Genomic DNA, 71563 nt, shown 5'->3' with positions numbered 1-71563 from the left:
AATTAAATGATAAACAATAAATAAGGGAAAATGTAGCTCAAATAACAGAAAAATGGCTAATATGTTTAGTCATATGAATTCCTAAAAATCAATATTTTAAAAGGCCAGGCATTTAATATGAAAGTGGGAAAAGTATATGAAGAGGTTATAGGGAAAAACACAGCTGGCTGCTTGGTGCTCAGACTCACTGCAAGAAGATGCAAATGGAAACAATGCTGAGCTGCAAGTTCTTTATCAGTTTGGCAAGGATTATTATGAATAAGGTTTTGCATTCACATTTTATTTGTAAAGGTGAGGAGGAGACAGGCAGTTTATACGCTGCCGCAGGGAGTGTAAATTGGTAGAACCTCTGGGAAGAACGGTTTGACGGTATCCAGAGAGATTTTAAAATGCACGAAGCTCTCATCCTACAGCAAACACTCCGGCGCAGAACACTCCTGCCCAAGCATATTCGGCACAGCATTGTTTGTAAAAGCGAAATCATGGAAATAATTTCATGTCTGCCAGGGGGCTGGTTAAATAAATGTTGGCACAACCGTACAATGAGATATACAAAACCGTTGCAAAGAATGAGGATGCTCTACATGTACTGAAGCGAAGCAGTCTCCAATATATAAAGTAAAAAAAAAAAAAAAAAGATATGAGGAGGTGTGTTTAGTGTGCCCTCATTTGTAGAAAACCTACTGTAAATGTCGATACATACACTGGATAGCTATGTGAGTATATTTTTCATGGATCATGCGTCACGTAAATCCTTGCGTTGTCAGGAAACTGCTTGTCTCCGGAAAGAAGTAAGAGCCCAAGGGACGGAGGAGGTGTCAGGGCACATGTTACATATTCAAGGAATGGGGCGCCTGGGGGGCTCAGTCGGTGAAGCGTCTGCCTTCGGCTCCGGTCATGATCCCAGGGTCCTGGGATCGAGCCCCAAGTCGGGCTCCCTGCTCAGTGGGGAGCCTGCTTCTCCCTCTCCCTCTGCTACTCTCTCTCTCTCTCTCAGATAAATAAATAAAATCTTTCAACAAACAAATGACACAAATATAGAAGAGCAAAATAAAAGACTTCTAGAATTTTCATTTATTCTTGCAACAATGTTTACTCAGCACTCCATTGCTTATCTTGTGTTAAGTGATCAAATAGAGAGTAAGACACACCAGGTTTGAAGCAACCTGCGTGGAGGAATTTTACGGGCTACAAAGTAGCCCAGCCTGTGGCTCTGGGATGAGGTTCTGGAGCCGGGAAACAGTGACCCCTGAGAACCCAGACACCACGCAGGTCTCTGTCGCATGTTGGGAAGCCGTCTCTGATGTGTGGCAGACTGCTGGGGGGCACGGGGGCTGGCTGGGGGCCTCTACACACGTGGAGTCCCACCTCAGGACGGTCCACACTGCTGTCCATGGGCCAGGCGCCCGGGGACGTTCTGTCACCACATCTCTGCCTTCAGGGGCCTTGGGCTCTGGCATCCCGTGAAGAGAAGCTGTTTTTCACAGCCTGGGAAGGACACAAGGCTGAACGTGTCACTGGTTTGTCTGGTACAAATGCAGGATGACTGGGGGCGGTGGTCATGCTAATGGAATATTCTAGCTAAGAGAAAGGCTTTCATTGCACGCGTCAATTGCCAGTTTGCAAAGAATGTAACAAAGCACCCTAGCTACATATAATTTCATCTTGCTCTGATGATTCAGAAGGCACCTCCGGGTCATCATTAGAAACGCATAGGGCTTTATGGGTAGTCAAGAGATTGAGTAACAAAACATTCGCCATGAGATGGTGTCTCCTCCTCAGCCTCCTCCATACACACCTCGGGGGGTGGCCCTTTGCCTGGGGCCTCTCTCGGCTCACACTGATGAGGGGCAGACCTCCTTGGCTCGAGGCGGGCACGGCCAAAGTGACCAACGCTGCCCACGGCGGGCTGGCATCTGTCCGTCCATGTGAAAGCGCGGCCTCTTGGGTCCCTGACCCGGACGTGCGTGGCTGGGCCGTGGTTTCCAAACCCGCTCTCCATCCCGGCTCTGCCCCTGGCGACGGGGACACTGGACGGCCTGCTCCCCAAAAGCTCGACGTTCTCCGCTCTTTATCAATCTGCGGTGCGCAATTTTATTTGTCACATTGGCCTCACAGGAATTAATGAAGTGAAGTAAGGGTTGAGGAGGTGCCCTGAGCCCGAGGGTGACAAAAACAGGACGCAGCCTGGGGCCTTTCTCCCCACTGGGCCGGGCGCTGGCTCACCGCAGGAAAGGCAGGTGTGCTTTCTCAGGGCTTTGCAAAACCCTTCCCTTAATCCCTCCACAGTCCCTCGAGGTGGGTGTCGGTGGGTGTCGCGGGTCTCCCCCCTGCGGCAGAGGAAAGCGATGTTCACGGGGAAGGTCGGGCCTTTGGGGCCTCCCGGCTGGGAAGCAGCGGCACTCCCGTTTGACCCGACACACCGGAGGTGCGCCCCTCGCCCTCAGCTCACTCCCGGAGCCAGCTGTTCTCCCAGCGAGGGCTGGACTCCCTGCGACAGTGCTCCCCCAACCGTGCACGAGGGCTGGACTCCCTGTGACAGTGCTCCCCCAGCCACGCACGAGGGCTGGACTCCCTGCGACAGTGCTCCCCCAGCCGCGCACGAGGGCTGGACTCCCTGCGACAGTGCTCCCCCAGCCGCGCACGTCTGCGGCCTGCCTGTCCAGCAGCTGAAGGGCAGACAGAGGGAGCCGGCCAAGGGCAATCTCCAGAATCTGAAACAAAATGCGGCCAGGGCCAAAGGGGGGTGCAGGCCCAGGTGGGGCGTCGGGGGGAGGCCGACTGGGGCCGAGGCGGTGGTGTGGGAGCTGGGGAGACCGAGGTGGGCAGCCGGGGAGCGGCGGCTCAGAGGCGGGAAGGGCGCCTACAGTCAGAGCAGGGCTGAGACACAGGGGGCCCGGAGGGAGAGAGCCGCTCACCTGACAGCGAGCCCCGCGGGGCAGGAGGACCCTGCTGCTCCCCAGTGTGGTGCTTCTTCTCCGCTGTTGCTTTCCTTTAATTATAAACGTTCTTGCTTCTGGAATAAAATATTCCCAGATGCTGAAAGGACCTTAGGCATCAACTGTCTACGGGTGTGGAAACTGAGGCTCAGAGACATCAAGTGATTGCCCGGGGTCACGCAGCTTGGCACCTCTGGGACTTGACGGCGGTCTCCCAGCTCCTGAGACCGGGGGCTCAATCCCGATGCCCAGCTGACCCCCCGCCCCTGCAGTGAGGAATGACTCTGAGGGGGTGGGACTCATTTTCCTGCACAGTGTGCAAGGTGCTACAGCTTAGAGCTGGAAGCTGTGTACACCTCCCACAGGTCCTGTGGGTCGGGACCCCGGGCCCGGCTCTGGGGTGCTGACCACCCTGGCCACTGTGTGTTCTTAGTTTCTCTCTCCTTTTTCCAGCCTCTGACCTCTTGCCGTCAGAGGTCTTGTGTTCTCCAGTCCCGTGGGGGGACCACATGCCGGGCTCCGGGGCAGGGGCAGCCTTGGTGAGTGCTGGAGGAGGGCCCGCGGTCACGGGGCCTTCTGTTACAGGCACACGTATTTGTGCAGCATTATTCGGTACCCCACTTCGGGCGTGGGACTTTCAATCAGTTCTTGTTGGGAACCTTTAGGGGGCATTACAGTTAAGCGGCCTTTCGGAAAAGTCAAAGGACAGAAGGACTGGCAGATGCTTTGCCTTGCAGACCTTCTGTGCCCTTGTTGGTCAAGAGGGAGAGGAGAGCTTTACTTCTGAGTGTCACGCGTCCCTTCCCCTTGGCCACAAGAGTGTGAATGTATCCGTTCCGACTTACCCAAGGGAGAGTATTGCTCTAGGAAACGACAAAATCTCATTCCAAGCCACACTTTTCAATCCGTTTGAGCTCTCACTTGAAATGAGATTCTCAAGGCAGCGGAGGGAATGATACAAAAACAAGAAAATTGATCTGCACAGGAGCATTTCCACAGTCAGGCTACACCGGAGATGTGACAGGCTCACTCCCCGAGTGGCAAAGCCTTGCGCGGCCCCCCCACCTCCCCAAGGAACCTTAATTAATGGTGCCTTGTCTCCCTATTTACGTATCCAGAGAAGTGACACTTGATTACAACAAAACAAAAAAACTGTGCCTGCATAAGTCAAAAACAGCTGTTTTGACAAGTATAAAATAAGAATGCTAAACGTTAAGAGAACAATGTGTTTTTTTTTTCATTTAATTGTAAACAATTTTGTTTTTCTTCGCTGGATCTAGAATAGAGACATGTCCCTGATTCTCTGGAGTGCCACAGAGACGTGCGTGGATGGGTCGGTTCCCTTCTTGAACACTGGGCAGCGCCGACTAGCGCCAGGGCCGGCTCGGGCTGGGGGCACGCAGGGGGAGGAGGTGGTCCGTTCCGCTCGGTCTCCTGGCTCACGGCAGGTAACTGGGAATTGGCTGTGGTTTTGTTCGAACTCTCACCTGGAGTCGTCAGTGACTTCCCCTAATTAGTGCACCCAGATTAATTGAGGATTGATACTGTTTTAAGTACCATATGCATTATACCCTAGACGCACTTTGCCTCCAGTTCCCTTCCCGGGGGTGTGAGCTCCGCGGGGGTCAGCAGGTGGCCAGGAAGGGATGCGGACCGTACTGCTGCCCCCTACTGGTGGAGGTGCGCGTTGTAACACCAGCGCAAAGACCCCCGGTTTCGCACGCGCACCTTTCCCCAGGGACCACGCAGCTACTCAAGACACAGACGCTGGGATTTTTCTGTAACACCTGACATTTGAAGTGAATACTTACCGGATACACGACTCCAAAGCAACGGTGGCATTGCTATTAGATTCAGGCTGGTTTCAAGTAGGTTGTACTTTTTCCCTACTGCATACCAGGTATTATAGAGTGAAAAATTTGCTTTTTCTGGATACCTGACGCTGTAGTTATTTCAAATGTATTATTTGGTTCTATACTGTGTATTCACTTTTATTAGAGTATGTTTATTTTTTTTTAAAAGATTTTGTTTATCTATTTGAGAGAGAGAGAGAGTACAAGTAGGGGAGAGGGGCAAACGGAGAGGGAGACGCAGGCTCCCCGCGGAGCAGGGAGCCCGATGCGGGGCTCAATCCCAGGATCCTGGGATCATGACCTGAGCCGAAGGCAGACGCTTAACGACTGAGCCACCCAGGTGCCCCCAGGGCATGCTTATTGATCAATCTGTTTAAAGCAAGATGATGCCCAAATCCTGAGGCTAGTTTAGGACAATCTCCTACAACAGATTATGATTAATGGGGGTGGAGACTAACATTTGTTGAATAATTTAATCCACCAGCGGTCGTGGTTGGTGAGGATTATTTCCTCTATGTCAAGACAGGGAAGCTGAGCCCCGGGAGCCAAGACCCTAACCCATGGTCACCGTGGTGAGGGACAGCGCTCAGACTAGCAGCTGGTCCAGCACCCGAGCCATGCACACTCTTGCCAGGGCGCGTGACACAAGAGGGCATCCAGGCTTCTCTCAGCCCCCAGAGGGAGCTCCTGTCGGGCCACGGGGCACCTCTCTGTCGTGCCCAGGCTGAGGTCAGTCACACTCGGAAGGAGATCTGCTTTCCAAGTGGTTGGGTTCCCTCAACGAGTTTCCGAGCCAGCTGGGAAGTGCCTCCAGTGTCTCATCCCTGTGATGGTCACAGCCCAGTTGGGGTAGAGGCCGCAGGGCAGGCTTAGCACCCAGCCAGGGGATAACGGCTTCCGCAGCTGGCTACTCGCGGAGCCATCAGCGAGCAACGCACATCAACGGACTGCCTCTGCTGTGCCCCCAGGGGGAAATGGGGGTCCCAAGGCTGTCGGTGAATTTGACTATGTGGGGGTTTAGTGATTAATCCATTCAGAAGGGGTGACTCCCAACCCCAAGGCTGGCTGGGCGCGTGGAGGGGCCAGGCTGCTGTGTCATCCCTCATGCACACCTTATGCTCTTCCAAGGGAGGGCCAAGTAAAGGGCGTAACATTTATGAATGTGCCCGCCCAAAATTAAATTTCATTTACATGAACCCTATCTTCCTTCCTCTTTCTTTTACTTAAACTGTACTATGTAAAGCGCTGAGACCAAATCTAAATGAGCAAATGCACACCTGGGGAAACAGTTTACAGGCCTGATGGACTCGGGGTGAGGCTGGGGTGAGGGATGGCCGCCATTCCAGGACACATTTCCCTGGCTCCCACTTTCCCACACAGGGCGTCAGCGGGAACAGGCCAGCTCCAGGGATAGAGTTGCCCAAAGCAAGGCGGGGGTTCCGCGAGCTCCTCCCTGATGGTCTGCAGGTGCGTTGAGCTGAGCAGGTGGAGCCCCCCCAGGGTCCCCAGCGAGTTCCTGAAGCCTCAAGCGTGGCCTCCCCGCTCTGCTCCCCCAGACCGAGGGGCCTAAGGGCGGAAGTCCCTCCCCTGCAGAGACACATGGGTCCGGCACGGTCCTCTCCCTGTATGCCACCCCGGTCAGTGGGAGGGCGTGTGATGTGGCAGCTGCCAAGGCAAGTCTCGTCCTCCATGGCCTTGCCTCTGGGAGGTCTCGGAGGGCCGTCAGCTCACAGTCCCCCCTCCTGCCGGACACCCTCCACTCATCATTCCTCCTCTGCTGGTGGACGGCACGGACCCCTCTCCCCACTCCACAACGTCCCTAGCCTCCAGGGACGACACGGCAGCCCCTTCACTCAAGGGCTTGAGGTCAGAAGGTGCGCCCTGTACGCTGAGGGGCGTTTTCCGAGACTGTAGGCTCCCCGGGCACAGGCAGCCTGCTGTCCTCAGCATGGGCACAGTGCGGGCACACAGTAGGCGCTGGATAAACATCTGAGGGTCTGCACCAAGCTGGGAAAAGGCAGGGTCTGCACGCGCTTCCCTTCTTCTACCACAGCGTCCAGCTCCTGCAAAGTTCACCCTCTGGTCAGCATGACGAGGGCTCCCCGGGGGGATGCCCCAGAGCACTTCAGGGCCCACACCTTTGGATTTTCTTCTGGCAATTTCCCGAAGGGAATTTCTTAGGTTGAGAGAGAGAAGGGTCAGGTTTGATCGCTTATGACTAATCACATAAATACATTTATGCTTCAAGCCGATTCACTGATCAAATACGAGTCACTCAACACCTCATTAAAAACTCAAACCCGTAGAAAATGCACTCTGTGTGAGGACGAAAGGTTTAGACAGGGGCAGCTCACCGAGTTGTCTTCTCTTCCTGCCGTCATGCCCACAAGGCCACCGCTATTGGGCACAAGTTACCCCAGCAAGATTTCTGTCTGGCCGGTCATCTGCCCTTCACTCTCCTGAGTCCAGAGGCTGGTCTGCTGCTGAGATGATGCAGAGGAACCTGTTCTCCTGCCTTCCTCAGTGTCCAGTGAGGAGGGACGGGCGCCGCGCCCAGTGACAGTGCAGCATCTGTCCCCGGGTCTGTGACGAGCTCCGGAACACCTGGCGGGTTGGGCAGAGTTCCACCGTGCAACCGATTCTCACATTCCTTCCCGGACCCAACCCTTCCCTCGGAGGCGACTCCTTCCCACCACACTGCTCCTGTGACCAGGGGTGTCTGTCTTTTTGGCAAATGGTAGGCTGCTTAGGTGCTGGGCCCATTACATTCTCTAGATTCTGAATCTCCCGGGCCTCCTGTACTGGGCCTTACACACGGTCGGTCCTCAGCAGTGAGAATGGATGACCAGTTGCATGCATGAATGAAGGATACAACATTTCTTCACATATTTCTCACGAGTTAGAGGGAGGATTATCTCCTGACCCCCCAAATCCAGACTGCTTACCCCTCAGACTGAAGGGTCTTCCAGGAATCAGAGCCCCGCCTCGGAAAGGAGAACAGAGCTGAGAGAAGGGGTCGGGCAAGCTCGCACCCTGGAGCCCTGAGCTGGGACCTCCACCCTCGTGAGCACACCAGCATGGCCGGATGACGGACGGAGAGCGTGCTTCATGCCGGCCGGTGGGTGCCGTGACATGTCGGTGTCCCATCTGAGGACCATGCCTGAAGTCCACCAGTGGGAGTCATCCAGGGTCAGGACCCCAGGCTGTGGGGTTCAAACCCATCCCAAACTTAAAATGGGGTGAAGTTGGGCAAGTTCCTCTTCTCTGTGTTCCTGATCTCTGAGGTCACTGCTTGTAGTCGCTGTAAGGACTGAGTGAGTTCGTACGGTCATGCCAGAGAACACAGCGTGCACATAACCGCACGATAAATAGAGGCCACCGATGGGTCCGTCCCCCAGGTGAGCGAACTCGGACACTGACAGGGTCAGAGGTTCACCCAAGGCGACACCTGCGTGCTAGGAATCAGCCCCAAGGAGTTAGATCGAACTCTGAGACCGGTCAGCCCGCACGGACATCCCCAGCCCTTGCCCAGGAAACACCGCGCCGCTGCCGCCCCGAGCATCTCCCGCTGTTGCGTGTCCTGCCAGGGCTACAGCAGGGCCGGCGGCTGAGAAGCCCCGAGTCTGGAACACACGAGGCAACGGGTCCAGCTGGAATCTTAACAACATTTAGGCCAGGAATTGGATGGATTGCCTCGACCCAAAATTAGGTTGTTTTCGGATGAGTGCATTATTCTGGAATGTCTTCATAAAGGTCACAGAGACACAAGACACAGAGAGAGTTTTTTCTTTATACTTCTATTTTTCTGTCTCCCAAGCTTTATGACATCACCCACCATAGCGGGTTGGATAGGGTCCCCCTCAAGGTCACGTCTACCCAGAATCTCAGGATGTGACTTTATTTGGAAATAGGGTTTTTGCAGGTATAATTCGCTAAGATGAGGTCACACTGCACAGGATGGGCCCGAGATCCAGTGAGTGCCGTCCGTGTACGAAGCGCAGAGGACACAGTGGGAGACGGCCACAGGGCAGTGGAGGCACAGACGGGGTGAGGGGTCTCCAAGCCGAGGGCACCAAGCAGCGCCGGGGCCGCCAGGAGCTGGAGAGGCAGGAAGGGGCCCCCGGAGCCCTCAGACGGAGCTCAGCCCTGCAACACCGCGGTCTCGGACTTCTGGCCATAGGCCCTGAGCGCGTAAATCCCGGTTGTCTGAGCCGCCCGCTGAGCAGCGCTGGCTACGTGCCCAGGGCACTGGGACACCCACGAGCACCTGTCAGGGGGTCGTGAAGGACCCAAGGCACCTGCTGCGGGCTCTCCTGCCCCGAATCGCCTCCTCGGGCCGCCACGGGGCCGGGTTAGACAGGATGGAGGCCACCGGCTTCTGAGTGTCTCTCTCTCCGCTGGGACCATGTAGCAGCCGCCTCGGCAGCTCTGCCATTTGTCAAACCCTGACATGGTGGACAGTTTTATTTCTTTCAAAGAAAGAGTAAGCAAATCAAGGGTTTGAGGCCCACAGCCAACCTCCTGGCAGGTGCACATTGCCCAGGGGGATTTGTCTCATTGTTGGCAAACCAGCCCATCCCGGGACACTCACTCTGCGTCTCCTGTTGGGGGCGGGGGGCGGGGGGGGGGCGCGGCACAAGGACACAGGTCAGAGCCCTGCCAGGCTCCCCGCCATCCCGGGCCTGCTGCAGGAGGGGAGCTTCCCCAGGACAGAGAGCCTTGCTCGTCCTCCTGGTGGGCACTCCTCTCTCCACGACCCAGCCTCGCATCTCAAACCGAATGAAGCACCAGCTAACTAACTAGCTACCTGCTGAGCCGGATCAGGAGCTCAAGGCCGGGCCCGAACTGTCCCCCCCGCCACGGGGAGAGCGTCCTGCTTCCCTCACTTCTGTGGGGCCCTGGCGCACCCCCCCTCACCCCCGCTACGGCCCCTTTCTGGGTCCTCCTCACTGCGCAGCCCAGCCCAGCCGGCATGCAGCCTCTCTGGCACCTGTCCGTGCCATCCACCCACCCCCACCCCCCAACGGCCATGGGAGGCTCTACGTCCCCTCCACCTGCGCAGCAGGTGCTCTCCCTGTCCCCCTTTCCCATGACCTCAGCTGCTACCAGACTCCACGAGATGCCCCCCTTGACCCCCTCCTCCTGGTCTGCAGCCACGGCAGCAGTGCACAGCCAGCTTCTCTTGGGCTCAGGGACGTGGAGGAGAGCCTGGTGTCCCGGCCCTGCACAGCAGGACCACCTGAGCACCAGCCTCCCTGGCACCTGGAGCCCCAGATGGGCCGCAGGAGGGGAGGTGGCAGGGCTGAGCCACTGGGGACACAGTGAGGGAAGAGAGGGCATCATCCAGGCTGGCAGTGAGGGCTGGCCTCCCCGAGGGGCTGTCCCCACCGAGCATGTCTTCATTCTCTGTATTAACCCAGCTGGAATTTGCCTCTGGGGCTTGAGTAGTCCCCTGACAAGGAAAATCTCTTCCCACCCCAGGGCCCCAGGTGCAAGGGGGTGACAGAAGGCGGGGCTGGAGGAGCAGAGCAGAGCATTTACGGGAACCAGCGCGACAGCCCTGAGACAAGAATGCGGAGTGGCTTCTGGGGGAAGATGGATGGGGCAGGTGTGGCAAAGATGCTGGGTTTGGGGGGGAGAAGAGAGGTTTCTGTCTGAGTGAGGGTCTGAAGGCAGGGAGCTTCTGCTATGATGGAGAAAGAGCTCCCCTCTGGTGCTCTCGGGAGTGCTGTCGCTGAGAGGCACCAGACCCCCGCTGGGACCACGGCATGCGGCACATGGGTTTGGGGGCTCCCACCTGCAACCCGCAAAGGCCCAGAGTTGGTACTTGTTATGGGCAAATTGTGTCCCCGAAAGGGTATGTTGAAGTCTTAACCCTGGAACCTGTGGGCACGACCTTATTTGGAGATGGGGTCTTTGCAGATGTGACCAGTAAAGCTGGGGTCAGCAGAATGGGCTCTAATGCAACGTGACTCATCCTGGGAAGAGGGAAAGGCCCCAGGAAGACACAGCCACGGGGAGAACGTCCTGGGAAGACAGAAGGAGCCGTCAGGGTGTTGCATCTACAAGTCAAGGAACCCCAAGAGCGCTGGTGACCCTCAGAAGCCAGAGGAGGTGAGGAAGGATTCTACCGAGTCCCAGAGGGCGCACAGCCCCGCGACACCTTAGTTTCACACCTCTGCCGCAGCCCCCGAGCCGGCGGGTGGGGGCTGGTGTGCAGGGGCCCCCTCCAGGCCCTGCAGCCCTGAGCCAGAGGGCACAGTTCCTCTCTGGCACCCACGCGGCTGGCCGAACCGTGAGCACCTGCTTTCCCGCTGTGTTTCCAGCGTGGCTCCGGGGCCAGGCCGGGACCCTGGGATGAAGCTCTGCCCCCCAGGATTCTTCCAGTTACTGCCATCCGGTGCCTGCAGCAGGTGTTTGGTTGGGTACGACGCTCAAACACCAGATTTTGCCCCTTGTTTCTCCGGTTTAGGTGTGACAAATGCCCAGGCACGGGGGCCCCCGTCTTTGCTGCTTAAAGGTAGGAGGAGCGGTGGAGTGGCAGGTTGAGCGGGGACCTGCACAAATCGAAGCCTGATCCCCCGCCCCCACACGACTCAGTGCCCGCAGGTGCAACTGGTGGGGGGGCACTGGGGACCCCGAAGCCCCAGCCATGCTCCCGCACCTTCTGCAGGACTGCTGTGCCCGCTCTTGGAGACGCTGCCAAGCCCTGCTCGCCAGGCACACGCGCAGCCCTGAGTGCCTGTCCTGCGGAGGGTCCACCAGAACACGGGGCACGGGTGTGGCCGCCTCGGCCGGTCCCTCACGGGGGTGCGGCTCTCATCGCAGTGGGCCCGCGTTGGAGGGCAGGCCGACAACTGGACCTGGCTACGTTCCCTCACATGGTTGTCAGTCCCCACGGACGGCCCCAGGGCCCCAGGGCCCCAGGGAGGCGCACAGACCTAGGAGCCCCCCACGGGTCCCACCAGAGGACATTTTAGTAGCTCCGATCTCAAAAGCGCTCAGTAATATTCTGTATGGAAGTGTTACTCATCAAATAATTCCATGTGGTGTCTGGAAGCCGTCTAGCACAAAGCGGGTCATTTGGCTACACTGAGCTGTAACAGATACAGAGAGACTGCTATCTATCAAGCCACACTGTCTACACCTACACAAGGTTCTTGAGTTGTTTGATAAAGGATCCAAGGACCGACATGATGGGGAAAAGGCAAGAACAAGTATTTAAAGAGGAATTTTCATCTCAGGTCCAAGTGCAAATAAATAGCTCTGGCAACATCATGTTTCAGCCCCACACAGTGACCGTTTCACAAGCAGATTCTCTGCCGCACAACGTGCGGAGCGTCTTGCCAGAAACATCTATAACCCAAGATCCGACAACGACAGCTCAATTATGTTGTTAGCCTCACAGTGAAGAACAGAAATAATGACTCGGAGAAATTGTCCCAAATTACAGATCCTCCATGGAGGATCAAAAGCTTATTAGACATTTTCTTTCAAAGACAAGGTAATTCAAGATAATGGGGCAGCGGCTCCAACTCATCAAGCCTCCAGGCCAGGGGAGAGGTGGTGTGGTGCCAGCCAGAGAACACTGCTTCTTTGCTGTGTGCGCACTATGTTCGTGTGTGTCTTGTGTGTTGTGTTGTATTTGCGTGTGGTATGTGTATTGTGCGTCTAGTATGTTGTGTCTCTGTGCATTGTGTGTTGTGTAAGTCCTGGGTGCTGTGTCTTACGTGTTGCGTTGTATTTATGTGTGTTGTGTGTGCTGTGCATTTAGTATGTTGTATGTTGTGCACGGGTCTTACGTGTTGTGTGTGTGCACACGTGCGCACACGCATCTCAATCCAGCTGGGCTACAGGCACAAAGGCCGCCTGTGTACACGGGGCAGAAACTTGAGGTTTCACCATCGTAAGAGCAGTGCCAGTCGTGGCCCCTGACGCCCACGCGAGCCCAAACCCGGCCGCGCTGCAGCCGACGCCCGTGGTCTCTGGCCTCCTGCCGTGGCGTTTTCCGGGTGGCGGAGTCTGGGGGGGACAAGGGGGCCGAGCAGAGACTGTGGACGCCTATTTCCCATCACACGTGATAAACAGCTGCACAGACAGAGTTGGAGTCCCATGACTCGTCTTTAAATTACGTCTGGTTTCCACACACGATAACAGGCTCTACGTTAGCCCCTCGTGTTTCTATCCACCCGTCCATCCATCCTTGGGCTCCACGGCGGAGCGGGACCTCTGGAGCCCGACGGGATCTGGGTTGTGAAGTATACAGCAAGTTCCACGCGGGGTCCCGTCTGTAACTGCGGGCCTGCTGCTCGGTACAGAGGCAGGTGCTTCCGAAGGACCAGCCGGGAGCCCATCTTTGTTCCCGGGCCCCGGGCCCTGGTGCTGAGGCTCTGTTCTCTACCCGCGAGCCCCAACACCAGGCCTCTGGCTGCTCTGGGGACCTGCCTTGAACTGGTCACGAGCAGAGTGAAGGAGGTCAGCTGGCCTGCGGTCTGACCATGGGATGCCCGAGGGGCCGCGGCCCATGAGCGTCTCCCCAGCCGCACGGGGCCCCAAACCCCTCGGTTCTTCTTTCTCTTTACATCAAACATCGCTCCCTCACTGACAACAGTAGGTACTGCACTTAGATGTATGTCTGATTTCCCTATTTTTGTCTTGTTTCAAGATCCTATTTTTAGGTAATCTCTACACCCCACATGGGGCTTGAACTCACAACCCTGAGGTTGAGAGTCACACACTCCCCTGACTGAGCCAGCCAGGCGTCCCTGATTTCCTGGTTTTTAAGACCTTTGATGTGTGGGGTGACCCTGTGTCTCCTGTGGCTTGGAGTCCTTCCCCCTGCCAACCTCTCCCCCTCGAGATGCCAGGGTGCCCGCATCCTGAGCACCCCGGGGACACAGTCGTACACACACGCGTGTGCACACACACACTATGCCGTCGTTCTGGCCACCGCCCACCCAGCTCCACGGAGGTGGCAGTGATGACAGCAGCCTGAACTCACACCCCCCTTACCTTCCGCCTGCTCATCAGCCGCACCCTCTGGCACGGGTCTCCTTGCTCCGCTAACCCACTGTCGCGACAGCCCCTCTGCTCCCAGGTTGGGCGGACGCTTTTCCAGTGCTTACCCTCCTCCATCTCTCCGCAGTCTGGGCTCTGGTGAGCACGCCCTCCTTCCCGAAGGCCCTCTCCCCGCGGTGTCCCACTGCTCCCACTCCTGGTTTCCCCCGACACGTCTGCTCACGCCCTCCCCCCAGGCCCCCCGCCCGCTCCCCTTCCTCTGGCTGTCCCTCAAGTGACAGTCCTCTCCTCCTTTGTCCCCACACACCTCCCTGGGCGAACGCGCCCGTGCCCATCACCATCCCGAACTCACAACACCTAAATCCATATGCCTTCTTAGACCATCCTGAGTCCCAGACTAAAATGCTCACGTTTTCGGTTGTCAACCAGACATCTTCGTGTGGATGTATTAGTATGGGTTGAATTGTGTCCCCCCAAAAGATGCTGCTGCCCTAACCCCTGGAGCCCGCCTAGAGAAGGGATAGGCTGTCCTGCTGCCTCAGCACGGAGAGGATCCCACTGGCATCTGGGGCTCTGGGGTGCCCCATTGCCCCATCGGGGGGCAGGCGGGGAGGTGAGTGCAAGGCATCTCTGGTCAGGCGGGTGGACAGACAGCCGCTTAAGAAGGGAGAACGTTTTCCCTGCACGCAGGGTGATCCGCCCCAGGATTCACAGCCAGGGAGGCTCCCTCCACCCAAGCTGGCTCCCTGCCCTTGGGTTCATGCCCCGCTCCACAGGGGCCCCACCGGTCCCTCAGCAACTGCATCCCCCCCCTTCTGGGAAGGTCCACGGAGACACTGGCTTCTTCCTTGGACCCTCCCTGCCACGTGCCTTTTCTGGGAGCCTCAGACTTCCAGTGGACAGAGCCTGTGGTCCAGTAAGGCTTCCCTGCAGCCCCAGGCACGGCAGGGGCAGGGGTGAGGCTGGGCTGGCCCAGCAGCCCAGAGAACATAGCATCCCTACCCTGCTCTGCTCTCCACGCCAGCAAACCGCGAGGGCCCGGGGGCTCCTCCACGGAGGGACTAAGCCCATGTACTTCTCAAACACGATTTGAACCTTCGCTGAAGGAAGAACAGTCCTTGCGGGGTCTTCCGCACCCTGTCCTCATGCCAAGGAAACAAGAGAATCCTCTGGCAGCGCCGAGAAGGATCCGGCTTTTCACTGCTCCGCTCGGGGAAGTGGCACGTCCGTCAAGGAACCCTGTGCCAGCTTTGTTCTGGCTTTATACCTTTCCATCGAGTTGTAACATGTTCATGGCAACACGCACGAGCCACTCCTGTGTGGCCTGAGGAACGAACACGGAGGGAGCACCTGCAAAGCCACTGGCCCGGTCAGGAAATGGAGCAATGCCCCAGAAGCATCCCTGTCTTCCCACCCCCGCCCAATCACTCAGCTTAGATCGAACAAAACAGCACAAAACAAGATTATTTTCATGAGGCAGCCAAAAATGTATGAAAGAAATAAAAGAATGGATGGACGCAAAACTACAGAAGAGCGGGCACGTGGAATCTGAAGCCTCGAGGAGAGCTCACAGGAAGCAGGAAACACCCTCGATCCAGGTAGTTTGGTGGGGGACCCGGTGGCAGGACTGTTCACAAGGTGGGCGGGGTCCTGGCTCCCAGCTATGATACTCTGGGGCTGGCGACCACAGGGCTCGCTTCCTCCAAGATTTGAAAGTGTCAGGAAGGAGTGGTTCCTGGACCCAGAGGGAGAGAGTCAGCCAAGAGAGGCAAAGTCCCAGAAAGGAACAAAGTGGGGCTTCTGCCCACCAATCTGCTTGGCCCTCCACTGGCTGGGACTGACCCGGGCCGGCCTGGTGGGTCTGCCTTCCAGAGAGCCGGCAGGGGCAGGGGGCCTGGGGGGGCCGAGGTCGCTGTCCTGGCAACGGCTGTGCAAAGGGACATGCTGCAAAATGAAAAAGAACAGTCCACTTAAAAACATTAACAGTCAAGGTACCAAACCACATACAAGGGAAATACAGGAAAAATACAAGGAGAGTTTGTTAGAATCCCAATCCCAGTGGGAAGCTTTAATATCTCTCTCTCAGAATCTGACCAGTCAAGAAGGAAATGAATAAACAGACATTCAGGATTCAAATAAGAATTCAGTGTGTGCCTATGTGTGTGCATTATATATTCTTCTCTTATGACAACAGAAATTTCATGTTCTTGACACTCCTGGGTGCTAGGAGTTTTTCAGAAATTGTAAAAAGTAAAGTTCTTACAGATCATACTACCTGATCTGGAAATTAATAATAAGAAGCCAAAAACATTTATCCACTTGGAAATTTGAAAAACGCTTTGAAAGACAATTCTCAGATCAAAAAGACATGTAACTTGTAGTGACTGGTATTGTAGAAGTCAATAAAATAAGCACACTTCATCTTAAAACTTTTAAGATGGAGTTAACGTCACAGCCAGAGGAAAATTTATAGTTTTACCCATAATTACTGTCATCTAAGCAAGAAAGTTTGAAACAAACAAGTTAAGAATTCAATACAAGAAACCAGAAGAATACACAAAAGAGAATAAGAAGGGATAAAATTAAGAGTGATAAAATTGAAATTAATAAAGTAGAATACAAAAAAAATGGAACCAAAAAATAATGCCAAAAGATGGTTATTTAAAAAATATATTGAGGAAAGCCAGGCTCTTGGCAAGCTTTTGAGGAAAAGTGAGAGGGGGGAGAGACACCCAGATTCAGCAGGAGACACATGGGAGTAGTCGTAAAAACCATCTGCACAACTTTTGTCAATCGATGTCAAAGTACGGATGAAATTCATGACTTTGTAGAAAAATCCACCCACAGGTGAGAGTGGCCCGGAGAGCCCAACAGCCACGGAGCCCTGCCACAAGGACGGCGATTCCCACCCCTACGAGAGAGACGCAACGCTGCCAAAGACAGCTTTTCAAGTGGTTTTACCAAATAACCAGGGAACACGTAATCCCTATTTACACAAACTGTCCTGCAACAGAGAAAAATAGAGACAAACGACCCACCATCTCATAAAACCTTCACAAAAACCCTCATAAAGATGCCTCCCCACGTGCGGCCGGTTACTGACATTCCTTCTGGGTGAGTGCAGAGGCGAGGACCCCAGGGGAAAGACAGCCCAGCAGCACAACAGAAACATAAGCGGTGGTCAAGCTGGGTTTACCCCGAGAACATGGAGAGGCTTCGTCAGGGAGAAATGCACGCACACAATTCATGTCATCCGGCATCACGGGATCTTATCACTCCGTGACCAGAAGGCGCTGGGTAAAATCCAGCACAGCCTCGATGTAAACAGAAATAGAACTGTAAAGAATAAAATGAAGGCTGTTTTCCAGAACCCAACGACAGATATGATCTTACGTGATCAAACACTGAAGACATCGAGGGCAGAAACAACTTAGAAATGCCCGTTCTGGAACATTGCCTCAGACATTTCAATCAAAGCAAGAAAGCCAGAAAACAGAGTATATAAGTATCGCCAAAGAAAAGCCAAACTAGCATTAGTTTTAATTTTTTAAGTGGCTAAAATTTAACTTGATTTTTTCCAGCTTTACTGAGGTATAACTGATATATAAAAATGCACATAATTAAGGTATACGATTTGGCGACTTGGACATAGGCATACACCTGTGTTACCATCACCACAATCAAGGTAACAAACATATCCACCTTCTTAAAAAGTTTCCTTGTGTATCTTTTTTTGTTTTGGTAATAATAAGAAACACGAAAGCTTGTTTTGTAACAAATTTTTCAGCGCACAGTCCCTTATTGTTAGCTGCCCGTATGATAAACCATAGGTCTCTGGGACTTGCTTGTCTTGAGTAACTAACTCTGTTCCCCTGAAACCACTACTGCCCGCCTCGCCCCTCCCCTGCCCCCTGAGGACCAGCTTCTGGTGTCTATTTCTGTGTCTGGCTTATTTTACTCAGTTTAACATCCTCCAGGTCCATTCATATGGTTGCCAATGGGAGGAGATCCTTCTTTTGCCAGGCTGAATAATGTTCCATCGTATGTGTATACCACATTTTCTTGATCCATTCATTTGTCGATGGACATTTGGGCTCTTTCCAAATCCTGGCTATTGTGAATAACACCGAAATGAACATGGGAGTGCAGACACCACTTTGAGATCCCGATCTCATTTCCTTTGGATACGTGCACAGAAGCAGGATTGCTGGATAAGGTAGCTCTACTTAAAAGTTTTTGAGGAATCTTTCCACAGCTTTCCACAGCGCCTATACCATTTCTATCCCTGTCAACAGTGTACAAAGTGTTCCAATTTCTCCACACCTGGCCAACACTCTTTTTTTTAAATTATTTTTTTATTTTTTTTTAGAGATAGTGTGCCTGCAAGCAGGGGGAGGTGCAGAGGAAGAGGGAGAGAGAGAATCTCAAGCAGACTCCCCACCGACCGCAGATCCCGACGCAGGACTCCATCTCACAACCCTAAGTTCACAACCTGAGCTGAAACCAGGAGTTGGACGCTTAACTGCACCACCCAGGTGCCGTCCCCCCTTTCTTTTTAAATAATAGTCATCCTAAAGGTGTGAGGTGGTATCTCACTGGGGTTTTGATTTGCATTTCCTGATGATTAGTGACAAATGTGGAGCATCTTTTCATATACCTATTGGCCATCTGTATGTCTTCTTTGGAGAAAGGTCCATTCAGGTCTTTTGCCCATTTTTAAATGGGGTTATTTGTTTTTTTGTTATTGAGTTGTAGGAGTTCCTTACATATTGTGGCAACTATCCTCTCCTCAGATACATGGTTTGCAAGCATTTCTCTCCCAATCTGGATGTTGCCTTTGCACTTGGTGTTTGCTCTGCTGTGAGCTTTTTGGTTAGATGCTCTTCCACTTGTCCATTCTTGTTTTTGGCATCAGATCTAAGAAATCATTGCTGAGATGCATGTTGAGGAGATCTTCCTCTTTGTTTTCTTCTAGGAGTTTTATAGTTTTGAATCCTACATTTAAGTCTAATCCATTCTGAGTGTAAATACTGTGCCTGCTGTAAGATACGGTATGAGTACAAAATTTAAAAGCCTAACCAAAAAAGTGTTGCGAGACTTCAGCAAGATGACAGGAGATGAGACAAATTTACACAATAAAAAATGCTTTTATATTGACATTGTTGGAAAATGAAATGGAGGGAAGAATCACATTCATAATGGTAGCAAAGACTGAGAAATATCCAAGAATAAGTATAGCACACATCTATGTGATGTGCGTATATAAAACACAGCATTACCAAAGACCCAAACAAAAGGGAAGACAATAACATGAAAATGCCAGTTCTTTTTTAAATTAATACAGAGATGCATTAATTCTATGACAGATGAGCCTATCATGTTTGGAAGGAATGAGAAACTCTCAGCCTCTTTCTAAACCTTAAACATCTGTGATATGCCCATTACCCATGTCACCTAATTTCAACGACGGACACCACGCAGGTGTGTAGTGGGATGCTCTGTATGCTACTGGTATCTGAGAAAGGAAGAATCAGTTACCACTCTCGCAGGGAATCTGCAAGCAAAAAACTGCCTTTGCTTAAAACCATCTTCTGCAGTTTCCACTAAAGTTACCTCCCGACCCCTCTTCCCCCAGTCCCTTCCTCACACAAACCCGTAAGCTAATGAGCATGCCAGAACGTACATGCTGTCTCTGTTCCGGAGATGAAGCTGGTTGTGTGCATCAGGAGCCCTGCAGATATTCATAAACTACGATCCAATTACTTTACTTCCGGGATTCTATCTTAAGGAGGTGATACTAAATCTGGAAGAAGCCACACAGTCTAAGATGCAACTGCTTCATTATTTATGCAGCAAGATGGGATCATCCACCCTCCTTCTCTGTCTGATGCAGCGCACGCGCCCGCCCTTCTAGGGATCCGGGTCACACAGCAGGAGAGTCAGACGGTCCCCAACTCGTGACAGTTCTGCTGCGCAATGGTGCGAGAGCGATCCATGTCCACGAGAGGCCGTCCGAGTCTGAATGCGGCTCTTGTCCTGGGCTGGAGGGTTGTGGTTCGATCCTCTCTGGGGATGCTGGGCAGCGGCCGTGCTCCCAGGCAGCCACGCGGTCACAAGGACCAACAGCTCTTCTCTCCCCATACGACAATTTCCAGCACAGAATTTGGGGTGCCGCACGAGATGTCCCACACTTGTCAAATAGGGCTTGTGCGGGATGCTGTGCCCGACTGCCGGCTGATGTCGGCGTTCTGAGCGCACATGGTGCGGGGCCGGTTACATGTGTGAAATGCATTTGTGACTTTCCCATTTTCCCCATCGGGTTGTGATGTCCACAAACCGTTAAATTACCTCCCCTGTACTGCTGTGCTCGGGAGCTTGTTGCTTTTCTCTCTTATTCGAAAGATCCCGTTTTACCCCACAGATCTTCCTTGGCTTACGATGGAGTTATGTCCAATGTTTTGTAACAACAAAAAATACTGCCACGACCAGTGTCGTTTGTGTATCTTGTACGCACTAGTGAATATTTCCACAGAAACTGCCTCCTGGACAGGGATTGTGGTTCAAGGTTCCGAACGTTTTAGTTGGTAACAGACGACACTCTGTTGTCAAAGCAGTAAAGTTGGCAGCCCCTCCCCCGCCGGAGCATCCGTTTCCCACACCTGTGAATGCCGCGCTGCCCGATGTCTAAATACAGATCCGACAATTAATATTTAACAAAGTCACACGTGCAACTGGTGACCAGGTGAAGGGCACAGAACCCTCCACCTTACTCCTACTTTCGACATCTTATCATCATTCCTGCTTCTTACTGTGATTAAAAAAATAGCTTTTTTTGGTCCTTCATGGTCTTTATCTCTATTTCTTTTTTTTTTTTTTAAAGATTTTATTTATTTATTTGACAGAGATAGAGAGAGAGCGAGCACAAGGAGGCAGAGAGGCAGGCAGAGGCAGCGGGAGAAGCAGGCTCTCCACCGAGCAGGGAGCCCGATGCGGGACTCGATCCCAGGACCCTGGGATCGTGGCCTGAGCTGAAGGCAGTCGCTTAACCGACTGAGCCCCCCAGCCGCCCTTTATCTCTATTTCCTGATTTGTCAACGTCAGACGTCATCTCTTGACGCTCAGCGATGAAGATGGGGATTTCCCCCATTCCGACCACTCTGTGGGTCCTCCTCTTCTGGAAGTCACTGTGGCGGAGCCGGCTAGTGCTTTCTCAACACCCTCCCACCTCCTGCCCCACTCAGCGGAGGGACTTCGGACACCACCCGCCGGGAGGATGGCAGGCACGTGCGCAGGACGTGAGGCGCCTGGACCCCATGACACCAAGGAGCAACCGTGCCCCCTCGGGCCACCTTCTCCTAGACTTGTTTTACAGGAGAGAGAAACAAACATCTATGTTAAGATTTATTTATTTATTTAGGGGGGAGGGACAGAGGGAGAGAATCTCAAGCAGACTCCCCGCTGAGCGCTGAGTGCAGAGCCCGACATGGGGCTCAACCTCATGACCTTGAGATCACGGCCTGAGCTGAAACCAAGAGTCGGACACTCAACCGACTGCGCCACCCACGTGCTCCCAGACATGTATTTTTAAATCACTCTGATTTGATGGGTTTTATTATATACACCAAATCGAGTCCTACCTGACATACTGCCATTGTCACTTCAAGCAGGAGACTTAGGTTTCTACTGTTCTCCGCTCCATCCCTCCTTCCCAAGAGGACACGGTCCCTCTGCTTCCCGTCAAGCACCCACAGCCTCTCCGCATCTTGCCAACGGGCCATTCTCTGTACAACCACAGCTCAGTCATCTATGCTGAGTCCAAAAACATAGGAACACCACACACATCACTACGAACTTCCTTTTTTAGCAACGTCTGGAGAGCTAGCATCCAGCGCCCCCACCCCCACCAGGTAAGAAAGTGTATAACACCCAACACTTGTTAACAACCAGAGATTTTTGGACACACAGCCACAGACCAAAATACCATACTTATGACAAACAACAATTATATGGACCACATTAAATGTTCCTTGTTTCTTCATTCATATCGTGGCTGTCATGGATTTTTTTTGGGGGGGTAAGGTGTCTGGCTGAAATGAGAGTGACCAATTCACCCCAATTTGACTGGGATTCTCTTGTTTCAGCATTAAAAGTCTTGTTAGCTTGGTCAGTAACAGGATTCTAGGTGAAACATGACTTCCCTTTCAAACCTTTGGAATAATTCATTAGTGGAAGTGCCCACTATCCTCCTGGTAGGTGTTCCTGGCTGCCCTCCACGTAACAAGGTCCATAGGGTGGATTCCTACACCTCACTCTCCTTAACCTGAGGGTCAGTTCCATGCCCACCTGGGCCACATCCTGCAAATGCGGGCAATTTTTACAGAACCCACTTACTTTTTTAGAGCAGTTTTGCTTTTACAGGAAACTTACAACAATAGTACAGAATTCCCATATAACACTTCCTTTTTTTAAAGATTTTATTATTTGACACAAACAGAGAGCGTGCACATGAGTAGGGGGAACAACAGAGGGAGAGGGAGAAGCAGGCTTCCCCGCGGAGCAGGGAGCCCGATGCGGGGCTCGATCCCAGGACCCCGAGATCATGACCTGAGCCGAAGGCAGACGCTCAACGACGGAGCCCCCCAGGCGGCCCTTGACATAACACTTCTATTATTAACATCTCTCGTTAGTGTGGTATGTCTGTTATGATTAAGCAACCAATACCGATACATAGTATAATGAAGGTCCATACTTTATTCAGATTTCCTTAATATTCAGCAAATGTCCTTTTTCTGTTCCAGGGTCCCATGTTACGTTACTCATGTCTCCTTATGAGAAACTCCTGGGAGTTCCTCAGACTTTGTTTTGCCCACGCTGACAACCTGTGTCCACTGCTGCACCTGCTGGGACGCCCTCCTGTTAGCCCAGTGAGGTCACGACACTCTTGTGTCACCCAAACCACAAAACCAGGTCTCTTAGCAAGCATGACTCACCCGGGTAAATTTAGGTAAAACAATGCTTTCTCTGGACCAGGACAAAATAAAACTCCCCCGGGCCTGTCGGTCCCTACCACACACACGTTCCTCTCTCTGTCGCGCTGAGTACCGGCCGGCCAGTGGCAGCGGTGCTGGGCCCTCCCACTGCCAAACCATCATCCACGGCGGCTCACGCGGTTCTGTCTTCTTCGTCTTCCTGGGGCTGTGCCCTTGTCTGCAGCTTCAGTGTGATGGCGTGACCTCCCTGTCCCCGGGGAAGGGCCCAAGCAGCAGCCACGACTTCGGGGTCCGCGTCCCTGACTGCGGTCACGGAGGCCTCCGGGCCCTCGCTGCGGGGATGGTGCTCGGCAGGTGTCACCTCAGCAAATCTGCATCTCGGTTCAAAGCTCCATCCTGTGTGGAACTGAACGCGGCTTGTCGTAGCCTGACAGGCGGGGAGGCTCGGGGGGCATTTCTGGAAGGCTGGCCTCCAGCGCAGGAGAGTGACCTGGCCCGCTTCATCAGGCAGGGCCTGCCAGGAGGCAGAGGTGGCACCTGTGACCTTAACGGAAGAAACTACCGGAAAGAACACTCTGGAGCTGTCTAAATGAGCAGGCAGCGCCCGCGGGAAGCTCCAGCCGGGTCTCCCTCTGGTAGTCACCAACCTGGTGTGCCTTGCTCCATGTTCCCACTGAGCCTCACGGCGCGCGGCCGAGCAGCGTCCACTCTGCTAGCCTGACCCTCGGCCTGTCTTCCCGTCCCACGCAGGCGCTACCTCAGTCCGCTGGGCTAGAGGATCTGGCCATCGCTCCACCCCGGGCCGCCTGCGGGAGGTAGAGAAGGCCGTGGGCATGGTCGGCGGCTCATACCCGACCCTTGGGAGCACGTCACAACACTGTCGTCTGCCTGGTGCTGCCCACCTCCCAGCAGCGGCACCGGGCTGCCTGGGGCCGGAGCGGTCTCCTTCTGTGGGATGCTGTTCCCACTTCCTTCCCCCTCTCCTGGAGACAACTTCAAAACTACTCAAAGAAAGCAAGTGTCTCCGTTCTGTATGGAAACATCATGTGCTATTTGATGCACTGGTCCACGTTGTTTAGCTCACAAAATTGGTAGATTATTTGAATTGTATGAACTGAAGGAAAAGCTGTAGTAGCAAAATATCTTTTAGCTGAAAGGGAATGGGACGGACTCACGGATGCCTCTGAGCCTGCAATTTTTGTAGCTGTTTCTAAAAACATGTTAATTAAATGCACTGGTGAAAGCATTGCGGCAGTCAGCGTGCAAAGTTCAGGGGGCCGCGGGGGAGCGGAGCGAGAGAAAGCCGGCGGGCCTCAGCCACGCCGAGCACAGCTCCCATCCCATCTCCCTTAGCTTGTCCTTGACAATGTTTTTCCTCGAATGCGTTCGTTTCAGATCTACCCCCAAACAAACATACAGCCCCGGCCCACAGCCGTCCCCCCCCCGTGAGTGGGCCTGGAGGCACGGGGGACTGATGGCACCCCGCGGGCCGCAGGGCCCTGGTGCCAGCCGTGGAAGCTCTGAGCCTGGGGGCGCCGTGTCACGCAGCACAGGTAACTACTGGGACCTCACAGGGGAAACAGGAGCTCCCCAGAGCACGGCCGGTCCCGCTCCTGCGTCTGGGTGTGCACATGGCTTCCAGGTCACTGTCAGGAAACTGCCCGGAACCGTCTTGCGTTGCAAACACGGCCAGTGGCAAAGCCTCGGGGATAACTCTCGTGCCAGGAACCTTGTTTACACGGGTGCACAGATGACTGTAACTAAACACACTCCCTGCCTTCTCAGTGCCCCTTGGTGCTGCGTTCGTGTGTGTCTGCGGGCCCCCAGTGCGTCACTCTGCTGAGACGGGGACTCTTGCGGCTCACAGCTGGTCCGCTCCAGCTGAACCAGCAAAGGCTGAGCCGCCGTTCTGCGGGGACGCAGACCCAGGTTCCCCCAGCAACAATTCATAAGCTTGTTTTACGTCTGTCCCTGTTGACTAAACACCGTCGGCTCCTTATCACTGACCTCACGACAACGGCAGTTTCCCTCAAGCGGGGACGAAGTGTTTTCTCTGCAAGGCACGCCACGGCCCCCCTGCACCCGGGGCGCGGGACCCTAATTCAGCCTGACGCCTGTGGGCCACTTAGACGGTGGAACCACCACAGACACGGGAAGAACGCGGTGCTACGAGGACCCCTGTGGGGGATCCGGGAGCCGGGACGAGGGGGCAGGGCCGTGTGTGCCAGCGCGGGACTGATGCACCACAGCCACACGTGCTGATGTGGGAGCTACAGATAAATGTCAGCAAGGAGGTGCGTTCACAGATATGGAACCTGCAAGTAAGAGCGTTGACTGTATACATACGTCCCTGATTCTGAGTTCCAACAGAGGACGGTGCCTTAACCGAACCTGCGTCCTGACTGCTCTAATGGCGCGTCTCTTGCTGGCTCGTCGTCCAGAGAGGGTGCCACGCCAGCTTTCACCCGGTGGCTTCTCAAACCCAGGCCACCCTTCCGCACTTTGGGGGAGAACCAGCTGGACCGCAGTGTCCCCCCTTCACTGTGGGCACGGCCTAAGCCTTGTCAGGGCAGGCGCTGGGGGACGCTGCAGGAGGAGGAGTCTCCCCTGGTTGGGCTGTGCTGTTCCCCGCGGTCCAGCCCGTCACACACCCCAGCAGTGTGCGTGGGGAGGTGGGGGGCACATGTGGGGGTGCTCTGACCCACGTGAGCCCCTCAGTGACACTGCAGCTACGGCCAGGACCTGGTGACCATCTCACTGTGACCCTCCCGGGGTCTGCAACCCCCTGGGGGCCCCGCCAGCCTCGGCCTGCCTTCATCACAGGGACGTGTCCCTGCTCGCCGGGTCCAGGCCCCTGGGCACTTCTTCATGGGGCGGGGGGGAATGACCACCGCTCCCATGTGAGGCCTGAACTGCAAAGGTCTCCCTCAGCCCTGGAGCCTGTCAGATCGTCCTCGCACCCATGTCATTACCCTCCTAACCCAGTTTAGGGGTTTTTAGAGCAAGCGTCCCTCTAAGTTTCTGTGGCTTCTGCCTCTGACGAGCCCCAGAGGGCCGCGGGCACCCCACGGATGCCGCGTTCCTTGCAATCACCTGCGCGGCCTCTTTACCCCCCCAGCCTTGGCAGCTTGTCCGTTTCTAATCTCATGCTCACCTGTGAAACCACCCCCCAAATCTCGAATCCCTAACTTCAGAATTATCCAACAAAGAGGTTATTCACAGTCTGTTTCAGGATGGTTTCTAAGACCTTCTTCAATCTTAGTTCCCTACAAAACCTCTGAAGGAGCCTGAGAGGCTTGCACAGAAATGCACGTTCCTGCATCATCTGGACCCGAGAACAGCAGGGCACCATAAACATCCCACCGACCTGAATCCGTTTGTTCGAGTTCTTTCTCACCAGTGGGGGATCTCAGGGCATCGTGACGAGGTGGTCTGGTAATCACACATCTTCAGGCCTTAACATTTCCCCGAAGTGTCTCCCGATGACCCCCTTCCCCTCACACCCGGCTTCGGTTCCACTGCCGTCTGCATGTCCCTTTTGCCCTCACCAACTCTGGACCCCAGGGATCCCTCGGCCATGTGCCCTGTGCACATGGGCCGTCTTCCTGGTGCCACCGCCTTCCCTCCCACAGGCTGCCTCTGCCACGCAGCACAGCTGCCCTGGCCTCCCTGGGCCTGCAGGAGGCAGTGGGGCCCTGGCCTCCACACCAGCGAGGCTGCCAGCCTCCCGCCCCCCACACATTGCGCCCCGGCCTGGGGGGTTCAGCGCCTGCCTCACTTTGGTGCCTCGAGACTCGGGCCGTAGCTCCAGCCACGTCCCTGTTCAGAGAGCTCAGGTCCTCGGGCCGCTTCCCTCTACTGCCTTGTCCTCCCCTCGGCCTTCCATGGTGCGCCCACTGCCGCGGCCAGCCACGCGCCCCTTCCACAGCACGTCCACTGCCGCGGCCAGCCACGCGCCCCTTCCACAGCACGTCCACTGCCGCGGCCAGCCACGCGCCCCTTCCACAGCACGCCCACTGCCGCGGCCAGCCACGCGCCCCTTCCACAGCATGTCCACTGCCGCGGCCAGCCACGCGCCCCTTCCACGGTGCGCCCACTGCCGCGGCCAGCCACGCGCCCCTTCCACAGCATGTCCACTGCCGCGGCCAGCCACGCGCCCCTTCCACAGCACGCCCACTGCCGCGGCCAGCCACGCGCCCCTTCCACAGCATGTCCACTGCCACGGCCAGCCACGCGCCCCTTCCACGGTGCGCCCGCTGCCGTGCTGCTCTCCTGCCTGCTACACTGGTGCTCCATCACCTCCACTGTCACCCCGTCTGTCACTTGTCACGTCTGCCGTCACCTCCGTCACTCCACCATCACCCCGCCATCACCCCCACAGCTGCTCTATCACCTCCATCAAGCTGCCGTCTTCAGGGCCCCTAGCTGCTCTCCTTGGCGGTGCACTAGCCCAGTCATCCTGGCAACCATCTTTGCTGTCCCTTCTTCACGGAGCCATGCTGCAGACGAACCTTTCCACCCTCCGCCCAGTAGCACCTGGACTTGCAATTACTGAGGTCGGGATGCCGGGCCCTCCCCCTGGATCATGTGTCCAGTTGCTCCCTCACCTTCCTCTCCTCCAGCGCCAACTTGTGGCTTCCAGCCCCCAACACCCGCCCCTCGGGGTGGGAGGGACCCCACCCGCCTCACATCCTCACGGAGGCCCACTGCCCCCACGTTGGCAGGGTCCCCTCCTATCTGCCCATCCTCAGACTCGCTAGAAGACACGTCCCTTCTCCCTATTGCCTATTCCTTGGCTCCCCCTTTCAGGAAAATTCTTCAAAAAGTTTCTACTTTCCGTCTCCAAGTAGTCTACTTCCATTCTCTGTTTCCTCATTAAAACAAATTTCAATCTATAGAAAAGCTAAAGAGGAAAGCAAGGAACACCCTTCTAGATTCCCCATGTTTACCATTTAGTCACTGAGATCTCAGTGCCCCAAACACTAAAGGCATCATTATTCCAGCAGGTTTTTTCAAAGTAATCTCTCCACCCAATGTGGGGCTTGAACTCACAACCCCAATATTGAGTCAGATGTTCCTCCAACTGAGCCTGCCAGGCGCCCCTATTCCAGCAGTTCTTAAACTGTGATCTGCAAGCCCTTGGGGATGCTGGGACCATTTCGGGGACCCAAAAGGTCACAGTCATATAAGCTAGGACATCGGACTCCTTCCTGTGTTGACAAGCACACTGATGCAATGGTGAAAGTCTCAGCAACAATTTTCCTGGTTACTATTGTATGTTTCAGAGCTGCAGTTTTTAAAAAGCCAATTCTGCCTAAGAATGTCCCTGATGCAGTTCACCGAGTAGCCAGCCTGTTGCTTCAAGGGGAACAACAGACAGTATTTGTGTCTAATGATAACATTTGAACTTTTTTTTTTAACGTTTTATTTTATTTATTTGTCAGAGAGAGGGAGAGAGCACAAGCAGGGGCAGGGAGCCCAATGCGGGACTCGATCCCAGGACCCTGAGATCATGACCTGAGCTGAAGGCAGATGCTTAACTGACTGAGTCACCCAGGCGCCCCAACATGTGAACTTTCAAGCAAAAATTACAATTTCCAAACCTGTTTCCACCACCATGCACTTGACAGTTTCCAGTTCTGAACTTTTATGAGATTGTTAATGACATTAAGGTGATTTTTTTTAAGGTGATTTTTTTTTTTTATAATGAAATGTTTCAACACCTGGAAGATGTACAGAACTCAGTTAAACAATATTTTCCAAATAGTTAATGCAGGATGTTATACAATCATGCATGGATTAGAGGCCCATTTGGTGGGCAAGACAAACAGATTTAATAACTGGGTATAAGAACTCCATTGATAATAGCCTGATTCAACACTGCAACTGAGAAGAGACTACCAATGTAGAGTTTTGGTGTTGTATCAAATGCCCGCAATTAACTGCAAAGGCTATTAAAATATCCACCCCTTTCTCAATTACTTATCTGTATGAGACCAGATTTTCTTTACATACTTTAACCAAAACATTTATTTAAACCTTCTTTTCTCTTTGAAATGTTTTATAGTTTTCAGTGTAGAGGTCTTGAACATAATTTTTCAATTCGAATATAGTTAACCTACAGTATTATGTTAATTTTGGGTGTACAATACAGTGACTCAACAGTTCTATACATTTCTCAGTGCTCATCATGATAAGCGTGCTTAATCCCCTTCATCTACCTCAGCTGTCCACCACTCACCTCTCCTCTGGCAACCACCAGTTTGTTCTCTGTATTTAAGCCTGTTTTGGGTTTGTCTTTTTTTTTTTTTTCTCTTCCTTTGTCTTGTTTCTTAAATTCTACATATGAGTGAGATCATGTTATTTGTCTCTCTCTGACTTATTTCACTTAGCTTTATACCCTCTAGGTCCACCCATGTTGTTGCAAGTGGCAAGATTTCATATTTTATGGCTGAGTTATATTTCATCGTATATACATCACCTCTTCTTTATCCATTCTTCAGTCAATGGACACTCGGGTTGCTTCCATAGTTTGGCTATCGTAAATAATGCTGCAATAAACATAGCGGTGCATGTATCCTTTTGAATTAGTATTTTCATTTTCTTTGGGTAGTTACTAGATCATATGGTAGTTCTTTTTTTAATTGAGGAAACTCCATAATATTTTCATAGTGGCTGCACCAATTTGCATTCGTACCAACATGCAAGAGGGTTCCCCTCTCTCCACATCCTCACCAACACCTGTTGTTTCTTGTGTTTTTTTATTTTAGCTATTCTGACAGGTGTGAGGTGATACCTCATTGTGGTTTTGATTTGCATTTCCTTGAGTGAGGATGATCTTTTCATTTGTCTGTTGGCCACTTGCCCAGCTGTATGTTTTCTTTGAAAAATGTCTATTCAGGTCCTCTGCCATTTTTGGATTTTTTGTTTTGTTTTGTTTTTGTTTTGGGTGTTGAGTTGTATAAGTTCTTTATATATTTTGGATACTAATCCCTTATCAGTTGCAAATAACTTCTCCCATTCAGCAGGCTGCCTTTTTGTTTTGTGGTGGCTTCCTTTGCTGTGCTAAAGCTTGTTATTTTGGTATAGTCCTAATCGCTTAATGTTGCTTTTGTTTCCCTTGCTTGAGGAGATATACCGAGAAAAATGTTTCTATGGCCTTTGTCAAAGAAATTACTGCCTTTGTTTTCGTCTATGAGTTTTATGTTTTCAGGCCTCACATTTAGGTCTTTAATCCATTTGAGTTTATTTTTGTGTATGCTCTAAGAAAGTGGCCCAGTTTCATTCTTTTGCATGTAGGTATCCAGTTTTCCCAACACCATTTTTAAAAAAAGATTTTATTTGAGAGTGAGCGAGCATGAGCAGGGGGAGGGACAGAGGGAGAAGCAGACGCCCCGCTGAGCACAGAGCTCGATGTGGGACTCAATCCCCTGGTTAAGGCAGACGTTTAACCAACTGCACCATCCAGGTGTCCCGTCCCCCCAACACCGTTGTTTGAAGAGACTTTTTCCCATTGTATATTCTTGCCTCCTCTGTTATAGATAACATAAGCATGGGCTCCACTTCTGGGTTCCCTATACTGTTCCATTGATTTGTGTCTATTTTTGTGCCGGTACCGTACTGTTTTGATGACGACAGCTTTGTAGTATACCTTGAAATTTGGGATTGTGATACTTTCAGCTTTGTTCTTCTTTTTCAAGATTGCTTTGGCGACTTGAAGTCTTTTCTGGTTCCATACAAATTTTAGTATTATTTGTTCTAGTTCTGTGAAAAATGCTGTTAGTATTTTGATAGGGACTACATTAAATCTATAGGTTGTTTTCGGTAGTATGGACATTTTAACAGTATTTGTTCTTCTGATCCACATGCATGGGGTATCCTTCCATTTGCTTGTGTCGTCTTCAATTTCTTTCACCACCGTTTTATAGTTTTCAGAGTAAAGAGCTTTCCTCTCCTTGGTTAGGTTTATTCCTAGGTACTTTATTATCTTTGGTGCAACTGTAAATGGGATTATTTTCATAATTCTCTTTTTGCTACTTCAATAGTGTAAAAGAAATGCAACAGATTTCTGCACATTAATTTTGTATCCTGCAACTTTACTGAATTCATTCATCACTTCTAATAGTTTCTGGTGGAGTCTTTAGGGTTTTCTCTATGTAGTATCATGTCATCTGCAAATAGATTTTCTCAACCAAAACGTCTAAACCTTCTTTCTCTCTGAAATGTTTTAGTTTTTCAGTGTAGAGGTTTTGAATATCTTTTAAGGTATACTCCTAGGTATTTTATGGTTTTGGTGTTACTGTCAACGGACTTTTTAAAGTTTAATTTTCCAATTGTTTGCCATTACTATTTAAGTACACAAGCACCTAAAAGGGTCTTCAGGCCAAAAAAGTTAAGAACCAGTAAACTATTATAATAGTTTAGGATGCACTTAATTTTGGTAAGATATGCAGAGCAAAATTTCAGCTTATTCTTGGGTCAGTGTTAAAATGATGTCCACGTGTTTTTAAAGCACTAGAACTTTTTCTTTTTCAAGCCCTAAGTACAAAAACTTCCCCAAATATATACAAAGTAGAACAATGAACCTTCACGTACCCAGTGTCAACATCAGCTCACACTTAATCTTACGTGAGCTTTGTTCTGTCCACTCTAACACTCCTGTGTCATTTTGAAGCAAATTCCAGGCATGATAGAACTCTGTTAACAATTTCCTTACAATCTCGAAATGGGAACTTCATGTGCTCACCTCAATGCCTTTGAACAAGACAAGCAAACTGCATCCATCACCATTGCATGGGGCTGTTGCTCTCCTCTAGATTCTATATGGTAGGTTTACCCCGAGAAGCAGTCATAGTCTGTCCAACAATTCCCAAGACTAAACGAATGGCCGATCCTTAGTTCATCTTAAGAGATTCACTTAATGTTTTCCAGCAAATATTAACTCACTATGCAGTCTCTGAAATGCTAGTCCAAGCAGGGGATGGCATGGTTTCACCTCTCCTGCAGACTCAGAGCAACCTGGGCAGCTTCTCAGAGCAGCTGTTCAAAAGGGCGGCTGGGGCCATCTGGGCTCAGAGCTCGATTACTGATGCCTGTTGTGGGCACGGGATTAGGCAGCAGTGCTTCTGTTCTCAGCCTCCAGTAATTTCTGTGACACTGCCAAAGCCTAATGCCCCCTCACTTTGGTCTGCTAAGTTTTGCAATATTATGTGTAAAGAAACCAGTGTTTTAAATAACATATATAGGCACACCAGAGAGATTATTTTGTTGGCATTTACTAACTATAATTTATAGTTTTAAAAGGCTTACATTCATAAATGTCTGCTGGCCCAACGTTTAGTAAATTATGGTTGTTGTCTTTTATGAAAATAAGCATGCAGGGACAATACCGTTAGCCGAGAGCAACGGATAACCCCCAAGAGAGCTCCAGGGAGATGAAGCATCCGTAAGACTAAAGTATATATACTAACAAAAGTGGCCAGAAATTACATGGGCAGGATCAGAGGAGCAAAGAAAAATCTTACAAGCAAAATAAAAGGCAATACTCCACTTGTCCCCTGTGCGGACATCCGCCACTCCTCACATCCTGGAAAGAAAGCACACCCCAGGCAAGGATCGAGTGTGAGAGTTTTTTATTCAATTTGTAAAGTACAGTTTAAAAACAAGATGTTAGTAACACTCTTAGAACATTGGCTTGTTCATTTGACATTTTCTCTGTCTCCACCAATTTTTATTACAAAAATCAGAAAAGTAAAAATTCATTACAATATTTGCACAGTGTGACCACTAGCTGCTTAAACAAAAGCTAATTTCTATAAAACCATAAACTTAGTGCAGTTTTATTAAGAGAGATCCAAAATTCTCTCAGTGGACTGGATATACATAGTGGTACATATTTTAAAGCAGAAAACCCCCAAAAACAAAAACAAGGAAAAAAGAAAATACAAGTCAAAACAGTCAGTTAAATATTCTGACCTGACAGTTCCTACAAATAGTAATTTCCACTACATATAAAGAAAACCGTTATCTGTGGTAAAAACTGTAGAGACAAAGCAAGAAATGTGGAATAAAAATCACAAGAGCTCAGAAGTCAGTCCCAGGCTGCAGGTGTTTTCAGTGAAACCTGGGGCAGGGAGTTACACCGCTGAAGGGGCCACTTCCATCCCCAAGTCACCACGTGTGCCTGTAAGCCAGACCCCACCACATGGCAAGTTGCAAAGTTTCAGTGAAAAGACTTTGAAAAAGACAAATGTTCTTTTCTTCAAGAAATCTTTGTAAGGCTGTACTTTGCATAGGGAAAGAGCGGTCTTCGGTCATAAATTCTACAGGGAAGAGTAAAAGCAAGCTTTTCAAAATGACTATGTGCAAGGAGTTGAGTCACCAGGCACCTCATCTACTGCCTCTCATTTATGCTGATCTGATGTAATTTTACTTGACAAGAGGAAAGACGGCATTTTGTGGTGACGGTGTTCAAAGGAAAACACTGAGGCTGGCAGCAGAAAAATCAAATTCTGAAAGAGGCTCGCCACCCCACGGGAAGAAACACCTGGGCGCTAAATCAGCCTTACTCGTGCATACGATAGGACTCACGAGGAACTTTTCAAATAAAAGCTTTTTTTTTTTCAGAAAGCTGAAGTATAAAAAAATAGTACAAGTCGTGGCATTCCCTCCAATGGATGCTATGTGAGTATTCTGAGTTGGCTACTAGGAGGGACGAGTGCGTCCAGATACAGTCAGGCCGCTGGTCTCTACGAGCCGTGGTAGAGGTGCATGGCCCCCAGGGCAGCACCGCCGTGTCTCTCTTCCCCCTTCGCGGAGTTGGGGTGCTCCACCACGCTATTAAGCTCGGGGATGCTTTCAGCAGTGTCCCCAAACCCATGGTAATGCCCGTAGTGCAGATTCTCCTCAATGTCCTCCACCCAGGAAGGTCTATTAGCTACGCAGCTACTCGGACTCCCATTCAGGTGCAGAGAGCCACACATCTCCGCGTTAACGCTCATGGTCTTTTCTGGGTCCTCAGTCCCATTAACACAAACAGAACCCTGGCTACTTGGAAAAGGCCGTCCTCGAACTAATCCATTGCTAATTCCATTAGATCCTGATAAGCACTGGTCATTCCTGCTCTCCATCCCATTGAGCTGTGTCGTGGAGGGGAAGTCCAAATGTCCATTGATGACACATCCATTTGTCAATGTATCCGACACGGGGCTACTGTTTTTCATATCTGCATTAAGAAATACACCTGTCACCAAAATTCAGAACCACAGGGGGAGGAGAAACTAAAAATGTTTCATTGCTGCTACAATTTTAAAGGATTTATTTAGCTGCTTTTTTTTTTCTTTTCCTTTTAAACAAACCAGTTCCTTTTCTGGAAGTAAAAAACTGTGCATAGGCAGATTTAAAAATAGAACCCACAGCAGCATTTGCCCGGTAAGACAGGAAACATCTATGACTTTCAGCAGCACTGAGTGGCTGAGTGTAAACACCTAAGCTGACAAACACGCGGCATGAAAAATACCAACGGTCCCGAAAAGCTGTCAAAAAAACCCAAAAATCAAAAAACTGCTCTCCTTTTAAGACTACTTTCAGGAAGAAGTTTTAAAAATCACCCGTGAAAAAGTCCAGCAGAACGAAGTGTGAGGTTTTCCACAGAGTTAAAATAAAACCCCACACCTTTCCAGCTCTTAAGAAAAGGGAAAAAGAAAGGCGGCCGCCGAAGCAGGGGCCTGGAGAGGCTCCTGGGACCAGGCGAGACAGCCCCACAAGAGCTCCGGGGAGGGGGTGGGGGGAGCGCGGTGGCCCGCCCTCAGGCCAGGTGCAGGGATGCAGGAGTTCAAACCTTAGCGACACTCGCCTCCACGTGGCACTTCTGCGACTCGGCCCGCGGCAGTGGCCGGCGGGAGAACGGGCACTAAGCGCAACAGCACGAGCTCTGGGAGGGTCTTCCGAGTTCACCAGTAAAGTGACTACGATGTCCGAGGCTTCACCTAATTAGGCTACTTTAAAAAATCACTTAGGTTGGAAAAATGTTGCTTGCTTAATCTGCATATGTAGACATCCATCAAGAGGAGGATGTCTTACGGGGTAAAAAGAGTCAATCACAACACACTTGGGCCCACGGGGAAACTCGGGATTCAATACTCATGTTCACAGGAATTCACAGAACAGTACAAAGGATGATCGCAAATCATGTCGTGCTTGGTAATGTGAAATTTTATCTCAATGTTCTGCGCTGTTAAAGCAAAAGGTATGATATTAAATACACAAGAGCGGAGTCCCACGACCGTTGGAACGAGGGCACGCCTCCGGACCCCCAATCACCCTGACACACAGCGTGGCACTCCCCCGGAAGGGCTTGCTTTCCGCGTCACCATCTATGTGCCTCTGATTTGCACTTGGACATAGGTTTCTGTGTGTCCCGCAAATCTTCCTGCCAACAAAGAATCACGGCTTGTTCAATGAACAAAAACACCTTCTACACATTCCATTATTCATCCATTTTTCTGGCAATTTAAGTGATAATCATAGTTTAATAACTACTATAAATTCTTCAGAGGATAAGGGATTTTTTTTTTTCAAATTAAAGGACATCTCTTCTATTTAGTTAAAACTCAAGGCTAGAGAACAAGTTATTTCAAGAACCGAACATGAAGTAGAATAGAAATAAAATAAGCTATTCCCAGAGAAACACTTTTATCAATTTTCTTAAGAAAATAAAGTATGCACAGTGTTTTCTGGGTGGTAAAATTCATGACTATGATGGCGACCTTGACAGTTATTAAGATGAGTAACTGTGTACTAGTAACAGATATGGAAACGACTTTCCCGGAGGCCTGGACCTGAAAAGGTCCGGGAGCACCACCTCAGAAGCCGGCGTTGCCTGGACTCGCTGTTTTCATTTCGCGTTTCCCGTGTGCACGCGTGTGCGCGTGGTTTAGTGCCCAGGGGGTGTCAACGGGTGCTGTTATGCAATCTCAAAGTCAAGGCTGGTTGATAATCTCATGTCGTTATGGAAAATCTAATAAAACTGAGCATGAGAACGGCAGGTATCCTAGAGACTGGCTAGTTCGTGACCCCACCCGGCCGCCTCCAACACTGTCCTCACTCCTTGCTCCCGCACCCCTCAGGGCCCGCGCTCCCACCCACCACCTGCCCAACCGCTGCACGGGCCCCAGGAGTTTAGCCCATTTTGTGCACGCAGGAGGACGTGTGTTGTACGTGAAGTGACAGGAAGCATGGCACCTGTTACACAAGATGAGCTGAGCTCGAACTAAAGCAACGCCCCAGCTCGCTATTAAATTTGGCCTGAAAATGCAGGGAATTAATGCTCGAAGATTAAAGAGTGATTCCTTCTGCCTTTTTAATAGCAGGTAGCAATGTCGCTTGTTTTGAAAAGCTTTGAGTTTTGTTATTTGTCTTTAGCCAGGGTCCTTAAGTATATTATCCAATCAGAATTTTCCTTAGAAAATCAACCCATTTAATTATTTGGCAAGAAGGTGACTCCACCTGTAACAACCGTGCAGCTTCTAGAAAGATGTACACATTTGCCTTTCATTTTAGTAAATAGAAATGATTTTCTCATGTATGTTTGGGAAGCATATCGCATAATCTTTTACCCCAGTGAAGAATTTAGCATAGAGACATAATAAAACCTTAAAAAAACCAGTATCTCTTTTCTACATATATTAACACAGTAAGAAAATGGCTAAGATGTTTTCACGGTCACCTGAAGAAAAGAATGGCAGAGAGAAGTGTTAACTCAAAGGAAAAGCCTTCAGAGATTCTAAATGCTGAAAGAACCTTTGACTTTTAAAAACTGAAAATGACTATCAACTGTTTGAAGATATTAACACTTTTAACATGTAAAACATGTTTTGTGAGAAGTGGTGCTCAGCGTTTGGCTAGACTTGGAGTCCATGTCCCAGAAACCACAGCGACCGGCAGCGGCGAGCGGGGGGCTCCACGCTGGCGAGACCGGTCACAAGTCAAAAGCACAGCATCCACCCGTCCTCCGTGTCCACAGCAAGTCATCCTTCTCGCTGTGCGCCCCAGGCCGAAACTACTAGCAATAGATGTTTGCTTGGTGTAGTCACCCAAAGGTCACATGTCAGAAAAGTAAGCATGCGAAACCTCGTTGAAATTAAACAAGGCACGTTAAGCGGAAGCTTCAAACCAAAATAGAAGATTGCACTTAAACTTTTTGTATCTATAGAATGCACCCAAAACACTTATCCTTGTATCTACAAACTTGCCCAAGATATGCAAACTCTAGTGTAACATTCTTTAAAACGCCGGACAACAAAGTGCAAACATCGGGAGAGAAACTCAGGTTAGAAATAATATGCATACTGGTTCTTGCAACGACAAGGGGTCTGCATTGCTGAAACAGTATATATTTCTATTTCTTTTGGTCCGACAGAACCACCCTCCTGCTGTTTGATGTCTTCGACCATGGGGCCGCCGCAGCTAACAGGGAACTGTCCACTCCCACCTGTTACAGCAGCAAGCTCTCTATCGACCAGCATCGTGTCAGCTTCGTCATCGGCGTCGCCATTCCCCAGCGGCCTGCAGGGACCCGAGCTCCGGGCTGCACAGAACACAGAGGCAATTTCAGATCCCTGCATCCACGAGCTTTTAAGACAACTACCTCCCACTCCTTTTTCCTCAAGAGCACTGAGGGCTCCAAAAGTGTCAAAACAACTTAATAATCTACAGATTACCAAGGAGCCTAGTGTACATTACCGGGAAACTTACTTTTCCACAGTAAAAAAATAGTTCCCGATGTGTGCCGTTTCAATGAAAAGTCACGGGATTTCGGACATTTACTCTCTATATGCTCAATGGCACAAATTCTCCTTTATGGCTGTTATGTGGACAAAATAAAGCAGTTATACAATCCAGAGATGTTTCTAAATACGTTAAGTTTAGTGTACTCTGTATTATGCCCTCAAATGTTCCTTCAGTTGTTTTTGATAAAGAAATATGAAGACAATTTTTGAATAAAAACCATTAAAACTATCCTCAAATTAAAAAAAAATTCACTAATTTCAGAAGCAAAAAATAAGGTAAAAGCCAAGATTCGATACTGTCCTGGGGGCACAGTCCCGTGCACCAAATAACACTGGAAACAAACATTAAAGTCTTAGTTCCAGATCTTTGGAGCTGAAGTTATATATGCACATTCTTCAAAAAAGGATCATTCTCTGGATCTTGGGAGAAAAACGAACATGCACATTTAATCACGTCTCCTGCAAGAATGGCATTCACCGTATGGAAACACTCCCCCAGTGCACCCTCCCGGGGAACCCCGCCTTCTCCCAGCAACCACTCCCACTCGACACATGGCTTTCTAGTCTCAGCAAGCATATGCTGTTACAGAAACGGACCCCCAAATCACTTTTATGCCTTGCTTTTCTTCATTTACCATGGCATGAACGCAGCTCATCAGCGAAGTTCAAAAGAACCTTTTTAAAGTCAAATAATAATCTGCTGTAGGGCTGCATTATAACTCACCCCCTGCCCCAACTCCCCGCCGCTGGCTGGCTGGCTTTCCTATCATGAATACCACAATCACCATGCTTATCAATGCACCTCTGTGTGTATTTCTGGTTCTTTACTCAGATAAACACTGAGAATTATTTCTGGGTCAAAGGATATATACTTAATAAACAACTTTCAGTGCTAAATCTTTCCAATAAACATTTAAAAACAGACACAAACCCTGCAGCTTTAATTACTTCTAATTTTGGAGGCATGAATCATTTTTGATACATGTAAAAGGAACGAGCGTACCAGTTCCAGAGCATCACTAACCCTAACCCAAACCGTTGAGACCAAAGATGATCACGTATGGTCTTCATGACAGAGAAGCACAAGTTCTGAAAGACGAGCACGTGGGAGAAACGGCAACAGAACAGTGTGATTTGTGTAGCTGGTCTGCACACGTACAAGGCCAAAAGCAGTCGACAAGACAGGTGCTTCTAAGCCAGAGGCATTAAGCCATGGATTTCCGTTTTTCCCACTCAAGGCTTTTTTAATTCCTCCACAGGGCCCACATCAGCGACAGGCAAGGTGCGATCTTCCCCGTCAAACAGGTACTTTCAACAATTCCGTGGCAAACAGGCCGCCTTAACGAGGGGGATGGGGGGTGCGGCACCCAGGTGCCCACAGAGCAAGTGCTCAGGACCTTCGGGGAGACCTCAGTCAGTCATTTCAGAGACAAGGAGCCTGCAGTCGGCGTGGGGTCAGGCTCTGCTCCTTCCCATGCCCGGCAAGCCAGGCGGGGAATCAGGTGGTTGGTGGAGAACAGGCGCACACTAGCGTGGCATAGCCACGGACGCCTCCGCGAACAGGGAGACTCCGCTGGGGTATGACATGGCTTTCGGTGTCTGTACGCCTAAGACCTGCTTTCCAGGATTCAGGGGCCAGTGTTCCTCGGGAAGGTGACAACTAGGCTAAATGTGCAATTTCACATCTCTGAAAAGCAAAGCAGTTTATAAAAAAAACCTGACAGAGGACCGAACAAAAGGTGCTTCCTGAGAGCAGAGCTACGTGTCTTCTCGTCCCCTAAGCCCAGGGCCCAGAAGAGTGGCCATATGCGTGAATGAAGCCCACTCTCCAGTCTGAAAAGGCACATAGAAAGCAAACAAAAACGATTAGTAACTGGAATGACCACTAATAAAATTGGGATCGTGGCCTCCAGAGAAGGCTGGCTATGAAGTGCTGTGGGACCCGGGGCCGACCTGCCACTAGGAGGCAGAGGAGTCTGGGGACATCCCAGGTCACACTAAGAGGAGGAGCCAGGGCACAGGGCCACTTTACCAGTCAATGACTCCCTTAGTGAGAGACCCACGCAGTGCACTAGGGGGCTACACTGACTCTGCAACCTTTCCATGTCGCAGGTGCACCGTTAATGCTGATGGTTCCTCATTTACAGAACAGGATGGAAATTAAACAGACCAAAGGCTCTCGTATTTTAGTCATCAAGAAACTCTTTAATGTGGGAAGCATAAGCTAAAGCAGTCAGCCCAGAATTTTCTTTCTCTACAGGCAGGCAGTCTTTGTAATGCACTGCTGCCATAAAATATCTGCAAGGACTTTTAACTCCTCGGCCGATAATCCAGCTGTCCCAGAACCTTGGGTAATTCTAGCACCTGTGGATAGGACATGCTTAATTACCCAGATGGAGGTATTAAAGGTGCAATTTACTTTTTAAAACTGTATTTTATGAACCATGAGATTAACACTGGCCTTTCAGAATTGTGAGAACATTGGATCCAAGTGGACTCCTTTCTCCCACATACCCATCCGTCGTTGCCAAAGGAAGCACTGGAAATGTTCCACATTGCGCTGGAGAAAGGCAGTCTTACACACAGAAAACGAAATGTCTTCTTTCCAAGTTATCGATTCTGATCCATTTTACACTTTGGAGAAGGACCGTCCCTTCCCATCTTCCTGCTGACTTCCATAGTTAAAAGGAAAAATCACTAAACATTTTGTTAAAAAATGTCCTTATCTTTTACTTGGCCAAAGTAGGCATTTGTTGAGGAGACAAGATTCTAGCACTAGTTAAGAGGCTGAATATTTATGATAGAAAACTGCCTAGGATTGGCTCAAAATAAACCCCCCCAGCTTCCTTCTTGCAGAAGCAACTTTGCAACCAAGTGTGACTGACCACCGTCCAAACACAGAAATCCGCATTTGTGCTTCCATTGGAGATCCCTAAAACCAGTTCTTAGCAAGATTCTAAAGCTACACATTTATTTTATGACCAAGCAGTTTGAAAACATGCGGAGGGCATTACTCAGCTCTTGGAAGCCAGGGAGCATCTGATGCGTTACAGGAGGGCGCCGTCAGGAAGCTTATTTCTGTGCTGGCTCCGTATGGCCGGGAAGGTGCACAAGCAGAACAAAAACAAGTTATTTTTTATTTTTTTAAAGTGAGCTCTATGCCCAACGTGGGGCTTGAACTCATGACCCTGAGATCAAGAATCAGAGGCTCCGACTGAGCCAGCCAGGCGCCCCTCCCCCAAAAAGGACCTGGGCCACAATGAAGGCGGTTCTACTACAGGGGACCTTTCAGACTCTAGCTCCTGCCACGGCCCCAGGTGCAGCACTGAGTTCTGGAAACTCTACGGAGGGCCTGGGGTTTGTAAAAAGGACGCAGAAGGGAAGGTGCCCGGGACGGCTGACTCCCGCCACAGCCACTACACCGCTGAGAACAGACGAGGCTCGAGGCAACGGTGCAAATCACAGAAAGTGCTTGGCTCTCAAGTGTCACTCACTCAGATCATATTTACAAGATGCCAGGTCTTCAGGGATTAAGACAAAATGATCATTTGTTATTCCAACACAGTGTTCTCTTGCTCTGGTCAAATATTTAAAAAGCTGTCATTGACTGTGCCATGTGCGCGTCTCTAACGTATGGGATCAAACTAGAAGGAACTACAGTTTTAATTGGGGAGGTAAGGGATTTCCTGAGTCTCAGGCTCTAATTACTCAGATGTATCACTTCACAGAAATCACATCCACTCTCCCTTCCCCCCAGTCTTTACATGTGGTCTAGACGAATAATGAAGACCAGAAAGTGGAGATTCTTTAATGTGAAGTTCATCCAGGGGAAAAGTGTGCTGAGAAACTTCTCACTGCTAATTTTAAATGGAGTCATAATGCTGTAGTTTTCCTAAAAGGTTTTTTTTATGCATTAAATACCTATACGTTATGTATGAAATCCTAAGATCAATAATATACCCATTTGAATTAAAAACAAAACCACGAAGTCAATTTAACAAGAGATCTGGTATCAACACAGCCTCCTTCCTTTGGCAACTGTTTGCAATTACCAAACCCTAGGCTACTGGCTCAGTCTGTAACTCACACTGCTTCTTTCCCCACTCCAGACTCGGGATCTGCACCCCAAACAGTTTTGATTAAGACAAGAGCAAAGTCTCTCTCACGGATGGGACGGGCATTCTTTCCTAACCCAGTAATCTGGACGGGGTTCCAAGGAAAACACACACACACGGGTAACTACTGTTATTCCTGAGGGTTAACAAACATCAACAGAAACACACACACACACACACACACACGTAACTACTGTTATTCCTGAGGGTTAACATGAACAGAACCGTTATGGAGCAGCTGTTACTGAAGGACATGTCATCCACCTGGAGCCAACGGCTGATAAAAACTGGGGGAAAACACCACAAAACCCACTTATATACTGGTGCTTCCTTGTGCTACCCCAAATGAAAAAACCCCGTTTTATGCCAAAATACTTTTAGTCAAAATCAACCACTGAAGTGACTTTGGACTTAACACTCTAGTTCATGGCCCCATGGACTACGTCTGTGCTCTGAGCAGAGCAGATGGGGTCCTGGCGTGAATGGTGGGGCGAGAGGGTGTTTTCAGGACTACATCCAAAGCACAGCGCATGGTCAAGCAGCACGGAAAGGATGTGTTATTAATCCTTCAAGTTCTTTTCCATCCGAGTTTCCAAGGGAAAATCACGCCAGTTACCTTAAAAAATCTGAAAATAGTTTACTGAGAGCGGAGACAGAGGCTACTTTCTGTGGAGTAGGGAATTTTCAGTCTCAGGATTCCAAAGTAAAAATAAAAGGAAAAAAGTTCAAAATTTCACAAGGCACACTTTAAAAAGTTGGCTTAGCCAGAAAAACTTTTGGAAATAACTGCTTTTATGAACATAAATTCCACACTAAAAACACGAGTGTGTGTGATTCTTAAGTTGTAGAAAGACTGGACTGAGTTTCGTTAATAAGGTCCAAGCTACGCATTCATACAGCCTGGATAGCATTCCTGGCACCTAAAAAAAAAAACAGCCTAACTTGTACTGGGGGAAGAAAGAAGGGAGACAGACAATTTTAAACTCTTTTAAATACGTTTACATGTGAAGTTATTCAAAAGTACTTTATATGCATATAAGGAAAAAAATACTTATTTTTACTCTAGTGTGAGAACCAAAAACTTATCCACAAAATGAATAATTCAGAATGAGCAAAACTTTAAGCTCCCACATTTAAATAGCAAATCAAAACGAGATGCCAGAGATTAAGTGAAAATGAACTACAGCAATACATCTTGAATTGCATACTAGAACCCCATCCTAGAGGGGCAGTTAACTGTGCAGGCAAACACAACTTCTTTCAGAAAACCCAGATAGCTGGGGAAAAATCATTAGACGTACGCCCCAACCCCCACTCACAGCAAGTGTGTAACGATAAAATGAAAGCTATTACCTCCGCTTTCCCCCTGAGAAAAGAGGCATGAAAGTACCTGTCCGTGCTCACAGACATAAATGGATGGACACACACACACACATGCTCAGTGACATGTAGGACACTGCCTGGGACCAGCGCTGCCTGGGGCATGGGAGTGAGGACGGTCTGGCTCAGTGCATCCCGTGTCGAGCCCAGATTTCTCCCGCGGTGGTGACAGAACGGGACCAGGGCAGGTGTGTGGAGCAGAGCCCAGCCTTGGGGCTGTTCGACTCAAACACCAGGCTCCAGCTGCATCTTCTTCTGACCTGGTGCCTGGGGTTAAGCAGTGGGAATGGGCAGTTCGGGAAAGCTGCTCAGGGAGTTTCGTGGGCAAAACATGAATCTCTTACCCTGGTCAACCAAAGTGAATCCTTGTCTGGAGGAGGGAAATAAAATCCCCTCACCATCTATCTACCCGCACGATTCTTCAAACCCAGTCTGTGTAGTAACAAGGTTTAGGAAACTTCAAGTCTGAGGAATCCTCGGAAAGTCTTTTCAGGATGCTTCAACAATGAGATACTGGCCGATCCAACAGGCCTGAACACCTTAGGGGACTGGTTTGAAAACCTCTTCGGTAAATGTCTGAGTCTTGTTAGAATGTTCAGTGACATCCTTCTTACCCTACTAGATAGAATTTAAGATTTATGCTATAAACCAACACACGTGGACATGGACACATACAGGACTCTTGCCTGAGGGCATAATGAAGCTGACACTTCACATCATTCCAAAATATTAAACCAGGCATTAAGCGGACAAAAAAGACTATTTTTAAAAAGTGGATGCTCTTAAAGGGCTTTTAAAATATGTTAGAAAAAATATGTTGGAACATGGTACAAATAAATGACAACACTGAACAATACGTCACCATTAAAAACACGACTTGTGAGGTTTAGACACACCTTCATGTTGTTTGTGCTTATGATCATTCTCGCACCTTTAGAGAATTAGGTAATTTATAAAAGTTACGAGTTTGGCAAACCATTACATTAAGTTCATACATTCATTTCCACAAAAAAGTCACAAGTTTTTATAATCACTAAGTATTTAAAAGTAGGTAATACAATTTTATCAACTTTATAGTAAAAAAAAGAGCCCATTTTCATCTGGATGCCATCCAGCTAAACTGAAAATGTGTAGCAACTGGAGAGAGGATAATGTTGACCCACATGAAGTGTAGTTAGCTAAAACCTCCAGCCACTCAGGTTTTTCTCATACTTCACTTGTATAGCTTTTTTTTTTTATTAATTGAAGGGTACAATTTTGTATTTATGCTCAGCTATCTCATCTGAGTTCATAATTTCAACGTGATTACTTTTCACTGCCATCTCTAAGTGTCCTTCCCTGTTTAAGTTCGTTAAATACTCTTGCCCAGCTATTAATCTGTCTTTAAGATATCTTATAGACAGGAATATACATATAGTTTTTTTTCCTAGATGAAGGGGAGGTGTTTTCATCTGACAGTGACTAGGTGACTCCACTTCCTTGAGAACTCTGAAGTCGTCTGAAGACAGAGAGGTGGGAGAATACTTAGAGCTAACTTACCTTACAGACGTAGCCTCACGTCGCCCTGACACCCCAGGTCTCACTGTGACACAGGCACCACACTGCGGGTGCGGAGACCAGCCGAGCCAAACCTCTCCCTGCCCAGACAGGAAACTGTGTTTGGCTACCAGACCAGCAATGTTATTCATAAGCTCGGGAACATTCACAGGAAACAAAAAAATCAGGCACGGTGGCAGAGTTTTTTAATAGTTATATTTCAAACAGGTACAGGAAATGAGAAAAATCTTTCTAATTCGTGGCAGAAAACCCTGGGTGTGCAGAAAGTTATATACACGTTTCCATCTGAGCTGTCAACACCGCCCTCTTATCTGCTCCCCTTTTGTTAAAGGGCCAATCTTCCAAGGGGCCACACGGGGAAAGCACCGCCACCACTGCACCGGGCTCCTCCGGGCACAGGACCCTCAAGTGAAGGTCTCATCTTGAAGGTGCTTCCAGCCATAAAAAAGAGCACACGTTACAGAAAAGAGGAGAGTCTGCCCCCCTCCCGTCCACCAAGGGGGTCTCACCTTCGGTTCTAGCCTTCTTTACTCCAAAGGGCTCCGGATCTTCCAAGCATCTCTTGCGACTGGCTCCCGCACTAGTATGATTAGGGAATCGGCTCTGATGGCCCCCATTTACCGGGCCGTTATCATAGAAACGGCTCAGGTGACAATTCTGCAGGTTCAAGAGAAACTGGGTGCACTCTTGGAAACCCTGGGTTTGAGCAATGTCTGCTGCTGTCAGGCCACTGGCATTTCTCAGGCTGTGTGACACAAAAACACCGAATTACACCCCGCCGAGTGCTCACCTGCTCTCTGCTCCTGCTGACCTGACTGACTATCTCAAGGGGGCGGCAAGAGAATACAGATGTACGGTGAGTCTCCCTTACGGGGGAGCTCTCGTCCTGCTGCGTAACTAACTTGGCTCTTGCGCACATCTCATTACTAAGCGAGATTCGGGAGATAGGCATTTAAAAATCAACACACTAAACTTTAAAAAAGGCATCTTCCTATTTAACTTCTCAAAATCATTTTTTAGGTCAGTCTGAAGAACCTAAATTTATACTAACTTCAGACTTAACCTGAAACTGAATTCTATATTATCTTCATAATTGTAATAATCCATTCCTTTAGCTTGAGTAAAATCATAACAAACATGTACTGAAATTGTCCATGGCATTTGTAACGATCGGCTTCCTCAAAAGAGCGCCCCGACAAGCCAGATTTGATGCTAGCACGTGACACTGTAAGTGGAGGTCTAGAAGGATGTCCTGACATCAGAGGAACTTATCGTCGGGGGAGTTCTGAGAAGCCAAGTTTGTGTGTGTGTTTGACGTGGCTTTCTGGCCTGCTTAGGAAAGCCTGCAGTGGTAGGACACCGCATTCGAGAGCACTTGCATGGGGGTTTCCTGGAAGCCCATCCCCGGGGCGGGGGGGAGTTCTATCACCTTAAGAGTCCACACCACAGCAGCTCATGTGGCCGGCCAGGCCAACAGATGAAGGTCGGGGTCTCCTACAGCAGCCAAGACACAGACTAACGTAGGAAGTGCCAGCAGAATGTGACATGAACCATCTCAATCACACGGATATGAAAGAACCACCTGTAAACCTCAACTAGGAAATAATAAATACTAAAGGAACAAAAGCAACTCCCTGAAGTTCCCCTGAAAGACAAGAAAAATATCCTGCCCTGTGAGGTCAAGCTGCAAACCAGTGAAACAGACAGGCTGAGGAACTGAGAACGTGAGCACCAGATGGGGGCCGGCTCTCGTGCCTGCTTTGCCGAGCGAGGCCACTGGCCTTACAGCGTCACCGAATAATAACCAACACAGAACGCGTGATGCTTGCTTCCAGGGTTAACATTAACGCAAAAATCCACTCAGAGTAACAGTGAAACACCAGGGACAGACGGGGGTTCCTCTGTAAAGAGAACAATAAGCCTTTCCAGCCATCATACTCCTAAAGCTCCAACCTCAGAAATGAAAAACCTGTATATTTTTGGACAATCGCTAAACATGTCTCCACTCTTTAAAGCTCAAGATAAAGAAATGCATCTTATGTTTCGAAGAAAGCTGAAAGCCCAAACTCAGTTGGGTTAGATACAAAACAGACAAAACCTGAGAATCCCAGAAACCCACAAGTTTCTTAAGAACATAAGGCAGCTGTGTGCAGAACTAATGGGGACTCAACCTGCCATTTCAATTTCATGGCTATGAATTCTGATGAGTATTCTTCTACAGTTGGGTATGAATTAAATGGAAAGGAAATGCCAACGTTTGGGCAGCGTGAACTACCTTAATTACATGTATATAAAATGATCATATACTTAGTTTCTGAAATCTACTACTGATATGACAACAGTAAAGTAAGTGTTTAACTGGGTGTTTTTTAATTTTCAGGGACTGCCCCAAGTGCCGTCATCCAGAAAGGTCTACTCTATCAAGAATGTGAACAGAGGGGGCACCTGGGTGGCTCAGTCACTGGGTGTCTGCCTTCAGCTCGGGTCATGATCCCAGATTCCTGGGATCGAGCCCCACATCAGGCTCCCTGCTCGGCCAGGAGCCTGCTTCTCCCTCTCCCACTCCCCCTGCTTGTGTTCCCTCTCTTGCTGTCTCTGTCAAATAAATAAATAAAAAACTTTAAAAAAAAATAATGTGAACAGAGTAATAGGTAGCCACATGGAAAAAAAAAACACATCTAATTCTTCAAAATTTGGAAAAATGAAGACCTAGAACATATGCAAAGTTTATAAAATGATCACTTCTATACAGAAATATGGAGCTGCTCTCCAAAATCAGAGAACACAGAACTAAGCTGATGGTAAAGAGGACTCTTTAGATCAGAGAATGATGAAGAACAGCACACACATTTTTAGATGGCATTTACCATCATCAACTTCACTGAGAAAAACAGAGAAGCTTACGGAGCAGCCAACATTCTCAAGTCACGAAAGAGAAGAATTTCCGAAACATGCTCAGTGCCTTCACTTTCCATTCAGAAACAGAACATCAGACTAGATTTAGGTTAGAACAGCAAGTTTACTGTTTTCCCAAGGAAATACAGCGTTAGAGAAAAGCAACAAATCGGGGCCGACATCTGGAGATTCTGGAGACGCTTGAGTGGGGGTGCGTGCTGAGACCTGAGACCAGAAGGCAAGGTCTCCCCATAACAACGCAGTTCAACACTCGCACCTTATTATCTTCAAAACTAAACAGAAGAACTGTGGCCAACTCATGCTACATGCTCCCCACGTGCGGACCAAACAGGGAAGAAGGATCAGTCACAGCTCAGACTGAACGGATGCTGGTTCCACACATACCTTTGCAGGACGAGAAGTCAGAGGGATCTAAAAGAGAGATCCAAAAGGGATCCAAAAGGGAGATCACTCTAGAAGATGTAGGGGCAAAATCTGGGACATAAGATGACTGTGGAAGAATTAACTGAGAGCTAATAACTTTGGCACCATCCCTACAAGATTATCAGTAATGGGGACACATGCTATCTTCTCTCTCTGCTTCCAGTAAGCTACAGATTTTGACACGAGCAGACCCTTGAACAAGGAGGGGCTGGGGATACCAACCCTTGTGCAGTCGTAAACCCACATGGAACTTCTGACTCCCCAAAACTTTACCACTGAGAGCCTACTGTTGTCCAGAAGAAGCTTTAACGATAACACAGAGCTGATTAACACGTATTTTGTATGTGTATTATATACTGTATTCTTACCATAAAGTAAGCCAGAGGGAGAAAAAAAGTGTTAAGGAAATCATAAGGAAAATACACTTACAGTATGTATGTATTTATAAAAAAAAACAACAAACCCACCTATGAATAGACATGCACAGTTCAGGCCCCCATTGTTCAAGGGTCAACTGTATATTCCTTCTCTTGTCACTAAGCACTGAATGTACACAACATAGTTTATACTCCTCTCAAGCCGAAGGATCTCTGAATACCTGATTCACTCACACGCCAACAGGAACCCCACTCACGTACCTTCACCCCTCCATCGTCTACCCTGACAAACGTCCGACTCCCTAACTCTGCTCTGCTTACACTGAAACACGGCCAAGTGGCTGGCTGCCCTACTGCAGACCGCACAGACAGGAGAGCTGGGGCGCACTGATCCCGGGGCCGGCGCTCTCTCTACGGAGGGCTAGACGCTACGGACTGCAGGCTCTCCAGGCCACACTCCCGCTCACGGCTCAGGTCTGTCCTCTCGGCCTGAAAGCGGCCATGGATGATATGTAAACCATACAGCATGGCAAGGTTCTAGTGAAATTTCACTCATGGACGTTAAAATGAGAATTTCATGTAATTTTAACTTGTCATAAAATAATCATTCTTCTTTTGATTTTTGTTCAACCATTTACAAATGTACAAATCATTCTTAGGTTATAGGCCATACAAAAACCAGCAGCAGACAAGATCTGCTGAGTAACATGTAACCAGCAGATGATACTGCTAACTAGTCCTCTAGTTTTGTAAAACGTATCTGTCCATGGGTTCCTCAAAGCTGTCTTTCCAGAAATTTTAGGTACTGCTCAATTCAAACAACCAACTTTTGAAAAGCTGCCAAATCAGTTAAATCACAGAATGTTAAGTACCAAGAAAAAGATCTAGAGGGAACTCCAAGCCCCGAGAGCACGTGGAAAGGAACAAGACGGTCATCCCTGTTCCACTGGGGTGTTTTCTGTTAAAAGTTCTGGTGTCCTACAATCAGGCAATGTACTTACAGTGAGGGAGGTGAAAATGGCCTTTACAAGTCTAAATCCCTCAAGCCACTTTTTCACTTTCACAGAGTCCCCTCTGTTCAATAAGCAGAGGGGACTTTCAAACGTGCTATAGAGGCTGAAAATCACGTGGGTTTCCACGTCAAGGGCTAGAATAAAGAATCATTAAATGGAATTGTTCTCAAAACCTGAACCTTTAACCAAAGAGGCTCAGGTCTTTTAATCAATCCTTTTTCTGACTCATTTGAGCATGTTTCAATTTTGATGTTGTAAGAACTGAAATAGTGATCCTGTTGAAAATGTACCATCAATTTATTAAATCTTTAAACTTTTGTGTTCCAAATTGAGATAGAAACTAAAACTAAGTTCCCTCCCCTAGCTTCCTGATAGTCAGGGGCTGTGACTGTAAACTGGAAGGGGGCAGGACGGCTCCCCATCCCTATGCCGCACTGGGTGTGGAACAGTACTTTTTACTTTATTTTAGAGAGAGAAAGACAGAGAGTGTGCGTGAGCAGGGGGAGGGGCAGGAGAGAGAGAATCCCAAGCAGACCCCCCCCCCCCCACTGAGTGTGGAGCCCTTGTGGGGCCCGGAGCTCAATCTCATGACCTGAGCCACAGTACTTTTTAAAGAGCCGAGCCTTCACCCTTCAGTCTGCAGACGCTCACTTAGGGCGTGCGGGGCGTGGTGGCACCGCACTCATCGCTGAGCTCAGGTACGGTGCTGGGACAAATGTCAATCTCAACTGCAAGTCTACACACACTAGTCCAAAGGGAAAGTTCTAAAGTATCTAGAAGAAATTATTCAAAAATACTCTCAAAACCTGTATTTTACATGAAAACTGGGATAATGGCAGCATACACATTATTTTTAGCCCAATCTATTAAAAAAATGTATACTCTTGAATTTAGCATCTTCAGTGTGATACACCTGGGTGAACGCAGACTATGTGTGAAATTCACCTCTGTCCATTTCGGAAGACGAGAACCTCGTGGACGCGCTGTGAGGTCGTTTCTAAAAGCTCTCCATTCACCCGCTCTGATATCCAGCTGAAAAATCTTTGAAACTGGGCAGAGATTTTAAAAATTAGACATCCATCAACTTGATGTTCAAATTGGGTCTAGTTTGTTGAACTTTCAAAGTCAACCGTCTTAAAAAAAAAAGTTGACACGATCAGATTTGGGGGGGGGGCGGTTACTCTGCTGCCAGCGCCGGCACCTGCGGGTTCTAGCGCCTGTGACCCCGAGGCGGTGAAAGTGATCTCGGAGCAGGCCGCCCATGTTGTCTCGGGGGCCTAGGATTCTCTCCAAAGTGCAATATGGAAAAACGGAAGACAGCGAATAACCGTCACTGTGAATTATTTCTTCCGCTGAATAACTGGCAAAGAAACTGTTATTTTTTTAAGCTTTACTAAAGCTAACGTGTAAACGCTGGGATACTGTGTTTTCTGCAGTGAAGTTCTGAACAGAATACTGAAGTGTCTTGTACCGAGGGACCCCTCCCCAAAGCACTTGTGTGGCCAGCTAGTCCTCCATCTATTTTCCACTTACAGTGTCACGCCCCTGGAATAGACGAGAAGCCGTTCTAGTAGGAACAGTTTTTTCTTTCATTTGAAAAACCACGGATCAGGAAATCACTGAAATATAATGTTTAGCATCTGAGTTGTCACATCTCCTTCAGGATGCTCTCTTTTTGTTAATGCCATGTGACAATAAAAAGATAACCACAATTTTTATATAAATAATATTTCTGTTAAAATTCTGATCTCAACTTAACTATTGTTAGTTACAAATAAAAGGTAGATATCATAAATTAGGGTAAGCAAAGCATGCAAATCTAAAGAATCTATATCTGAATTCCTAGATTAGCATTAAAACCAATCACCGCAACAAATACCTCAACAGTATGCCTCGTGTGGAGAAAGGAAGCCATACTGAGCATTCAATGCCACAACCGTAAGGTTCGGAGAGGCACCTGTGGCAGTTCTCAGCAGTTTCTATATGGAATGCTCCCCCTTTCTAGGATTACTTGAAAAAATCAAGTCAATTCGAATTACGTAGCTGTAAGACATTGACACGTGTAGGTTTTACAGATTCAGAATCTTCTCTGTGATTTAAAACGGGCAATGGTTCATGACACAGGACACTGAAATAATAAGGGATCACATATTCGCAGGCAACATCTGGATTAAAAATACATAGACACACATGGGTGCAGAGGCACGGTTAGTGAGCGCGAGCCACCATCACGTGACCGCCTGGACCGGGGGCCGGCTCCGCGACGCTGCCTTCCAACCACCTGCAGCCACTTTCAGCATGAAGCCAATTTAAATATGTCAATACTTCAACAAAAGTTTAACAGTATGGACTAAAAACCATTCACTCACGATTCTGGTTACTTTAAAATTTGGTATGCTGTATCTCAAATACATTAGTAACTATTCCTAGATGGAAATAAGCAAATACATGGAATCGTTAAAAAAAAAAAAAGATTAAAAAAAACATCACTAAATGTCCATTTGTACAGACAACATTAGCAAACATCTAAGATTTCTTCAGTAAAAGAAAAACACGTGTATTTTTTAACCCTTTGGTATCCAAACTTAAATTATGAAGACTTTCTTAAATACAGTCTTCAGATAACAAGAGGAAGAAACTATTTTTTAAAGTATTTACCTGAATAAATTTGGTGCCAAGTTTTCATTTTAAGGTCAACTTCACTGTGGGTAGTTTTACATTGCAACCGAACCCCAATCATGTTTGCATACGCTAAACAGAAGAGTGTCATTCAGAGAGGCTGATAAAAGGCTTCATGTGCTCCCACTATAATTTAGCAGAGGAAAAAGATATTTGGATTTGGAAATCATTGGCTATGTGAAAGCACTATTTAGAAAAGCGGTGATTAAACAATTATCCAAGTCTATGCTATTCAAGGTGTTACGAAACTAATCAAAACTCTAAACTAAGTGTGTCCACAGCTTTAGGGGACTGGCTGTCCGCCTCTGCTCCTGTCGGCATGCAGCACTATCTCCGGAAGTATCTCGCCCACCAGGCCGGCAGCTCTTCGATACAACGGGAAAAGAGCCAGCCACCAGCAAGATCGGACAAGTGCGCCGGAGCGACACTGAGGTACGGGAGGCAAGACTAGGTGGGAACGCAGAGGGTCCAAGATCAGAAACGAGTTCAGAGTTACAATTCTACAAATTTCACAGACTATTATTCTTAGGGGCAAATATGTGAACCAATGGAAAGAAACCACAAATTTCAAACATGAATGAATGAACGGTTACCAGAGTAAGTGTGGGCTAGATTTTGCCTTGGGCAGGAGTTGCGAACAGACTCCCAACAGCAATATGACATATCCTCATGGCACGTATGTGCCCTCAAGGGAATTCTGCTTCCAGAGAGGGCTCTCTGGGTAAGTGCACAAGGCTGGGTCATAAATGTGACCACCAGTGACGAACCAAACTAAATCAACTCAATTTCAATTAAGAATGTCTCAAAGTTCAGTAGTGTAGATGCTTTTGCAAAATTAAAACAAAATCTATTAAGATCACATTTTAGACTTTTGTGACTATAGCCAACTGTGCCTGTTTTCTAAATTAGGCAGAAGGATTTTTTTAGAGTGAGTCACTGAACTTGCTTACATAAGGCTATTTATTGATGCTTCTCCAGTTACCTGATGACCACAGTTAAGTTCCTCCTGGGATCAGAAGAGTTCAGTTGGAATATACACAGCCCCTTTGAAGATCTGGCTGCCACGGAATCAGTGGCTTCCGTAGAAACGCTCTCCTATCGGAAGCTATGAGACTCCGCCATGACCTCATTAACACTAGCACCCGTGTGGCAGGGCATGAAATGGGCCAGCAAATCTGCCTGAAGTCCCAGCAACTGTAGTTTCACTCTAAATCCCACTGAGTCCCTGTATTTCTACTCAGAGGCATAAAAAAGGCTATTTCAATATCTGGTTGATACGGAAACGTTTACTTTACCTCTCAAGAAAACAAAGTAACCCAAATTAATTGGTGCCCAAATACTGAAAGTAAAGATAATCCAAAGCTTGAAATCTGCAGTTTACAATGTCAGTAGTTAAAAGGTCTTAACTATCAGCAGATAGTCAGCAAGTTTTCTTGCTTTCTCCAAAATCACAGGAAGACTTCATCTTACATTGCTACTTATTTGATCAAAAAGAAAAAAAGGCAATGGCAGTTTGCAGGCTCATCTGTGCCCCACCTCCGATGCAAACCCCTCAGAGAGGGCAGCAATCAGTACGGCTGCAGTGACAGACGGAACCGTCACACAAGCAGATGAAGGATGGGGACAACCTCACTTTTGAGAAGTCCATACCTGACGCACTGGAGAAAAATGGGAACGAGAAGAGTCTGCAGAGGTTCAGTTCAGGAGATTTAAAGTATGCAAACATTGAACCTGGTCACAGAGTTACCACTTAATCCTACGTATTTTTACTTTTGGATGTAAACAATGGCAAATGATAATGACCATCATATAAGCCAGAAACAAAACCTCATGAGAAAAAGAAAACTTGGCACCAAAACTCAAGATGTAAAATAAGAAGAAGAAAAAAAAAAAACTCCATCAACATACTCACGTGTGGTGCTAGAAAATGTTATACACGGTGCCCAGCGGCTGACATGCGTTATCGTACAGACGCGGCCTATATTGGCAAGTGAGTTACACAACAAACCACTCTAGCCACAGACGCGGGGTACGCTTGCCCTCATCATTATCTACCCAGTGACCAAAAAAGCAGCAACTTAAGATTTTGGCCACTTTATGCAGCTGATACATAAAAAAAAAAAAAAAAAAAAAAAAAAAAAAAAAAGTAGGAATTAATAACAAAATTAATAATCACCACCAAGTGTGACAAAATACTGATATGAGACAGCTTTCAATCTCTTCACAGGAAAAGGAAAAGGTTCATATTATAGCATGTAATATGAAGAATTAATAATCTGGCCCACTGTGAACTAGAAAAAACACAAATCACCTTAGGTAAGTAAATTAATACTGTGCCCCTCGATCCTCTTAAAAAACAAAACAGAACAAAAAGGCATTTTACTTGCTAGGACTACTCTTTACCATGTGAGCAGTACAAGTAAAACAGATCTAAGTACCATAATTTGGGGGACTCAAACTATCATCTGTTGGTAGGCTAAAAGTGTTAAACTATAAAAATGTGCAGAACAGACATCAAAAAGCAATTTACAAATCAGCTTCCCAGCAAAACTGGCAATTTCTCCAGATGTTAAAACTAAATAACCACATAATACAATTGATTCTTTGTGCTCTGTCTCCAGGCCAAAGACTTAGAATTTTAAGAATCGCTTTTGGCTAGGTGGCTCGGGCTAAATACTTCTTCTAAAAAACATCTCAAGGTTCAGGCAAGGGAAATCACCATAATGCAGGGTCTCGAGGGAGTGGCTCTTATACTGAGAAGGAAAAACAGCCTGGCACTCGAGGCCAGGCTCAGTCACACTTGGTGGGAAAGAGACACTCGAGGGTCCTGTAACCAAGGACAGAATTGTAAACAAAAGATTCTCATTTAAGAAAGACACCTATTAAAAAAAGGATATAGAGATAAATATTTATTGGCTCAAAGAATTAAGCTATTCATTGAAACGAAGAGAACTAACATCTTAGTAATAAAATGTTCAGGGTCAATTAGACTATTGTTTAGAAAAATAAGTCATTAAAAAGGTCAACTTCTAATTATTATTTCAATAAATGACAAGCAATGTAATCATTGATTTTATATGACTCTGTATTTCATAATCAAAGCTTCTGTTATTAAAATAAAGATTTGAGTTTTTCATCTAAACAGCTAAAAAAATGCACATATAACTTCACTGTGAAGCAATCCATTGAGAATCATCTCAAATTGTATAATATATATTCATATTATCCATTATTTTTACATTACCTGAAGTCATATCTATATGAAGTCACAAGGTACCCTGCAATGTAATAGTTAATACAGGGCGTATTTACAATAATAAATTTCTATGGAAAAGATCCAAGCCCAAACTAATGACTTATTTTAACGACATAATAATTAAATGAAACAGAAGCTAAGATCCTAGGAGCCAAATGACAGCCCCTGGTATTAGGCCTTGCGTTAATTAATCTATATGGTTTTGCTATCCAGGATCTATTTTCAATAAATTTATTATAACACAGAGTCAAAACAATGAAGTGGAAACCAAAGGGTTAAACTAGGTTAGTTTTGTGGGTTTATATCTCCCAAAGTCTAGATTTTCACATTTCCAATTAGAACAAAGTGGTTTCTAATTAATTTTTATGAAATATTCAAGACACTCAGAACAAAAAAGCTAACATTATAGTTATTTTGGTTATTACAGCTCTATAGCTTACACTCAACATTTAGGGGTGAAAACCGCATCCATTTTGTTAATGCTGTGAACTGCAGAAGAAAAATTTTTACAATATAAATCTTTCAGAAAAAGTTAATACAAATGAATTTAATACCTAAAATAAATGTTTAATGCCATGGCTAGCTAATGACTTTTGCATATAAGACCACATCTTTAAATTAATACACTTAAATATTAATACTGTTCTATCAAGCCACGAATAAACTAACTCATGTAAACTGGACTAAAACAAGATTACAATAATGTCACCGGTATCAAGAGCTCAGAGGGAGTCTAAGTCTTTAATGTATATGGTTCCATTTTACAAGTTATAAATCATTAAAAGTCAGAATATGCTTTAAAACATAATGTTCTCTCATCTGCTAAAAGATGAGAAAATTACAACTTAGAAAAGCTAGCTGTCAGGATGTGGGGGCCAGAGAGGCCTGAAAAGATGTTCTAATCCAATCCAAGGGCCTCATTTCAAAATTAACACTGGCAAAGTAAGTTTGACGACTTGCCCGTGGTGACACAACTAGTTAGTGGCCAAGTCAAAAATGCCAGGTTCCAAAAGTAATGAGCTCACTGCTCTTTCCGTCCTCACATGCCGTCATGGCGACGAGCCCACAGCAGCTCTCTCCGCTGGCCGTCAACCCCCACCAGAGCCCTGCCCACTATCGCCAACTGATGGACTGAGCAGAGCTCTGCTAACGGAGACACCACTTGAGGACTGCTGCTTGTTCTTAGTGCATGCTGTCTGTAAGCACAGTGCCCTGACTGCATCTCGGCAGGACGGATAAGTGAAGGCACTTACTCGATGTGGGCCCCGTTGGCCACCAGGGCACTGACGCAGTCCAGGCTCCCAGAGCGAGCCGCCTTGTGAATGGGGGTCTCGCCCTCACAGTCCTGAAACAACAGAAGACACACACAACATATCAGATCCAACAGGACTCGGACATTTTCAAGTAACATAATGGACACAGACCGTGCACCTCGTTCGTCCTGGAGACCAAACAACACGGTGAGTCAGGGTTGACAGAGAACACACAGAACCGTGGCCAGAGACGCGGGAGGGAAAATAGAAGTCGGCCATGGAAGGGGCACGTTCTCCTGAATTCCTGGGTCAAGAGCAAAGAGTCATGGGGCCTCTCCGGCAGGGACAGCACACACACTTCACATGGACGTCGGGAAATCATTTTATGCTGGATCGCAGCACAAATGCACTGTATATAAAACCCAGAACAAGTACCCTGTAACGGGTTAAAAAGAAAAAAGGAACCAAGTCCAAGGTACAGCACACACCGTCCAGCGTCTGGTCTACCCAAGAGTGCCCACATCCAGCACAGGGCGGGCCTGAGCTGAGACATGGCCCGTGCCCCCTGTACCTCGAATCCCAATTACGAGTCACTGCAGACACAGGGGGTAGAGATAAAAAGGCCCGGAAGGGTGAGGAAGAGGACCCGGGGCCACACACAGCCAGCCGCACCCACGGACCCCGAGGAAAGGTGCATCGCAGTGGGATTCACGCTTCAGAATAACGCTGCAGTAGGGGCCACACACAGCCAGCCGCACCCACGGACCCTGAGAAAAGGCTGCATCGCAGCTGGATTCACGCTTCAGAGTAACGCTGCAGTAGGCCGAGAACGTGAGCCAACGCTGGGCAGGACAGTGAAGAAGATGTATTAGTTTGCGGAGTATGAATGGGACAAAATCTGAAATACGCTTCCATTCACAGGCTCTCCGGTTCATAAGAGGGAAAGAAAGATGCAGCCGTCAAGAGGAGCAAGCCGTTTCTGTTTGAAACCCCGAGGCAGGACCTCCCGCCTGGCCCAGCAGCACGGTTCCGAGCCATCGCGCCTCCCCGTCCCTGGAAGCCGAGCCTGGCAGCAGAGAGCTCCCTGTAACAAAGGGAGGGGCGGCAGCACACTGTGCGTGGCACCCCGAGGACAGTTCATTCATAAACTGGGACACAGCCGAGCTCCTACCCCCGCGCACCTGAGCTCACAGACAGATCTCAGGGCGCAGGCCAAAGGGAAGAGTGCTTGCTGCCTCTACAGCAGCACGTAACCTCAAAGACTCCAGCGTGTAGCGCAGAGAAGGGTGTGAGCACTGACTGAAAGTGAGCTCAGAGGTAATGTAAAATTCTACACAGAATAAGCCCATTTCTGAAGAAACACAGAATTCCACGTGGCTACCCAGGGAGCCATCCAGTGAACTCAGATCCTTTTTTTTTTTTTTAAGATTTTATTTATTTGTTTGAGAGAGAGAATGAAAGAGAGAGAGCATGAGAGGGGAGAGGTCAGAGTGAGAAGCAGACTCCCCGCTGAGCAGGGAGCCTGATGCGGGGCTCGATCCCAGGACCCCAGGATCATGACCTGAGCTGAAGGCAGATGTTTAACCAACTGCGCCACCCAGGCGCCCCTCAGATTCTTAACAAAGCAAAAACCTACCCCGATCCTCCCAAAAAGGGGGGAGACAGGAAGAATGTAATCAGACGAGTAACACTTGCACAGCATGGAGATTTGGGGGGGTGGTGCCGACCCCAACCACCCCCCACGGGAAAACAAAGAAAGGTTTTTAAAGCTATCTTTGGAACAAGGAGAAAAAGCCAAAGTCTGCTCTATCACTTCAAGAAGATGATGGGACAGTAACAGAGGACAGAGGAGGAAGCAACACCAGCTCCCATGTGCGTCCTCCAAGGAGAACAGCTTCGGGCCGGAGGGGAGAACCAACGCTGAAGAACACACAGCCCAGACATACGATGAGGAGCCGTTTCAATTACTCACGTCTCCAGCTCAGACAAGTTACATTCCAAAAATATCAACTATCTTGTAGTATGATTCCAGAATTACTGTGGGCAAACTGAGTAATAAGGGAAAGTGGGAGGGGCGCCACAAGTCTGAAGACTGACAAGTCACCGTGAATGGCAGATACAGAAAAGTCTAGTTCTAATCTGGCTACAAGACACCAGAGGTGGTACCAAATGTCACCGAAATTCTAGAATTCTAGGCCAGTAGTAAAGAGATGACTTGTAAATCCTGGCAGAACGCGACGCCTGTGGGTCGTGGCCACAGACCGGCTGAGACTAAATCACCTGGAGACGGATTTCCTTCTCTGTGGGTAAACGGAGGCTCCAGATGGCCCCTCACTCCAGGTCTGTAGACCGAAAACACAGTCTCTGTTAGACTCGAGGACAATGAACTGACTACAGTTAGGGACTAATATGCCAAAAAATCGAGACTAGAAGGTGGGTGGAAACTGGAGCAGGAGCAGAAAGGCCGCGGCAGGTCCAGAAAAACGGCAGGCACACAGACGGGCTTAGGAAATCCTGGATCTGGTTCTCTAACAGTTTAGGTGGGGGACGAGAAACTGTCCACTGGGGGGTAGCTAACACAAGAGCTGCCATGCCCTCCGAGGTCAGGGGGTGCCTTTCCCAGCAGGCCGGCCGCCACTCCCCACACAAGGGGGCAGCCAAGACCCTGTCAGCAACCATGCCAGGAGGCCCAGGGATGCCGGGTCACAGCCTTGGACATGAGAGGGCTTGGGGGGCGGCGAGGGGGGCCCAGCAGCCCCTGGTCCAGGGCAGAGGCTGGGCTGCTGTCCAATGGTATGTGGAAAAGAACTTCTAGACTTGAACGGTCTGAAAGGCAGCACAGGACCATCTCTTTCGACCTCTGTAAATCAGATGCTCCATGAGAACTGAATGGAAAACCACCAGAGGGCCGCCTGGGGTGCTCAGGGAGGAGTCTGCTTCTCCCTCTGCCCCCCCCCACCCCCGCTCATACGCTCTCTCAAATAAATAAATAAATAAAATCTTAAAAAAAAAAAAAAAGAAGAAAAGCAACAGAGCATCTATACCGAAGTTCCATATTAGTCATTAATCACTCCCATTTGTGGATTATTCATATCTCATTAATGAGGGCACTGAGCACAAGGACTTGCCCCAGGCCAGGGAGCGGCACAGGGGAGGTGGAGCGTGGCACCCCTGGGTCCTGGGGCGTTCTGCTAGGAGATCTGGACACAGAGAAGGCAGCACCAGAACAGGCAGGCCCGGCACAGTCATGGCGGGGGGCTGTGTGGCCCCTGAACACACGGATCACAGCAACACGCACCGTCACTGCCCTGACCCCTGTTCTAAAGCACTACCACAAACATGTGTCCTTGATTCCTGCCTTGTGGGTGGCCGGCTGACTGGCCCGTGAGGGAGGGGGCTGGTTGTCATCAAGGGATGAACCTTGGGAAAGACAGCAGAGAGGAAATAAAAACTGTTTTACACATAGTAGGCCCTTGAGGATTCTTAATAGAAAAAGCAAATAAAAACAGAAAAAAGGGAAAAGAGGAAAGAGGGAAGGCACAAAAGCATCCCTACAGAGCCCCAGGAACAAGCCCCTAGAGGCATCCACCCTCAGGGCAGGGTCTCCGCCCCGGGACCCCTCTGGCCAGACTATCCCGAGTCCTCTACACCCACACACAAGTCCGCAGGAATCGAAACTCTCTCCCTGAGGTTTTCTTCGAGGAAGTGAAAGGAACAGTGAAAACACCCCGAGAGGCTGCCCCCCCCACCCCCGGCTCCTCATGGGCGATCAGTCGGAGGCCAGCCTGCTAGTGCTGTAGAGCTGCCTCAGCGGTGCGGACGATGCCACAGCTGTCTTTCTGCTAACACGGATGTGTCTCAGGGCTTTGTGTGGCAAGGAAGCCGAGGCCGCTGTGGGCAGGGGAGCCGGGAAATCTGGGCTCCAGGCCAGACTCCTTCAGTTACCAGCTGTGACGTGGGCAAACCACCTCGGATCGCCGTGGAGCTCGGTAAGTCACGTAACAGGTGAAAGCGCTCTCTAAACAGAACGCACCACTCCGTGAAGGGCCTATTATCCACAAATAACTCCATACAGGTAAATCCCAGTCAGCCCCGAGGTTAACCTATCAAACTCTAATTAAGGCCTCCATTTAAAACCCAACACCATGTAATTATAGCTGGAAAAAGAAAATAAAAACCAAGTTAATCATCGGCACTCCCTTACCGGTTTGTTAATGCTGGCTCCTGCTTGAATCAACCAGATGAGGCACTGGGGGTGGCCCCCGAAAGCAGCGATGTGGGCTGGGGTCTGTGCGTAGCGTGTAGTGGAGACGTCCAGCGTGGCTCCAGCTCTCACCAACTGGATGAGGCACTCCAACTTTGAAAACGGCCAAAGGGGGATGACACACGTGTAAGTCTCGTATGCTTTTACGTGTTACACAAACAATTTCAATTCTATGACGTAGATAAGTGGCATTTTTTGTTGCCCAGATTTTTTTCTGTTTAAGGGAACAACAGAAGTCATTCCTTCACAATACAAATTTTAAAAAAGCTTAAAAAGAGGGGCGCCTGGGTGGCTCAGTCATTAAACATCCGCCTTCGGCTCAGGTCATGATCCCAGGGTCCTGGGATCGAGCCCCGCATCGGGCTCCCTGCTCGGCGGGAAGCCTGCTTCTCCCTCTCCCTCTCTCCCCCTGCTTGTGTTCCCTCTCTCTCGCTGTGTCTCTCTCTGTCAAATAAAATAAAATCTTTAAAAAAAAAAAAATTAAAAAGCTTAAAGAGTATTTTTCCTTATCCTGGTTTTAAAAAAATCTGTTACACGGGAATACAAAGTCAAAAACATTGACGCCACACAAATTTAAACATTCTGTTTTTCCTACAACTGAAAAAGCCAAAATCAGTAAAGACTGCGATATTCAAAGACTTCTATCGCGGCTGGGTCTTGCCACTTTCACACGCCATGGTACAGAACAAAATCAGTGACTGGTTGTTGAAAAGAGGTGCAGCCACAGTAAACGCTTCATAGAGCGTTTTCTGCTCTGCACGAGGGCACCCTGTGCACCCTCACACAGGCCGCATTCGAGGAAAGCTCATCCGAGGCCTGCCTCCAGTCCTGATGTGCAGAGTGAGTGTTCACACTGTGCACGCCCCTCCAACGCCCCCCCTCCCCCCCAGGAAGGAAAAGACCTAGGGCACATGCAAGCTCTGGCCTCCCAGGGGGCTGAGAGAGGACCACGCACGTGGCAAGACCACACTTTGCAGCGGGGCACCAATATCATCCCAGCCTCTGGCTGCAGGAGGCTCGACACACTCCACACACAGCCCACAAGTGCCCACCGCTAGCCAGGCGCTGTCCCACAAGGCCCGTTGTCCGCAGACTTACACTGCTCCACCCACACGTCCTCAGATCCTGCTCGGCCCATTTCCCCTCGAGGCACAGGGCCGAGTTAGTGGAAAAGCTCTGAGCGCCAACGATCCTCTTCCAGAGGACAGAGCTCGGAGGAAGAACAGGCGGCCACACCCCGATGTGACCCCGCATCTCTTATCCTCTGTCAGCAATTTAAGCCTTTACTTGCGAAGGACAGGTCACTGCAATCCACATTTGTGGGAGATGGACTCTCACGCTGGGACACACAGATTTAACAGCATCTCGGGCTTCCAGGAACTAGAATCTGGGAGTGACGGCTGATAAAGAGACACACCTTTGGTGCACTTTTGCGTTAACGCCGTTGTTAACGTACTGGGGGACAATGAAAGTGCCAGTGGTAGTGGTAAGGCCAACAGGTTTCAAATCCGCCCCCCCCCCCAAAAAAAGAAACAAGGATCAAAATCAGCGGGCATGCCAAAAGCTGTTACTTATTAAGATCAAGCAAGAGCTCCCTGGACTTAAATCTGTTACCTGTGGGTTCACTTTAGGAAACTGGGAGAGATACTGTTCCATATGACAGCTTGTAAAAGCCAAGTATAACTAGAGATTTTAAATAATGTTTAGTTCTCAAGGAAAAATACGCCTCATGAAAGGTCAGGTAACGTGCAGAGCTGGCACATTTCTCGGAACACCAGCCTGAAAGACGGGAATAGTTCATAATGTGTTAAATGCCAACTTGGCTCTTGCCCAGGCCCCAGCACAGGGCAGGCTCACATGCAGATAAAAACAGGGGAGCTGGGCGCCTGGGTGGCTCAGTTGGTTAAGGGACTGCCTTCGGCTCAGGTCATGATCCTGGAGTCCCGGGATCGAGTCCCGCATCGGGCTCCCTGCTCGGCAGGGAGTCTGCTTCTCCCTCTGACCCTCTTCCCTCTTGTGCTCTCTGTCTCTCATTCTCTCTTTCTCAAATAAATAAATAAAATCTTAAAAAAAAAAAACAAAAAAAAACGGGAGCTGCTGGCCGGGGGCGGGGAGGGGTTGAACGGAGAGCTCGGAGCCCCACTCCTGGCCTAACTTCCGCCCCAACACTGAAGGAACGAACAGCCCCTGGTTACATCTGGTGCCCAAGGCTGACCTACTCCGTATGTTTCACAGACTCCCAGAAAGTGAATTCAGGGGGGTTTTGCTTCTTACTGTTCGTAGAACGTACACAACCTGAGAGGTACTACGGTAAGCGTGTTAAAGCCCGTCCCAGCTCCTTCCGATCCCGAGGGGCACCTGGAGGCACCCTGGGTTGGTAAGTACCCTGAACGGACACTGTAATGAGGTTTTAAGCGCTGGACAGAATGTACCAGGCTGTCCTACGATACCGGGTCACGCTCAACTGGAGGATCAATCTACAGGGAAGCCTTTTCAAAAACAGCTGTCCCCAAAGCACGTGGGGACCGAAGATGGTGAGGACCCGTGCTCTGAGTTACCCTCGATTTAAGGGACAAAAGCCCCGGAGCCAGGCGCACCGGACAGGGACGCGGAGCTCCGCGCACGACTGCCCCGGGCGAGGCCCAGCGGAGGCGGGAGAGCGGGGTCCAGCCGCGGGGGCCCCGCCTCCCTCCCCCGGCCTCCACGGCCGCGAATGGGGCTCTCCCTCTCTTTGGAGCGTGCACGCTTCCCGAGATACACCGGAGCTGAATCGTGCTCCGACTGTGCTGAATGCAGCGGCAGCAAGAGCAACCTGTGCCTGGAAAGACACGGCACCCGGCTCTGCGAGACCCCGTCTTTCCTCAGCCGCGGCCGTACGGCTTCCCAGGGAGAGCACTGCTCAACGTCCACAAATTGGAGCCAGAGTGTCGGCTGTGACGTGCGGCGGGGACCTCGTTCTAAGACCGACGAGGAGCGCGTTCCCGAATCCTCGGGAGATGGACGCGGGCGTCCTGTCCGTCCCAGATGTCCGGCACTCCTGAGACGTGGTGCACACGGGACGCAGCCTGCACCGGAGGGCGACCCCGACTCCAGCCGCGGGCGAGTCGCCGCGCCGCGGCCGCGAGCCCCGGCCACTCTCCCGCCCGCAGCTCCCCCGCCCTCAGCGCCCGGCCTCGCAGGCCCGCGGCCGCCCCAAGGCGCAGCGCCTCCGCCCCGGAGCCCGGGCCGCCGCAGACGCCCACTGCCTCCGCTAGGGGCGGCGCGCCCGCGAAGCCGGCGCCGTTTCAAACTTGCGCCGCCGCACATGCGCCCCGGGCCCCTCGGGGCGCCGTCGCCGCAGGGCCCGTTTCCGCCCCGCGCTCCCGGCACACCCCGCGCCCCCCGCGGGGCCCCGGGCCGCCCGCACCGCCGCACATGCGCCTCGGACCCCTCGCTCGGGGCGCCAGGGCCGTCGACCCCGCTTCCGCCCCGCGCTCCCGGCACTCCCCGCGCCCCCCGCGCCTCAGCCCCCACCCTCCCCGGCCCACCCCTGGAGAGCCGCGGAAGATGGCGCCTTAAAGCGCCCGCGCCCACCTTGCCGAAGTGCGCGGCCCAGTGCACGGGCGTCCAGCCGTAGAAGGAGTCCTCGGCGGCCAGGTGGGCGCGCGGCGTCTGCTGCAACAGCGAGCAGAGCGCGGCCAGGTCTCCGTCGCGGCAGGCGCGGTGCAGCGGGAAGCGGAGCGACAGCAGCTCCTCGCTGGAGAAGCCCGCCTCCACGCCTGCGCCCGCTCCTGCCGTCGACATGGTCCGTCACCGGAGAGCTCGGGCTAGCCGACCGAGAGGACGCGCGGTGAGGACCCGAGAGGCCGCCGCCTGAGCACAAAGGAGCGCGAGCGTCGCCGCCTCGTCCCGCCGGCTGCAGAGGGGAGCGGAGCAGAGCGCGCACAGGGGGCGGGGCGGGGGCGGGGCCTGCCGCGGGCCGGTCGGAGGCCGGCGCCCGCGGACGCCGGGGGCTGGAGGCGGGGCATGGAGCGCCGGGGGGCGGGCCCTGGTGAGGCCTTGGTTGGGGCCGGCGCCTGGAGCAGCAGGAGGGCAGGGAGCGGGGGGCGGGGTCTGGGCCGGGGAGCCGGCGCTGACGCGGGAAGCAGGGGGCGGGGCTTGGGCCAGAGGCGGGGCCTAGCGGGGTGGGGCCTGGGGGCCGGCGCCTGGAGCAGGAGGCGGGGCCTGGGCCTGGGACCGAGCCTAGCTGGGCGGGGATGCGACGAACGCCCGGAGCAGGAGGCGGGGCCCGGGGCAGGAGGCGGGGCCCGGGGCAGGAGGCGGGCCGGAGCCCGGGGAGTTCCGGGAGTCGGGAGCGGCAGAGGCGGGCCGGGGCCGGCGGGTGGGGTCGGCTCCCGGCCGCGTGCCGGGTCCAGACCCCTGCCGCGCAGTGTCCCGACCGGCCCGCGGGGACACTGCCGGCTAGGCCCAAGGCCCCGCCGGGCTCCGTCCTCACGAGGCGCCCGCCTGTCGGGCAAGCTGCAGGAGCAGCCCGCAAGACCCTGGAAAATCCTCGGTCAGCGACCGAGAATCACAGTTTTCTTAACAGATTTTCTAATGATAAGAGTAATACGTGAAAACCAGTAATTTACTATCGAGGAATAGCCACTATCAACGCTTATGGCTTATTTCCTTACAGTACTTTTCTTACCATATAGTTTCATTTGTATATATTCTTTTTCGTCGTATATATTGCTTTCCTTGTTTCTTTCACAGAATTCGGAATCCCAGTAATTCAACTTTAAGTAGGGAACCAGATGTCTGGGAAAATAATGGTGCATTGATACCACCTGGTAGCATTAGCTAACAAAACAAGAAGTTGAGCCCCTAATGCCTAACGAAGGGAAATTGTTAATTTATGGTGTACATGTACAACACAGTCCTCTATTCATACAAGTGTGTTGATGACATGTGAATGCCGCACTTGGGGAGATGCTCCAGATACAGGAAGTGAGGAAAAGCAGCAAGTTCGATTCCGGGAGCAATTACTAATGCATGGGAAATGTGAACGAGAGACAGATTCTGTCTTCTCTCAAGGGGTTTCTAGTCTATTAGATGAGGCAAGAAAGACTATTTCAATAGTTGAAGCAATACCTTTCTTGTTTGGACCAGAAAGGTGGAACTATGCTGTCAGCTCATGGCAAGCTTGGTCCACTCCAGAAGTCAACCATTTTTCTTTGCATAGACCATGCTGATTTTAATCTAATTATCTCTGTAAGGTGTATACCCTGATAATGACTTCCATCCTTCCTAGGAAAGAGGCACCCCATTTTGCAAAGGACGTGAACATGCCTTGTCATCTGTAATATCGAGGGGGAGGGACTACTCCTCTTTACTGTGCCTGCTGCGGTTGACAAAACTGAGACACAGAGAAGCTGAGCACTTGCACAAGGACAAACCCGGTGCCTGGGGCAGAGCTGAGCATAATAGCCAGACCTAGTTTCCAAACCAGTTAGATTTTTTTACCCCTTGGAATTTATTTTGCGTTAAGAGCCTTAAGGCCTAGGAAAATAAAGTAGGTTAGAGTGGCACCAAACATAGATGCCATGACTTCCTGGTTTTCAGAGTTACTAGGACTGTGTACATGTTTAAGTAGCTGAAATAGATCAACACAGATATGATGATGCGTCCCTGCGTGATAATTGTGGATATGAGAATTATAAGGGCTTCCAAATGCCAGCGTTCTAGTTGGTTGGTCCCAAGTTCTGCCCAACTCATTATTATTACCAATTATGTATTTTCTTCGGGATTCTGGGGGAAGAGGGGGGACTAGATTCATCACACGTTCTTCGATTTATTTTACAAAACAACCATAAATATGTGACAAAACATTCTCTCCTTGACCGAACTCTACTCGGGCTCCTCCGAATTTCAGCCAGGTTTAAACTTTGGACTTGGGTGTTTGTCTCTGCATTGTCCAATTTTAGCAAGACTCCTGCTAACTTGGTTTAGCTACAATTCCCATCCCCCCTACCTGATCATCTCTGATATCTGATCAAGTTCCTCACCCCCCAGGCTCCCCTGGGTGATGTCAGCTCACCCCTGCCTGCCTTCAGCAAGAATCCTGCTGGGTCAGTTTAGCCAGAGCTAGCTGGTTCACTGGCCCTGGTGTTTTGTCCTAGTAGCATTTCACCCTCGGTCGCCCACCCGGGGTAAAGAAGTTGCCCATGCTGTGCTCAGAGCTGAGTCCGATCTTTCTTCCTACTACAAGGAAAAGTGGGGTTCCTGCTCCCACGGCCGCAGTCCCTGAGTATGGTCTGCTTTACTATGCTTTAACAAGTCTCACTGAACAGTTTGTTTGTTTTTAAAGATTTTATTTATTTGACAGAGAGAGAGAGTGCACAAGCAGGGGGAGTGGCAGGCAGAGGGAGAGGCAGGCTCCTCCTTGTGCAGGATCATGGGATCATGACCTGAGCCAAAGGCAGACACTTAACCTACTGAGCCACCCAGGCACCCCTGAACAATGTTTTTGAATAATAATCTTTTTCTTTAACATAGGCAAACTTTGGTATTTGAAGATATGATTCAGATACATGGAAGCCGGAAGCCTCAAAACTCAATGTATCAAAGCGAAATACAACAAAACCCCTCTGCCCTGAGGATTGCATTGTGCGAGGAATTGCTCAAATGGGGCAGGGCTCAGGTGCAGGCATGTCCCAGTCAGAGACTCACAGAAGTGCCCACACGTTGCGTAGACATCAGTAGGGCTGTTTTCACACTTGGAACAGGACACAGTCAGGGCTGTGCCACCGGAGATGAGATCGGAGAAGGTAGGACCCAGGCTATGCGCCATGCTAAGCAACCGCGTGGGACTGGTGAGAAGCTTTGCTGTGGTGCCAGGTGAGGGGTGAGGGCTCTGAGGAAGACCATGTCCCACGTGCAGCTGGCTCTGCGTGGGCAGCCCACTCCGATGGGGCCCGTAGTCTGGAGGACACGCGGGACAGTAGCCTGACTGTTCTCTCACCTGTGCCCCCCCCACCATCTCCCTTCCTCCACGTGGCTAGATCCATCTTTTAAGAAGGCAAAGTGACTAAAAACTGGACAGGAGAGCAGTGTCTTGGTCTGTTCCGGCCTCCGAAACATAGTGCCACAGACTGGTGGGTTTAAACAACAAAAATGAATTTTTTGCAGTTCTGGAGACTGGAAGTCTGAGATCAGGGAGCCAGCAAGGTTGGTTCCAGGGGGTACGGCGGCGGGGGGCTCTTCCTGACTCACAGGTGACATCTTGCTACGTGCTAACTTGGTGCAGAGGGAGCCACGTCTCTGGTGTTTCTTCCCCTGGGGTCACTAATCCCATCATGGGGTCTCCACCCCCATGTCCTCATCCAACCCTGATCACCTCCCAAAGGCCTCACCTCCAGAGAGCATCACATCGGTTTGAATTTTGGGGAGACACATTCAGTCCATAGCAAACAACTTCCCAGACTAACGACATTCAGATACCACCCCCACGTGGATTTTCACCACATCTATGTGGATTTTTGTATCCATGTAGGATCTGTGCTATTAATAATGTTCTTAAAATAAGTTCACTTTTTAAAATTACTGACTTATTTATGTTCTCTTGATGAAGAAAACATCAATGAGTTTATGGTACCAATTACATTTTCTCACTACTCATTGAAACAAATCCACAACAAAATAGCATGTGTTCACGTGCTTTCCAAATCACTTGCCATGGTTGGTGGTGCTACACTGTGCCTTGGAAATTGTTCCCTGGGAGCCAAGTCCCGGATCTGTCCGTTGGCCCCTTGATACACTGCCGCCAGGGCCTGCCAACGGGCTGTCCACTCAGCCCTTGAAACCGAGGATGTTTCTGCTGGAGGCTTCTCCCGCCCTGTCCCCAGCACTCACTTTCCCTCTTGTAGCTGAGTTATGCACCCCTCCATTCATGTGTTACAGCCCTAACCCCTCAGTGCTGTGGAATGTGACCTTCTTTGGAAAGGGGGTCATTGTAGATGTAACTAGTTAAGATGAGGTCTTAGTGATGGGCAGGACGGGCCCTAACCCAATGTGACTGCTGTCCTTCCAAAGAAGGGACGTTTGCACGCAGGGGCATGCGTGGGGAGAACACGGGAAGGTGAAGGCAGAGACGGGGTTGGTGCAGCTTAGAAGCCAAAGAACACCAAGGACGGCCAGGAACAGCAGAGTCTGGGGAGGCCTGGAACAGGTCCTCCCTCCACCCAGCCTCCGGAGCCAGAGCATAGATTCCACCCGCCTCAGCCCCGTTTGCTGGGCTTGGTTGTGGCATCCCCAGGACACTGGCTCGGCCGGGCTGTGGAGGCTCCCCCATGGCCCCCAGCCCACACTGCCAGGAATGCGCTCAACTCCACGTGCTTCTCCTTCCCAAAGCCTCCGCCCGATGACAGCCAAAGCTTCCTTCCCCTCCACTCCAGGAGTTCCCAGGTTTCTAGCATTTTCGTTTCCTTTCACCCTTGAATGAAACAAAAAGCCCAGCAAGTAAATGTTGCTCGTTTTTAATCATAAAACCTTGATTGTGAAGAGGTGTGCCCTGAGGTGGCCTCTTCACATCCAGCAGACCTCTTGACAAGTAGAAACATGCCCCAAACGTGCTTCTGGTGGCTCCAGGTGGGGAGGTGGGCCTTTGTCTTCAGAGGTGGCCTCTCTCTGATCTGAAAGGGAGCCCCCAGGCAGGGCCGAGAGCTTGCTCTGCAAACAGGGGCTGTCTTGAATAAAGCACTAGACGGTGCCTTTCTCTCTCCCTCCCTCTACTTCTGTCTCTCTGTCTGTCTGTCTCTCCGTATCTCCATCTCTGTCCTTGTCTCTCACTCTCCATTGTCACCGTATCTCTCACAGGAGGACAGAGTCCCACCCATACTGGGCCTACGGTACAAATTTGTTGAGCCACACCAGACTGGAGGCTTAGACAGATCAGCTGGTAGCCCCTCTTCAGAAAGGGGAGACCCGCTAGGGACCGAGGATCTCAATTATAAAGAGCATACGGGGCGCCTGGGGGGCTCAGTCGTTAAGCGTCTGCCTTTGGCTCAGATCATGATCTTGGGGGCCTGGGATCGAGCCCCACGCGGGGCTCCCTGCTCAGCGGGGAGCCTGCTTCTCCCTCTGCCCTTCCCCTGCTTGTGCTCTCTGTCTAGCTCACGCTCTCTCTCAAATAAATGAAAATCTTTTAAAAAAATAGCATCAAGATTCCTGAATCTTAGCGATTGCCTTATATCTTGTGTCTTGTGAAAAAAGTGAAAAACTCAGATTTTTCATAGAAAAAACCCCAGTTCTTCCCCACTGTGTTTCCTCCCTGTATACCTCCTTTGCCTCCAGAGAACACTTTACTTCTGACACTTGTGGTCACTAATGTGTGGAGGTGTTTCCCATATGCAGTTCTCCGTGACACCAGCTGGGGTCCTACAAATCAACCCAAGTCCGATAACCGTCTACCGCAGATGGGACCAGACCCCACAGGGTAAGGACTCAGCCCCACAAGCCCGCCCCCACGGCCCCTTCCGACACCAGGCACCAGCCCCGTTGTCTCCTGTGCTTCTGACTGACCCGCCGGAGGCTCCCACGAGCCCCTCCTTGGGTTAATTTGCTAGAGCAGCTCACAAAACTCAAGGGAACACTTCCCAGTTTATTAAAGGACCTTGCCTTCAGAGGTGACCTCTCTCTGATCTGAAAGTCTGACAGAGTAACCTGATTCTAACCATCTGATGAGGTAACAGGAATAGGTTGTCAAATTAAAACTACTGTTGCCAAGGGGCGCCTGGGTGGCTCAGTCAGCGAAGCGTCTGCCTTCGGCTCAGGTCATGATCCCAGGGTTCTGGGATTGTGCCCCACATCGGGCTCCTTGCTCCACGGGGAACCTACTTCTTCCTCTCACTCTCCTCTGTGCTCTCTCTCTCAAATAAATAAAATCTTACAAAAAAATAAAACTACTGTCGCCCATCATTGTCTAACAGACAAGACCCTTAAGTGAGGGAATCCCGGAGTGCTGAGCCTTCTGGAAAGGCCAGGTTGGGGGCAAGGAACGCAGAGGCCTACCAGGAGGTGAGCTGGGAGAAAAAGATCCCATCACTTGGGTCCCAATATGGTCTCTGCCTGGAAGACAGAGGTGTGAGTGCCTTCTCTGATTGCTCTTGCTGGAACCCTGCACCCTGATCCCAGCCTTTGTAACGTGGGAACAATGTCTCCAGTGGCCGCGGGGCATTCAGGGAGAGGCAGTTCCTGCGTTGGGGGCCCGGGCACTGCTGCATCATGCCCCCTTTCTCCCTTGCTCCATCTCTGGGGACTGGACGAAGCATTAGGGTCTCTCTTGCTGGAGGGGCCATTTCTCCATCTCGGGCTTCAGCTCGTCATTCATTAAAGGAAGACGATGTTCCCCCAGCTCGGCAAAAGGGTCGTCGTCAGGGTCAGAGGAGATTGCGGATGCAGATTATGAAGATGTAGGTACTAATTGTTCTCCAAAGTACCTTTATTATTTCCCGCACACACACTCCCCCACCGCAACCAGCAATTTGTAAAAATTTCAGTTACCAGTTCTTCCGGGGATGAGGTATTGCTGTTAGATGTTTTATTTCTCTTGGAGGCTAAATTATAGCCGTTAAAGCCTCCAGGGGCGTGGTCAGGAACTGGCCCACTCAGAGTGCACACCAGCTGCTGAGCATCCCCAGGAACTGGCCCTGCTGCTGGGGCCCATGGCCCCTCAGGCGCTGCAGGCCACACAGCAGCTGGTATAATGGAATGCTGACCTGTG

General features: G+C 49.8%; 1 protein-coding gene across 2 annotated transcripts; it reads right to left on the bottom strand.

The window, feature by feature from the left end:
- Positions 1-32415: 32415 nt before the first annotated feature.
- On the bottom strand, positions 32416-64745 carry ANKRD10 (ankyrin repeat domain 10). 2 transcript variants are annotated; one of them, XM_027588384.2, is made up of 6 exons: positions 64396-64745; positions 60763-60915; positions 56559-56650; positions 45151-45386; positions 37292-37387; positions 32416-34024 (listed from the first exon to the last, which is right to left on the bottom strand). In XM_027588384.2, exons 1-6 carry the CDS (start codon positions 64603-64605, stop codon positions 33549-33551), a joined length of 1263 nt encoding a protein of 420 aa, XP_027444185.2. In that variant the 5' UTR covers positions 64606-64745; the 3' UTR covers positions 32416-33548. The 2 variants fall into 2 exon arrangements, with proteins under 2 accessions (XP_027444185.2, XP_027444186.2); XM_027588385.2 differs by lacking the exon at positions 64396-64745 and adding an exon at positions 61921-62809.
- Positions 64746-71563: the final 6818 nt, after the last annotated feature.

The sequence above is a fragment of the Zalophus californianus genome, chromosome 3 (assembly GCF_009762305.2).
Source record: "Zalophus californianus isolate mZalCal1 chromosome 3, mZalCal1.pri.v2, whole genome shotgun sequence".
NCBI lineage: Eukaryota > Metazoa > Chordata > Mammalia > Carnivora > Otariidae > Zalophus > Zalophus californianus.
This window is presented reverse-complemented; position numbering and strand designations above follow the sequence as displayed.

Excerpts from the sequence above, each read along its gene's own strand:
- ANKRD10 (XM_027588384.2), bottom strand. The coding sequence starts at position 64,605 with ATGTCGACGGCAGGAGCGGGCGCAGGCGTGGAGGCGGGCTTCTCCAGC. Across the intron at positions 45,387-56,558 it reads GCCAACGGGGCCCACATCGA|CCTGAGAAATGCCAGTGGCC; the intron begins GTAAGTGCCTTC and ends TGTGTCACACAG. Across the intron at positions 37,388-45,150 it reads AAAGAAGGCTAGAACCGAAG|CCCGGAGCTCGGGTCCCTGC; the intron begins GTGAGACCCCCT and ends TGTTCTGTGCAG.